The sequence below is a fragment of the Trachemys scripta genome, chromosome 20, assembly GCF_013100865.1.
Source record: "Trachemys scripta elegans isolate TJP31775 chromosome 20, CAS_Tse_1.0, whole genome shotgun sequence".
Classification (NCBI taxonomy): Eukaryota; Metazoa; Chordata; order Testudines; family Emydidae; genus Trachemys; species Trachemys scripta.
In genome coordinates, this window is record NC_048317.1 from 17581554 (window position 1) to 17653642 (window position 72089).

A 72089-nucleotide genomic window follows, 5' to 3' on the forward strand; every position below is an offset into this window, starting at 1 on the left:
ATCAGCATTGTCCCTAGAGCTTCATCCACACCTTTCAAATGACCGGCTTCGTGCACAAAGCTCCTGGAGCCAGCAGCAGTTACTTGGTATCATCTCAAAAGAAGATTTCCAATCCTGCCACAAATGAGATGGTGAAGGCACACACAACCCAGCCTGGAGGTCTCTGGGCAGGGTGTAGTGAAGAGAAACAGCCTAGCAAGCTCACCCAAGGAAGCAGCATGTGCTCCACCAGACAAACAGATCCTTAGAGCCAATGCAAAGCCGGCATGTAAAGAAGGGGAACTGCTAATGCTGGGGTTACATGTTAACAGACATCAACTGCTGCCTTCTTGGAGTTCCCCTTCCAGGCTAGCTGGAGCACGCAGAGCCAAACAGCTTGACCAGTGTTCAGATAGACCAGGTGCATATGTCATTCACTGGTAATCAACCAAGCAACAAAATGGTTCTTGCTCCTTGGGCTGGGCGTCACCTCCTTCCTCAAGGTTAGACCTGTGGATATTCCTGATCCCAGATCTGTTTCCCTGCTGTCACAACACTGGGATCTTGCAGATCCCTGATGAGGCAGGAGCTCTAGAAGTTTTCACGACCATAAAGCAAACAGGCCACATATTCTAGGGCTGGATGCAGGCTCCCTGGGGCAGGGACCAGCTCTCTGTCCTGTGTTTGCATCATGGGGTCCCGGTTCACAACTGGTTCTCCTAGAGGGCTACGACATCAAAAATAACCAGTAATGATCATAGTAGATGCAGACAAAGCAAAGGTCACCGATGAGGTCATGATGAGCAGCAGGAAGAAAATGGTTTGTGAGCTTTATGTAATGCAGGCTGATGTCATGAACATGCCAGGCAATTTCCACAACTGAGTTGTGCCGTTCATTGGCCCAGTTTCATGTGACACTCAGAGACTTCAGCTGCAAAAACACTGAGAGTAGGTTCAGTTGTGGATGAGTCCAGAGATATTTTTTTTTCATTTATTGAGGAATTTAAAAATTATTTTTCACCTTAACTTTGCATTAGGTGTTGAGTTTTTCGTACTTAATTTCCTTGTAGTTATTAATTTTTTTATTTGCCTTTTTTTCAGCTACATTTCCTGTGTTTACTCAAGTCAGCACTGAAATGGTGGTAGTATTTCTGTGAAGGTCACATGACCTAGGGGTAACTGAGCTGCGGGAGGGGTTATTGTTTGGCTGGAGGAGGTTATTATCTGTAAGGCTGGGTTAACCCTCTTAATGCTGGTCTAATCCTGTTAACCTGGTACCACAGATATTTAAACTATGAGAGCTGTAAACAACATGGGAAAGGAGAAAAACTTAAAATATGTTTTTAAAATGAAAGCTTAGAGGCTAAAGGAAAGTGCAGGAGAAATGTCTGAAGCCCTCGGTTCAACTGTGCTTCTTAGAATGTTTCTGTTTCTTTGTTTACACAATGGTGTAACCCTGGCCTGCCATGCACTCTTCGAAAATGGATTTATTTAATTCATTCATTTATCTGGGTTTTTACAAATGCTAAAAATGTTTGCCATTAATATCTGAAAATGGAGCCAAATTTAATTAATTAATTAATTAAATTTAAATAATGAGAAAGTATTTGTATTTCATTCAGGCAAAATTGGAGCCCTGCTGTTATTATCATTAATTTGCACATAGCAGTCCCAGCTGAGATCAGGATTCCATTGTGCAGGGTGCTGCATAAACACATAGAAGAGAGATTTGCTGCTCAGAAGAGTTTATAGTCTCAACAGAGAAAGGAAGGATTATTATTCACAGGTGAGAACTGAGGCACAGGGCAGATTAAGTGACTTGTTCAAGGCCACACAGAAAGTCTGTGACAGAAACAGGAAGTAAACCCAGATCTTCAGCCTAGTGTCTTAACCTCAAGGCCACCCTTCCTCTGTTAGAATTAAAATGTTCCAGTGTTCATTAGTAATAAAGCAAAGCAAAGTCACCGCCAGCAGCATGTACCTGTCCATATGGTCTGAAGCAGGCTTCTGGCCAGTCTATTACTTGCGAAGTGTCTCTCAGGACCTCTGTAGATTATGGCAGCCCCAAACTGCCATACCATGACACTGGGGTCAGTCGTCACCCTGGAGAGGAGTCTGTGCCCATGGAAGGAAAAGGGGGAGTTCTGCCTTTGGAGCATAATACCCCTCCCCACAGAAGTAGGGTTACCATATTTAAAAAATAAAAAAAGAGGACACTCCACGAGCCCTGGCCCCGCCCCAACTCCGCCCCTTCCCCAAAGTCCCCGCCCTAACTCCCCCCTCCTCCCTCCCAGCCACCAGAAAGGGCTGCCCGAGCGCTACCAGCTTCACGGTTTGCCGAGCAGCCTCCAGACCCTGTGCCCCCGGCCGGCGCTTCCCCAGCACAGCTGGAGCCCGGGAGGGGAAGTGCCCAGCCGGGGGCGCAGGGTCTGGAGGCTGCCTGGAAAACCATGAAGCCTGTAGCGCTCGGGCTTCGGGCAGCCCCTATGCCTCCGGACCCTGCGCCCCCGGCCGGGCACTTCCCCTCCCGGGCTCCAGCTGCTGTGCTCCTCCCCTGACTCTTCGGCTCTGTTTAAGAGCCGAGCTGCCCGAGCCAGCGCTACCGGCTTCGGGCAGCCCCCGTGTCTCTGGACCCTGCGCCGCCAGCCGGGCACTTCTCCTCCCCGGCTCCAGCTGGCAGGCAGGGCCGGCTCTAGGCACCAGCAAAGCAAGCAGGTGCTTGGGGCGGCAAATTTGCAGGGGCGCAAGAATCCAGCATGAGAGCTGAGAACCAACAGGGGGCCCTGGGAGCTGTAGTTCCTTGGTTAGCTCCCTGCCTATAGAGCCAGCCCTGAAGCAGGGAAAGAACTACATTTCCCAGCATTCCCTTGGCCGCAATTAACCAAAATGGGAGGGGGAAGGAGTGTAGAACTGAAACCTCATGCTACAGCTTGCTGTGAATGGTAGCGACAGAGCCAGCTCTAGGTTTTTTGCCGCCCCCCACCCCAGCCCTGGGCTCTCCCCACACCCCTGTGTTGCCCCAGCCCTGGACTCTCCCCCGCCCACACCCCCTGCCGCCCCAGCTCTGGCCCCCACCTGCACTCCCCTGCAGCTCCCGCCCTGGGTTCTCCCCCCCCCCCCCGCACCTCCTGCCACCCCAGCCTGGGGCTCTTCCCCCCACCCGCACCTCCTGCCGCCCCAGCTCTGGGCTGTCCCTCAAAGAAAGAATTGGGTGGACTAAATGGACATTGTACCTTTCTATCTGAAGCCTAGCAAGGCAGGTATGCGGATCCCACTAGAATTTAAATGAAAAGTAAGGGAGGGGAGGCTCTACTAGACTGGGCAGCTTTAGATACAGTACCAGGCACGTAGGAGGATTTACACTTCTGAGCCATGGAAGCAGAAATTGACTTTTCTTTTCCAGATTTAGCTAATATTCAGAAAGGGAATCTAGCACCTGCCTTCCAGATTTGAACACCTCAAAATTCAGGAGTGCTCAAGCTCAATTTGGGCAGCTGTTACTTCATTTCTCCCAAATCAAATATACTGATCCACTGGAACTTGCGGTAGAAAAAGTAGAATAAATTGAGCAAGAAATGCTTCCCAGTGGTTATTAGGACTGGAATTGCGATTTTCAACAGCCATTGCCTTTTTTTTGTTTATTTGTTTATTTATTTAAAAGGAAGACAGTGATATTGCATTGGCAAATTCCCCATAGAAAGAAAGAGTGGAACAAAAGAATAATAAAGGCACCTCAACTTTTCCTCATTTATGTAGGACAGTCTTATAATATGCATCCAGATATCCTCCTGTCACACAAGCTGAACATTGTTCCACTTTACTGCAGTTCTGTAACCGTATGGGAACCAATCCTGTCTGTGTTCTGTGCACATCCAAAATTCCTGCTGAATGACCTGCCCTGGGAGCGAGTTACCAGTGACCTAGGGCTGGGGCGGCAGGAGGGTGCGGGGGGCAGCCAAAATTTTTTTTGCTTGGGGCAGCAAAATACCTAGAGCCGGCCCTGCTGGCAGGGGAACAGGCCAGGAGAGCCAGCTGTGCCCCAAGATTTTCTTCCGAAGCACCCAGCCCTATGGTAGGAAGTGCTGAAATGTAATGCAGGCCAAGGGGCATCAATTGGCAGTGCTCTTCCCCCGTACTGCGCAGGGGATTTGGGAGGTTGTGGAGGCAGCCTTGTAGGAGCCGTGCTGTCAGGGGTTGGCAGAAGCTGGTGGGGCCAGGCAGCGGCAAGGGGCACTTTTGCTCTCCACAAGCATTCTCGCCAGCAGAACTCTGTAGCCCAGCTGTACATGAGTGAAGGGACAAGGTAGGGGAGATAATGTCTTTTATTGGACCAACTTCTATTGGTGAGAAAGACAAGCTTTCAAGCTTACGCGGAGCTGTGTTGCTTGTGCCCTGTTCTCAGGACGATGCCATTGATTCCAGAGTCATTCTGCCACTGAGTTCCCTCGTTTATGCTTTTGAGACCATATACTTAATGCCGGGTGTATTCTGCTGTGTTGATTCGACTCTGCTTAAGCCCCGGAAGCTAATTCTAGAGTCCAGGGCTCTGCTTCTGGTATGCTTTCCTCCTTATCAGAGAGAAAGGGAACGAATGAGGGACTTTTGTTTAAACATGAGAATCAGGACCCCTGGGTTCTAATTCTGTGTCCACACCAGACTGGCCTTGGCCAGTCACTTAGGCTGGTATTTTCAAAACAAAATAAGGAATAGAGGTGTCCAAATCCCACTGAATTTCAATCAGGTGCTTCATTCCCTTAGGCGTCATTGAAAATCTCAGCCTAGAGTCAGGATTTTCTAATGTAGGTGCATTAAATTTGGCACCAAAACTCTTAGTTGCAGAGCAGGGGCCACAATTTCCAGTGCTCAGCACCCAGCAGCTCCCCCGGGAATAAGTGAGCATCTTCTGTGGCACTAGCCTCAGTTTTTATTTCTTGTCTCTGCACTAACTGCTGAGAGTAACTCACCTACTGCCCTTCCCTCTCATTAACTCCTCCTCACAGGTAGCATCAGCCCATTATCCTCACAGCCGGAGTTATCCTTCCCCCAGGTACAGTCTGGCACGTTCCTGAGCCCCCTCCTGCTTCACGCCCTCTCTGCTCGTCTGGCATTGCTTTGCCGCTCCTGGGGGGACGCTTTTTGAATCAGTTCAGCTCTTCTGCCGAGGGAGAGCACAGCGCGTCTCCCTTTAGCATCTATCTAGGGCGATGCAAGAGTTCCTGAGAAGTGTGTTGAGAGCACTTAGCATTTCAATTAAAGCTACTGAATATTAGTATAGCAACAGGAGAGTACTCCAATTACCTGCTATTAATGGCTGGTGCTAGGACATGGGTTTTGAGCTGATCGGGTGCATAGAAATGGAGTTTAGCATTCAAACAAATGAAACGAGATGTGGCAGGGCCAGTGGCAGGGAAGACTTGGAAGCAAATTTGTGTTAAAGTGATTTTCTCCTAGACTCCCAGTAAGCATATCTGGCATAGAGGTGAATGGGGTGGCAGTTGGCTACAAGGAAGTTTGGAAGCCAGGTGGTTTGAGCAGGGATATTCGTCATTAAATGGAGTTCTGGCAGCTGTGGGGCTAGGTGGTGGGAGGGAGCTGCCAGTTTGAAAAAATATCTCCTGCTGGCCAAGGTGAGCATGAGATGATGACATTGCTTGGGACCTGAAGGGTCTTATGCTACATTTAATGTCCTGTGCCAGGCAGCCAGAGTTGGGGTCTGTAATGGGGCTCCACTTACCACGCTGGTGCCTTCTGCTGGCAGTCTGGGGATTAGCTCCGCAGGTCAGTACGCCCTCCCCCACTGTCTCGTCTGCTCTCTGACCTGCGTCACGCCAGGGATTAGGGTGACCAGACAACAAGTGTGGAAAATCGGCACGGGGGTGGGAGGTGAGGTAATAGGCGCCTATATAAGACACAGCCCCAAATATTGGGACTGTCCCTATAAAATCGGGACATCTGCTCACCCTACCAGAGTCAGAGAAGTCCTTTTCATGACCCGGCCCTTTAGCTGTGCCACTCTCTTTGGTCTCCCCTTCCGGGGTTTCGTATGGCCATCCAACTATCCAGCCACTTGCCCAGTGTCGATCGGGGAGGACCCAGGCCCATCCACTATTCCAGGTCCCAACCCAGGGACCCTCTCCACCGCAGTCACTTACTACGTTTCTTTACTTTGACTTGCTGCATTTCACTGGGTCACTTCCTCATGGCCACAGTACCTTACTCAGTCCCAGCAGCCCGTTAAATAAAGAAGTGTTATTTACTCCTCCTCATAACACAAGAACTAGGGGTCACAAAATGAAATGAATAGGCAGCAGGTTTAAAACAAACAAAAGGAAGTATTTCTTCACACAACACAGTTAACCTGTGGAACTCCTTGCTAGAGGATGTTGTGAAGGCCAAGACTATAACATGGTTCACAAAAGAACTAGATAAGTTCATGGAGGATAGGTCCATCAATGGCTATTAGCCAGGATGGGCAGGGATGGTGTCCCTAGCCACTGTTTGCCAGAAGCTGGGAATGAGTGACAGTCAGGGGATGGATCATTTGACATTACCTGTTCTGTTCATTCCCTCTGGGGCACCTGGCATTGGTCACTAGCAGATTAAGACAGGATACTGAGCTAGATGGACCTGTGGTCTGACCCAGTGTGGTCATTCTTATGTTCTTATGTCCCAGCTTCTGGTAGTGAATATCTGCTTAAGCTCAGCCAGAAGTTATGGGGTTGCTTCAGGAATTACTGAGTGAAATTCTCTGCCCTGTGTTATGCAAGAGATCAGAATCTAGATTATCATAATGGTCCCTTCTGGCTTTACAATCTAGGAATCTGTGAATCTAGAAATCCTGCTTCTGTGCGTGTGTCACGAAAATTCAAATCAGCAACAATTCCAGACACAAAAGAATTGCTAGAAACATTCTGGGACAGATGCTCAGCTGGTGTGAATTGTAAGACCATGGACTTCAATGCCGCTATGGTAACTTACACCCCATGAGCATATGACCCATTGAAAATAAAAACAAACATACCCTCTGCCCCATTGTTACTGATGTTGGAACTGACCAAAGGCCCTGGAACAGGGAAATTATCTTACCTCTGTGTTTGGCACTGGTGCTACTGCTGCTGGAATCCTGTATCCAGTTTGTTAAAAATAAATTAAATTATGGACATATACCAAACTCATAGAGCTGGCAGGGACCCTGAAGGGTCATTGAGTCCAGCCTTCACTAGCAGGACCAAGTACTGATTTTTGCCCCAGCTGGTCCCCTCAAGGATTGACCTCACAACCCTGGGTTTAGCAGGCCAATACTCAAACCACTGAGCTATCCCTCCCCCTTTGTTCAGAGAAGAGCCACAAGAATGATTCAAAAGTTAAAAACCTGCCTTATAGTGACAAACTCAAGGAGCTCAATCTATTTAGTTTCAAAAAGAGAAAGTTAAGGGGTGACTTAATTACCATCTATAAGTACCTACATGGGGAACAGATATTTACTAATAGGCTCTTCAATCTAGCAGGAAAATGATCCAGTGGCTGGAAGTTGCCTGCTAGATTGAAGAGCCTATTCACCTGCTGCCACATGGCTGGGGGCCAGATGCTGAAGCCACATGGCAGGATCCCAGGGCTGGATCCTGAAGCCCGAAACCCTGTGGCCAGGGGATACAAATTCAGACTGGAAATAAGGTGTAAATTGTTAACAGTGAGAATGATTAACTTACCAAGGGTCGTTGTGGATTCTCCATCACTGGCAATTTTTAAATGAAGACGGGATGTTTTTCTAACAGATCTCTCTAGGGATGATTTGGGGGAACTTCTATACACAGTCTGTGTTACACAGGAGGCCAGACCAGATGATCAAGGTCAGCTCCCAGATTGCTGCACTGGGCAGTACAGCATGGGAAGAAGGTGACCAACCCTCTGTGGAGAAAGAAGTGGTTCAGGACTATTTAGAAAAACTGGACGTGCACAAGTCCATGGGGCCGGATGCGCTGCATCCGAGGGTGCTAAAAGAGTTGGCGGGTGAGATTGCAGAGCCATTAGCCATTATTTTTGAAAACTCATGGCGATCGGGGGAGGTCCCAGATGACTGGAAAAAGGCTAATGTAGTGCCCATCTTTAAAAAAGGGAAGAAGGAGGATCCGGGGAACTACAGGCCAGTCAGCCTCACCTCAGTCCCTGGAAAAATCATGGAGCAGGTCCTCAAGGAATCAATTATGAAACATTTAGAGGAGAGGAAAGTGATCAGGAACAGTCAGCATGGATTCACGAAGGGGAAGTCGTGCCTGACTAACCTAATTGCCTTCTATGATGAGATAACTGGCTCTGTGGATGAGGGGAAAGCAGTGGATGTGTTATTTCTTGACTTTAGCAAAGCTTTTGATACGGTCTCCCACAGTATTCTTGCCACCAAGTTAAAGAAGTATGGGCTGGATGAATGGACTGTAAGGTGGATAGAAAGCTGGCTAGATCGTCGGGCTCAACGGGTAGTGATCAATGGCTCCATGTCTAGTTGGCAGCCGGTTTCAAGTGGAGTGCCCCAAGGGTCGGTCCTGGGGCCGGTTTTGTTTAATATCTTTATTAATGATCTGGAGGATGGTGTGGACTGCACTCTCAGCAAGTTTGCAGATGACACTAAACTAGGAGGCGTGGTAGATACACTAGAGGGTAGGGATCGGATACAGAGGGACCTAGACAAATTAGAGGATTGGGCAGAAAAAAACCTGATGAGGTTCAACAAGGACAAGTGCAGAGTCCTGCACTTAGGACGGAAGAATCCCATGCACTGCTACAGACTAGGGACCGAATGGCTAGGTAGCAGTTCTGCTGAAAAGGACCTAGGGGTCACAGTGGACGAGAAGCTGGATATGAGTCAACAGTGTGCTCTTGTTGCCAAGAAGGCTAACGGCATTTTGGGCTGTATAAGTAGGGGCATTGCCAGCAGATCGAGGAACGTGATTGTTCCCCTTTATTCGACATTGGTGAGGCCTCATCTGGAATACTGTGTCCAGTTTTGGGCCCCACACTACAAGAAGGATGTGGAAAAATTGGAAAGAGTCCAGCGGAGGGCAACAAAAATGATTAGGGGTCTGGAGCACATGACTTATGAGGAGAGGCTGAGAGAACTGGGATTGTTTAGTCTCCAGAAGAGAAGAATGAGGGGGGATTTGATAGCAGCCTTCAACTACCTGAAGGGGGGTTCCAAAGAGGATGGAGCTCGGCTGTTCTCAGTGGTGGCAGATGACAGAACAAGGAGCAATGGTCTCAAGTTGCAGTGGGGGAGGTCCAGGTTGGATATCAGGAAAAACTATTTCACTAGGAGGGTGGTGAAGCACTGGAATGGGTTACCTAGGGAGGTGGTGGAGTCTCCTTCCTTGGAGGTTTTTAAGGCCCGGCTTGACAAAGCCCTGGCTGGGATGATTTAGCTGGGAATTGGTCCTGCTTTGAGCAGGGGGTTGGACTAGATGACCTCTTGAGGTCCCTTCCAACTCTGATATTCTATGATTCTATGATTCTATGATCACAATGGTTTCTTCTGGCCTTGGAGTCTATGAATCTATGAAACACACTGCACAGGAGAACGCAGTGCATGGCTGCCCGCTGCTGGCTGATCCATCCCGCTCTGCCCAGCTTTACTAGTGTGTGATAGTCTCCTTTAACAGACAAAAGACTTGCTCAGCTCTTGCAGCCAGAGGTCACTGGATGACTAGAGTCGTTTCAGAGGCGTTAACTCCCTTGACTTGTTACCACTCACTAAAAATAAACCTCATTTGCACAACAGGAAATTGTAGCTTTTGGCCTGCGATTGTTTTTAGGAATTGAAAATATTCTCTGCTGATGTTTTTAACAACATACAGCTCATCCTAAAGCTGCTCAGGGAAAATGATTTGAGCTCAATCAGGGTGAACTGAAGCCCTGTGCCCTACTTAGCTGGCGTGCATAGACTTGTCAATAAGTGGGACACTCAATAACCTGCGATCTGACAGCCTTCAGATCCTGTACGGAGAGACGTCAATCATCTCGGCTTACATTAAACACCTTCCTGAGCATCTGGGCCATATTACAATATCCTAGCAGCACCAAGTTATAACCAGCGCCACACGTGCTAATCCCCTGATCCTGTCTCGTTCTCCTATGAATGGTCCCTGAAGAAAAAGAAGCTCTTCTCTGAGCATAAGAAAAATGTAAGCTGAGGAGTGGGGGGAGTGGCAAAGAGTCTCTTCCTGCTGCATTTCGAACACATTGTGGATTTTTGCAATTGATTGGAGTGTATGTTGTATCGCAATGTTTACTGTCAAATATAATAATAATATGACAATATACACATTAGCTATCAGTCATAACTAGAGCTGTGTGGAATTTTTTCTGGTGAGACTTTTCACCAAAAAAATGCAGATTTGGGTAAAAATTTTTTGTTAATTCATGTCAATTTCACCCAATTGTTTAGACTGAAACAAACAAACAAAAATGCTGAAAAAATCAAAATGTTTTGTTTCAACATTTTGATTTTTCCATTCAAAAGTGATTTTTTTTCACTTTCAATTTCACCTCCATTTTATTTTTTAAAAAGGTTTCAAAAAGTTGAAAACAAAGAGAAACATCATTTTTTTAATGGTTTCAGTTTGCTAAAAAAATTTTTTGACAAATTAATTTCAGGCTGACCTAAAATGTTTGGGTTTTCCCCACTTTTTCCGTTTGGCCAGCAAACAGAAAATCAGTTTGCAGTCTGATTTCAGTTTGAGCAGCCTATTTTGGTTTAATTTCAACTTGTTCCCAGGCAACATAAACTAAACTGAAAAAGCTGCTCTCAGATTGTGTTTTCACTGCAAAAAAAGTTGTGGCTTAACACAGATGTGGTGAATTTGAGATCGTTTTCTCAGTGTAAAATCCTAGTGGGAACAAGGCCTCAGTGTAATTAGTTGAGGTCACCCCTATATCCCCCAATTGGGGTTTAGCCCTACTAGCTACAGCAAGGTCAGAACTACCTGTGCCTTCTCTTCACCCAATATAAAGTGATCCTGCTATCAAAACACACCATTTTTGCAATGTACACATAGCCTTAAACTGAAATAAGAGCAACAATACTGGAATTTGCACTAGTTTAACTAAATCAGTTTAAATTCACTCCTTTAGTTAAATCAGGGCAACTTTTACATGTGGACAACCCCCGGGATTATTATATTGCCTTACATTTGATGCCATCAAAGAATTAATCAAAACCAGCAATTTATTGACAAGGGAACACATGCAGCGTTAGGGTTATTGCAAGGCCAAGGGCTACGGTTAGGACATATTAAAAAATAACATGAGTTAGGCAAATGGAGACCACAGGCTCTTCCATAAGCTGTGGCTTAATAAATTGATGATCTAACCTCTCCATCAAAGGGCATCTCCTGTTGTCTTATCCTCTCACACCACTTTTATAGCAGTGTAATTCCTTTGACTAGCAGTGGAGTTAGCTAGGGGCTGGCGGGCCATGGGCAGTGAGTGTCCTAGGCTGGGAGAGGCTGAGCCTTCCCAAACAGCCAGGCGTGGCCCCACCCACGCTCTGCCCCCAGTACCGCTATTGTCTCAGCTCTGCGCCACCTACCCTCCCGGCGCTCTGGGGTTGGGGCCGCGCTGCCCACCTTCCCAATGCTCCAGAGCTGCAGGGGGCTGGGGCGTGGGCTGGGGGCTGGTGGCCATGGGGGGCTCTGGGCTTCAGGGTGTGTGGAAGGGGTGGGGCCTCAGGCTTCAGGAGCAGGGCTGGGGGCTAGCCTCTCCAAGCCAGCGGTTCACACGCTGCCCATGCCCGCAGCCGGATCCCAGGGCCCAAGCCTGAAGCCCCGCAGCTGGGGACTGAGCACACGCCCGAAGCCCAAGATAGAGAAGGCAGATGGGACCAGGAGTGATGGGAGGGGTTGGGGCTGGCACCTGCTGCCACATGGCTGGGGGCCAGATGCTGAAGCCACATGGCAGGATCCCAGGGCTGGATCCTGAAGCCCGAAGCCCTGTGGCCAGGGGATGCAGCATGCGGCTGAAGCCCTGTGCTGGAAGAGGTAGCAGGGGTCAGAAGGAGGGGCTATGTGGGGTGTGAGCCCGGGGCTGGAGCCCGCAGCTGGAGGTGGCAGCAGGGGCCGGGGCAATGGCGGAGCGGGGGAAGGGTGAGTCCGGGACCAAAGCCTGCTGCTATGCCACCGTGCAGCCAGATCCCAAAGCCCTGCAGCTGGAATCTGGATCCCGCAGCCAAAGCCGGAGGCCTGTGCATTAATCCACCACTCTCCATGACACTAGAGGAAGTGGAGTGACATGAGGCTGCCATGTAGGTGGTGCTGGGGGTCTGTAAATCATAGTATCAGTGAAGACAGAGATAGAAAAGACCCATGTTATGTCACCTTGTCCATTCCCGAGGGCCCAGGGCAGGATTGGTCCCAACAGGAGTTTCCCAGGATACACAGAAAGAGTCACTGACTGGTTCAGTCCATTGAAAGGTTGAATTTTATCTGGCTTGGAATTTTACCTGTTTTAGTTTCCTTCTTAAAAGGTGAATTTGGTGCTGGTGAAAGAGACTTTCCTGACAGCCGTGGAGACAGAGCCTTTTGCCTGCCAGAGGCTGTGAACGCTTTTCCCATAGAAGTACAGTACCTCAGCCTTGCCCAGGAGAGCCTGGACCATCCAGCCCTGGGTCTCTGCTCAGACTGTCGACAAGGGGCCAGCTGGGCATGTGCTGGTGACAGCTGTTTGGGAGGCAGGCACTTGTTTACAAGGAAGTAGCCTGAGACCTGGCCAGTCCATTTCACAGAGGTCTCCAAGCAACCATCTCCCGTGTGCACCGTGCCCACACAAGGTTCTGTGTGTCCCCACTGGTGCTTCTGATGACAGCTTTAGTGCAGGAAATCCCTTTGCGCGGCACTACGTGTTCAGTGAGTGAAAATAAAGCCCACTGGATCATGTGACGGCATCTCAGTGGGAATGTATTGCTCCAAGACTAGCCTAGGGCTCGAAACCTAAGACATGCTCACAGCGCTGAGAGCCCCAGACATAGTCACGTGACACAAAGTCAAACTCTTGCTCAGTCACTTTGCTTCAAACTGCGTCTCCATCGCATGGTCTCGCCTCACCATCACCATCCACTAGTCGGCAGAACCAGATTCAAGGGAGGAGCACAGATGAGAAGCAACGTGACAGGGTGTATTTGCTATCTTAGCTCCCCTCTGCACCTCTCCATCTGAGGGCAGGTCTTCACTACGGGGGGGGGGGGTGCGATTTAAGATATGCAAATTCAGCTACGTGAATAGTGTAGCTGAATTCGACGTATCGGAGCCGACTTACCCCGCTGTGAGGATGGCGGCAAATNGATTTAAGATACGCAAATTCAGCTACGTGAATAGCGTAGCTGAATTCGACGTATCGCAGCCGACTTACCCCGCTGTAGGGACAGCGGCAAAATCGACCTCTGCGGCTTCCCGTTGACGGCGCTTACTCCCACCTCCGCTGGTGAAGTAAAAGCGTCGATCCCCGAGAGGTCGATTTCTACCCGCCGATTCAGACGGGTAGTGTAGACTTAGCCTTACTGTGAGCAGGACCCTTGGGGATCCAACGAGCAGGTCCAGCATGGCCCAGCAGGCAGCCCTGTTGGCTTCCCTGCACCCCTCAAGGCCTCTGAGATGTGAGCACTTGCTGGAAAGAGGCCTGGGGTGACTGCAGAGCTGCTGCTTGTCCACTCCTCCAGCCTCAGAACTAGTAGCCTGGCTTGAGTCTCAGCCAGCCTGCTCTGCCTCTGGAAAACCTGCTCCACGACACAACGACAGGAGGAAATGGGTTTGAGGGAGGCCAGCATTCTCTGTCATCCCCTAGGAGGAGGGCGTTTGTCTGGGTCCCTGAGGCTCTTCAGGCAAAGAGAAAAGCTAGGATGTCTGATAGGGACACGTAACCTCTAAGAAGGGGAGTCCTTCCAATTCTGAGCATATAGACTCTCCACTGAGCCAGAGCCCCGAACAGATGCACCAGCCAGAAGTCACTATACGGTATCTGCCTTGAGGTTCTCTCCATCTGGAAAGGAAAGAAAGGGGAGGGGTTGAAATGGCAGAGAGCAGGAAATGCTCGTTCCTCTCAGAATCTAAAATAAGTAACACACATTTGAGTGCCGCTACATCCCACTGACCACAGTGACCTTCTGGTGACCTTGCTTCCCACTGTGAGCGAAGCAGCAGAAGTGGTTTCACTCCACTGCCAATGGAATGGGTACGGCAGCTTGCCAAATGAGTATCTGCTGGGTTAATCACTGTGTAAATCTAAATCTACTGGAATGTGCCAGGCTCATTACTGAAATTAAATTCACCTCCACTTAAAGAGAAAGCCAGGAGCTTCCACCATGCAAAGCTGCCCCAGGCTGCTCCTCCCACTGGCTTTCCAAAAACAACAACTCCAGACCTGCTGCACTCCAGGGTTTGCTAAGTGCTGTGGGATCTCAAGAGAGTGAATTGAATCCTCTCTCTTTCCTCACAGGCTGCTTGAGAAGTGTGCTGATTTTACCCCAACAAGACACCTTGCAATGAATGAAAACCTTTAACAACAGCATTTTCAAGGAGCACGAGTCCTTAAAAGCCAGTGGGGGAGACAGTCACCTAAACGGTATTTGTGGCTTTGAAAATCTCCCACTGTGGGACTCGTGCTCCTAAGTGACTTAAGCAATGTTGATAAATGCACAGTAATGCACATTGGAAAACATAAGCCCAACTATACATACAAAGTGATGGAGTCTACATTAGTTGTTACCACTCAAGAAAGAGATTTTGGAATCATTGTGGATAGTTCTCTAAAAATATCCACTCAATGTACAATGGCAGTCAAAAAAGTGAACAGAATGTTGGGAAGCATTAGGAAAGGGATAGAAAATAAGAGATAAAATATCATAAGGCTACTATATAAATCCATGGTACGCCCAAACCTCAAATACTGTGTTCAATTCTGATCACCCTGTCTCAAAAAAAGATATATTAGAATTGGAAAAGATACAGAGAAAGACAACAAAAATGATTAACATAAGAACTGCCATAGGGGGTCAGACCAAAGGACCATCTAGCCCAGTATCCTGTCTTCCGACAGTGGCCAATGCCAGGTGCCCCAGAGGGAATGAACAGAACAGGTACTCATCAAGTGACCCACCCCGTCAGCCATCCCCAGCTTCTGGCAGACAGAGGCTAGGGACACCATCCCTGTCCATCCTAGCTAATAGCTATTGATGGACCTATCCTCCATGAACTTATCTAGTTCTTTTTTGAACCCTGTTAATAGTCCTGGCCTTCACAACATCCTCTGGCAAGGAGTTCCACAGGTTGATAGTGTGTTGTGTGAAAAAATACTTCCTTTTGTTTGTTTTAAACCTGCTGCCTATTAATCTAATTTGTTGACCCCTAGTGTACGAGGAGTAAATAACTCTTCCTTATTTACTTTCTCCACACCAATCATGATTTTATAGACCTCAATGAGATTCCCCCTTAGTCGTCTCTTTTCCAAGCTGAATAGTCCCAGTTTTATTAATCTCTCCTCATTAGGTGTATGGAACAGCTTCCATATGAGAAGAGTGCTAGTAATAATAATAGGGCTCAGATTTTCCTGGATGCGATAGCTGATGGATTCCTTCACCAAGTAGTTGCTGAACCAACAAGAGGGGATGCCATTTTAAATTTGGTTTTGGTGAATAGTGAGGACCTCATAGAAGAAATGGTTGTAGGGGACAACCTTGGTTTGAGTGATTATGAGCTAATTCAGTTCAAACTAAACGGAAGGATAAACAAAAATAGGTCTGGGACTAGGGTTTTTGATTTCAAAAGGGCTAACTTTAAAAAATTAAGGAAATTAGTTAGGGAAGTGGATTGGACTGAAGAACTTGTGGATCTAAAGGCGGAAGAGGCCCAGAATTACTTCAAGTCAAAGTTGCAGAAACTATCAGAAGCCTGCATCCCAAGAAAGGGGAAAAAATTCATAGGCAGGAATTGTAGACCAAGCTGGATGAGAAAGCATCTCAGAGAGGTGATTAAGAAAAAGCAGAAAGCTTACAAGGTGTGGAAGATGGGAGTGATCAGCAAGGAAAGCTACTTTATTGAGGTCAGAACATGTAGGGATAAAGTGAGAAAACCAAAAGCCATGTGGAGTTGGACCTTGCAAAGGGAATTAAAACCAATAGTAAAAGGTTCTATAGCCATATAAATAAGAAGAAAACAAAGAAAGAAGTGGGACTGCTAAACACTGAGGCTGGAGTGGAGGTTAAGGATAATCTAGGCATGGCCCAATATCTAAACAAATACTTTACCTCAGTCTTTAATGAGGCTAATGAGGAGCTTAGGGATAATGGTAGGATGACAAATGGGAATAAGGATATGGAAGTAGATATTACCACAGCTGAGGTAGAAGCCAAACTTGAATAGCTTAATGGGACAGAGAGCTAGCTCAGTGATTTGAGCATTGGCCTCCTAAACTCAGGGTTGTGAGTTCAATCCTTGAGGGGGCTATTTAGGGATCTCAGACAAAAATCTGTTTGGGGATTGGTCCTGCTCTGAGCAGGGGGCTAGACTAGATGACCTCCTGAGATCCCTTCCAACTCTATGATTAAATCAGGGGGCCCAGATAATCTTCATCCAAAAATATTAAAAGAACTGGTGCATGAAATTGCAAGCTAATTAGCAAGAATCTTTAATGAATCCTGACATAAGGAAGAAAGGAGAGCAGCATAATATGGACCCTGGACTTCAGATAAAGCAGACCCTGACTCCCTCAGGGAACTGATGGGCAGGATCCCCTGGGAGAATAACATGAGGGGGAAAGGAGTCCAGGACAGCTGGCTGTATTTTAAAGAATCCTTATTGAGGTTGCAGAAAAAAACCATCCCGATGTGTAGAAAGAATAGTAAATATGGCAAGCGAACAGCTTGGCTTAACAGTGAAATCCTTGCTGATCTTAAACGCAAAAAAGAAGCTTACAAGAAGTGCAAGATTGGACAAATGACCAGGGAGGAGTATGAAAATATTGCTCAGGCATGCAGGAGTGAAATCAGGAAGGCCAAATCACACTTGGAGTTGCAGCTAGCAACAAGAAGAAAGTGAAGGAAAGTGTGGGTCCCTTACTGAATGAGGGAGGCAACCTAGTGACAGAGGATGTGGAAAAAGCTAATGTACTCAATGCTTTTTTTGCCTCTGTCTTCACGAACAAGGTCAGCTCCCAGACTACTGCACTGGGCAGCACAGCATGGGGAGGAGGTGACCAGCCCTCTGTGGAGAAAGAAGTGGTTCGGGACTATTTAGAAAAACTGGACGAGCACAAGTCCATGGGGCCGGATGTGCTGCATCTGAGGGTGCTAAAGGAGTTGGCGGATGTGATTGGAGAGCCATTGGCCATTATCTTTGAAAACTCATGGTGATCGGGGGAGGTCCTGGATGACTGGAAAAAGGCTAATGTAGTGCCCATCTTTAAAAAAGGGAAGGAGGAGGATCCGGGGAACTAAAGGCCAGTCAGCCTCACCTCAGTCCCTGGAAAAATCATGGAGCAGGTCCTCAAGGAATCAATTCTGAAGCACTTAGAGGAGAAGAAAGTGATCAGGAACGGTCAGCATGGATTCACCAAGGGCAAGTCATGCCTGACTAACCTAATTGCCTTCTATGAGGAGATAACTGGGTCTGTGGATGAGGGGAAAGCAGTGGATGTGTTATTCCTTGACTTTAGCAAAGCTTTTGATACGGTCTCGCACAGTAGTCTTGCCAGCAAGTTAAAGAAGTACGGGCTGGATGAATGGACTATAAGGTGGATAGAAAGCTGGCTAGATCGTCGGGCTCAACGGGTAGTGATCAACAGCTCCATGTCTAGTTGGCACCGGTTTCAAGCGGAGTGCCCCAAGGATAGGTCCTGGGGCCGGTTTTGTTTAATATCTTCATTAATGATCTGGAGGATGGCGTGGACTGCACTCTCAGCAAGTTTGCAGATGACACTAAACTGGGAGGAGTGGTAGATATGCTGGAGGGTAGGGATAGGATACAGAGGGACCTAGACAAATTAGAGGATTGGGCCAAAAGAAACCTGATGAGGTTCAACAAGGACAAGTGCAGAGTCCTGCACTTAGGACGGAAGAATCCCATGCACTGCTACAGACTAGGGACCGAATGGCTAGGAAGCAGTTCTGCAGAAAAGGACCTAGGGGTTACAGTGGACGAGAAGCTGGTTATAAGTGAACAGTGTGCCCTTGTTGCCAAGAAGGCTAACGGCGTTTTGAGCTATATAAGTAGGGGCATTGCCAGCAGATCGAGGGATGTGATCATTCCCTTCTATTCGACATTGGTGAGGCCTCATCTGGAGTACTGTGTCCAGATTTGGGCACCACACTACAAGAAGGATGTGGAAAAATTGGAAAGAGTCCAGCGGAGGGCAACAAACATGATTAGGGAGCTGGAACACATGACTTATGAGGAGAGGCTTAGGGATCTGGGATTGTTTAGTCTGCAGAAGAGAAGAATGAGGGGGGATTTGATAGCTGCTTTCAACTACTTGAAAGGAGTTCCAAAGAGGATGGATCTAGACTGTTCTCAGTGATACCTGATGACAGAACAAAGAGTAATGGTCTCAAGTTGCAGTGGGGGAGGTTTAGGTTGGATATTAGAAAAAACTTTTTTACTAGGAGGATGGTGAAGCACTGGAATGGGTTACCTAGGGAGGTGGTGGAATCTCCTTCCTTAGAGGTTTTTAAGATCTGGCTTGACGAAGCCCTGGCTGGATGATTTAGTTGGGAATTGGTTCTGCTTTGAGCAGGGGGTTGGACTAGATGACCTCCTGAGGTCCCTTCCAACCCTGATATTTCTATGATTCTATGATCTGTAAACTCAGGGGTTGTATTGTATGACTGGAGAATTGCTAACATAGTTCCTATTTTTAAGAAAGGAAAAAAACGTGATCCGGGTAACTACAGGCCTGTTAGTTTCACATCTGTAGTATGCAAGGTCTTGGAAAAAAATTTGAAGGAGAAAGTAGTTAAGGACATTGAGCTCAATGGTAATTGGGACAAAATACAACATGGTTTTACAAAAGGTAGATTGTGCCAAACAAACCTGATCTCCTTCTTTGAGAAGGTAACAAATTTCTTAGACAAAGGAAACACAGCTGATCTAATTTACCTCGATTTCAGAAAGGCATTTGATACGGTTCCACATGGGGAATTATTAGCTAAATTGGAAAAGGTGGGGATCAATATGAAAATTGAAAGATGGATAAGGAACTGGTTAAAGGGGAGACTACAACGGGTCATACTGAAAGGTGAACTGTCAGGCTGGAGGGAGGCTACTAGTGGAGTTCCTCAGGAACTGATTTTGGGACCAATCTTATTTAATCTTTTTATTACTGACCTTGGCACAAAAAGTGGGAATGTGCTAATAAAGTTTGCAGATGACACAAGGCTGGGAGGTATTGCCAATACAGAGAAGAACCGGGATATCATACAGGAAGATCTGGATGATGTTGTAAACTGGAGTAATAGTAACAGGATGAAATTTAATAGTGAAAAGTGCAAGGTCATGCATTTAGGGATTAATAACAAGAATTTTTGTTATAAGCTGGGGACGCATCAGTTGGAAGTAACAGAGGAGGAGAAGGACCTCGGAGTATTGGTTGATCACAGGATGACTATGAGCTGCCAATGTGATATGGCCGTGAAAAAAGCTAATGCGGTCTTGGGATGCATCAGGTGAGGTATTTCCAGTAGAGATAAGGAGGTGTTAGTACTGTTATACAAGGCACTGGTGAGACCTCATCTGGAATACTGTGTGCAGTTCTTGTCTCCCATGTTTAAGAAGGATGGAACAGGTACAGAGAAGGGCTACTAGGATGATCCGAGGAATGGAAAACCTGTCTTATGAAAGGAGACTCAAAGAGCTTGGCTTGTTTAGCCTAACCAAAAGAAGGCTGAGGGGAGATATGATTGCTCTCTATAAATATATCAGAGGGATAAATATCAGGGAGGGAGAGGAATTATTTAAACTCAGAACCAATGTGGACACAAGAACAAATGGATATAAACTGACCATCAGGAAGTTTAGACTTGAAATTAGACGAAGGTTTCTAACCATCGGAGGAGTGAAGTTCTGGAACAGCCTTCCAAGGGGAGCAGTGGGAACAAAAGACATATCTGGCTTCAACACTAAGCTTGATAAGTTTATGGAGGGGATGGTATGATGGGATAGCCTAATTTTGGCAATTAATTGGTCTTTGACTATTAGCGATAAATATGCCCAATGGTCTGTGATGGGATGTTAGATGGGGTGGGATCTGAGTTACTACAGAGAATTCGTTCCTGGGTGTCTGGTTGGTGAATCTTGCCCACATGCTCAGGGTTTAGCTGATTGCCATATTTGGGGTTGGGAAGGAATTTTCCTCCAGGGCAGATTGGCAGAGGCCTTGGGGTTTTTTCACCTTCCTCTGCAGTGTGGCGCATGGGTCACTTGCTGGAGGATTCTCTGCACCTTGAAGTCTTTAAACCACGATTTGAGGACTTCAATAACTCAGACATAAGTTAAGGGTTTGATACAGGAGTGGGTGGGTGAGATTCTGTGGCCTGCGTTGTGGAGGAGGTCAGACTAGACAATCATAATGGTCCCTTCTGACCTTAAAGTCTATGATTCTATGATTAAAATGACTGGGACTGTTCAGCTTGGAAAAAGGGACAACTAACAGTGGTTATGATAGAGGTCTATAAAATAATGAATGGTGTGGAGAAAGTGAATAAGGAAATGTAATTTACCCTGTCATAAAACACAAGAACCAGGGGTCACCCACTGAAATTAATAGGCAGCAGGTTTAAAACAAACAAAAGGAAGTACCTTTTCACACAAATGCATAGTCAACCTGTGGAACTGGTTGCTCGGCATGTTGTGAAGACCATAACTATAACTGTATTCAAAAAAGAATTTGATAAGTTTATGGAGAATAGGTCCATCAATGGCTATTTGTCAAGATGGTCAGGGATGTAACCCCAGGCTTTCAGTGTCCCTAAGCCTCTGACTGCCAGATGCTGGGACTGGACAACAGGGTATCACTTGATAACTGCCCTGTTCTGTTCATTCCCTGTGAAGCATCCGGCACTGGCTACTGAGTTAGATGGAGCATTGATCTGACCCAGAATGGCTCTTTGGAAAATCTCACCCCAAAGCAAAAAGTCCCATATATGATCTCTCCCCTGTCACACAGAGCACATTACCAGGGCTCAACTACATTAAACAAAATGATGTGAAAAGAACATTAAGGTTGCAAAGTCGAGCCCTGGGGAATGAAGGGGCCGGGGCAAGAGTACAGCGGGCAGGGTGGATTTGATTGAAATCACTAGTCAGGAAGACTCGATTTAATCATGATTTTCTACATAAAAGTTCATTCTTGTTGGTTGTTATAACCTTAAATACATATTCTTCACAACTCAGAGATAGATGTAGGTTTCATTTTTAGAAGGTACACACTATACATTTTTAAACAGTGATTTATTTTGAAAACTTTTCAGATGAGTTTTACAGCTATATCAGAAAATGAATGATTGTTTGGTTATTTCATTTACCAAAGGTAATGGAAGCAGATATTTATGAAGTCATTGGGAGGTGAACTATCTCCAGTTCAACAGGTTAATCATTAATATTTGGAAAATTTTCTTGCCAGGCTGTATTAGGAGGAGAACATCACCAGACAGACATTTAAATTGTTTTATTTAACTAAAACAACAACTTTAAGTTTTCTGGAATTTTTTTTTCTGCAACAGCAAACATAATATTTTAACAAAAAAGCATATGTCCCTCGCTTCTCACATTTATCTCCAGACTTCTTCTCCTTGTCCAGATCTATTCTGCCCCCAACAATCTTCTATTCATTGAACTTTTTGAAACTTTTCACTTTTAGAGAGAAGTAAGGGATTGACTCTGTGTACACAAATTTGCAGAGGGACAATAGAGTTGAGGTCTGTTATTTCTCACCTCTATATATTATTTATTTATTTAAAACATTTTTGCTGTAAACAAGCATGTTACCTCTCGAGACACAAATCCACAGTTTGAGAACTGCAAAACTAAGCATCTCTGATGGTATCTTCTAGACTGAGCACTGAGTCCCATTGGATAGATAGAAAGATTAACCTAAATAATCTATACAGAAGCCTGTGGAACTCCATAAGATTGGGTCCCTAATCCATGAACTGTTGGAACTCATTTTATATAACTTTTCTTAAACATTACATGAATATATTGTCTCATACTATAGAATATGAATTTATAATCCCTATTCCATGATGAGATATAATGTATCTTAATTAAAACTATATTTAGATAGGTTTTTTCCTCAAAACTCCGATTTAAATAAAAAAATCCGATTTTTTGATTTTTTAAAAACAAGTCATTGATTTTTATCCACCCTGACAGCGGGGCATATGGGGGGAGGATTGGTCCCCAGCTGGAGTGAGGCAGGGGCCAGGGCCAAGATGAGCACAGTGGGGCATGGGGGGAGGATTAGTCCCTGCTGACTGGAGCAAGGCAGGGCCAGGAGCAAAAGCACAGCGGGGCAGGACTTAGGGTTGGTTCCTGGAGCAAGGGAGGGGCGGGGGGTAAAGTGCAAGCACAGCAAGGCTGGGGAGGGGGTAAACAGGATCCCCCCCCGCCCCTGCCCACATAGAGCGGGTACCTACCTTCTCCCTGGTTCTAGCCCATTTTCTTCATCTGTCTCTGCACTGAGCTGAGGGTGGGGGTGCACTGACCACAGAGCTGGGGGTGCTGGGTCTGGGAGGGAGTTAGGGTGCAGGAGCAGGCTGGGGGCTGGGGGGCAGGGTCTGGCCAGGAGCTAGGGTGAGGGAGGGCGCTCAGGGTTGGGGCAGGAGCTTGGGGTGTGGAGCGCTTACCTGAGGTAGCTCCCATTTGGTGTGAGGGGTGCAGGTGGGAATGTGTGTGGGGGGGTGCAGGAGCTCCCGTTTGGTGTTCAGGGTGGGGGTGGGGATGTGGGGGGTGTGCAGGAGTCAGGGCTGGAGTCGGGGGTGTGTGTGGCAGGGTGCAGGAGTCAGGGCAGGGGGCTGGGAGTGTGTGAGGGGAGTTCTGGAGTCAGGGCAGAGGGCTGGGGGTGTGGGCTGGGGTCACAGGGGTGCTCTCAGCCTCCTGTCCTGAGCGGCTCACGGCAGGGGGCTGGTGGGAGTATTCCCTGATTCCACCCCCTTTCCCAAGGCCCCACCCCTGCCTCCTCCCCCGAGCGGCAAGCGTGCTACGGTGCTGCTCCTCCCCCTCCCTCGTGCGGGCGAACAGCTGTTCGGCAGCGGGGGAAGTGCTGGGAGGGGGAGGGGCAGGAATGCGGCACGCTTCGGGGAAGAGGCGGGGGAGGGGGAGCTTGGCTGCCGGTGGAGCTTGCCCTGGTGCAGCAGGAGCCGGCAGGATCAAGCTTCTGCCCACTGCCCCCACTGGAGAGAGCGGAGAAGAGCGGGCCGGGCTGGGGCCCCTTTGGAGCGTGGGCCCGGCACCATGGTAAATCCAGTACTGCTCGGATGTGCATTGCTTTGCATGTGTCAGCACTGAATTTTATCTGCCATCATATTGCCCATTCACCTGACTTGGTTAGGTCTCTGAAATTTCTCACAATCTTTTCTCATTGTGACTCTGTGACAGACTGTACCCCTGTATTCACCCCTTGCACACTGTTTTAATCATCTTTGTACAGAGCTGTGTTCCCTGTAAGCTGCGCGCTTGAGCAGCTGCGCAGGAGAGATTTAAGAGCCGCCAACTGATAGCAGAGCGAGCACAGCCAGCAGCATGTGTTCAGGTGCTCTCCCCCATGTCCTGCAACTGCTCCCGGGACCATCCTGCTGGCTGTGCAGGGTAGGGGGTGCTGATGTCAGGGTGTCCCCTTCCCCCCTGCCCCTGTTCCCCATCGCCACAGAGCAGGAGAGAGGCAGGGGACAAAGCCTGGCACAGGCCTCAGAGCTGCTGCCAGGACGGGTGAGGGGCTGAGTGCCTTTCTTAAAGAGATAGTGCAGTTTCTGAGATTTCCTCAGCAGCCAGCTCACACAGTCTCTCTGTCTGTCTGTCTGTCACACACACACACACACACACACTCTCCCTGCCCATGTACCCCATCTCCGGAGAGCAGGGGAAGGGAGAGAACAGGGCTCAGGACAGAGCTGGAGAGTTTTCAGTGAGTGTCTTAAAGAGACAACGCAGGGCATCTCTCAGAAACTTTCCGAGCAGCCAGCACACGCGCTGTCTCTGTGCCTCACACACACACAGTCTCTGTGACACACACACACACACATACACACACACAGTCTCTGTGTCACACACACACGCACAGACTCTGTTTCACACATACACGCTCTGTCACACACACACTGTCTCTGTGTCACACACACTGTGTCACACACATACTGTGTCTACGTCACACACACTATCGCAAACACACTGTCTCTGTGTCACACACACACACACATGATGTCTCTTTCACACACACTGTTAGGGTTACCATACCCAGCAAATAAAAAAAGAGGACCCTCCACAGGCCCTGGCCCCGCCCATTTCCCCACCCCAGCCCCGCCCCAACTCCTCCCCTTCTCCACCCTAACTCCGCCCCCTCCTCCCTCCCACTCCCAGCCACGAGGAAAGGGCTGCCCGAGCGCTACCGGCTTCACAGTTTGCTGGGCAGCCCCCAGACCCTGCGCCCCCAGCCGGTGCTTCCCCAGCACAGCTGGAGCCCGGGAGGGGAAGCGCCCAGCCGGGGGTGCAGGGTCTGGAGGCTGCCCGGCAAACCGTGAAGCTGGTAGCGCTTGGGCTTCGGGCAGCCCCCTTGCCTCCGGACCCTGCGCCCCCAGCCGGGCACTTCCCCTCCTGGGCTCCAGCGGCGCAGGGTCCGGAGGCATGGGGGCTGCCCGAAGCCGGTAGCACTTGGGCAGCTCGGCTCTTAAACAGAGCCGAAGAGTCAGGGGAGGAGCAGAGCCGCCATTTTCCCGGACATGTTCGGCTTTTTGGCAATTTCCCCCGGATGGGGGTTTGAGTGCCGAAAAGCCGGACATGTCCCGGAAAAAGAGGATGTATGGTAACCCTACATACTGTCTTTGTGTCACACACACACACACACACGATGTCTCTTTCACACACACTGTCTCTGTGTCACACACACACACATACACACACACAGTCTCTGTGACACACACACACACAGACTCTGTTTCACACATACACGCTCTGTCACACACACACTATCTCTGTGTCACACACACTGTCTCACACACATACTGTGTCTGCGTCACACACATTATCACAAACACACTGTCTCTGTGTCACACACACACACACACATGATGTCTCTTTCACACACACTGTCTCTGTGTCACACACACACTCTGTCACACATGCACACAAAAACATTGTCTCTGTGTCACACACACTGTGTCAAACACACACACACACAATGTCTCTATGTCACACACACATGCACACACTGTCTCTCACTCACCTCCCCACACATACTTGTAGTATTGGTGTTGTTACTTCTTGGTACTTCCTGCAATGCACATATATTCTCTGTAATTTTATTCTTTCAAAGTGTGTTATTTTAGTGTTTTGAGTGGTCAATGCATTTCATAATTTTTATTTCTCTTACACTTAAATTTAATTATTTGAGTCATGAGTTCTAAAATACCTTAACTTGTCCTGGCTGGAGTAATTATCCTTATTTAACTTTTTAAAAATATATATTATATCTAGGTTTTTTGTTTCTACTGGTGGCGCACATCCCCACATACCTCAGTGCACGTAACAATATATATTCTGCACATGGATGGAAAAAATTAACATTGCTCATTTGAAAACTCAAAATATGCTGGTCATTACTGTCCTGGTAAAATACACGTGACAACATTGTTAGAGTTATAAGATTCCACTGTGTGGTGTAACTAAAGCATGTTCCAGGTCTGGGGAGTGGCCAAATCAGTTCCTCAGAGACAAAGGGCAAGCTGATGCCTCAGCCAGGTGTAAATGGCCATTTTTTGGCAGTAAAAGGGGTGTGGGCAAAAAATCTACGTTTTAGCAAAGAAACGTCATGGGCCTCCTGTCCACAGGGTCTGCCTGTCGCCATGATCCCAGAGGAGATGCCTCTCAAAGGGGGGAGAGGACTATAAAAAGGAAGGGAAAACACCCCTTCCCTCCTCCTCACTCTCTCTGTCAATTGATTCACTGCACCAGAAGGAACAAAGGAAGCAGCCATTACACAGAAGAAGGAGTCCTGCCCTAAGAAGTTTGGCCAGTAAAACTAGTGAGAACATGCAGTGAGAAAAACTTTGCTTTGGATTTGACTTAGATTGTTAAAGTTAGGCACTAGTGTTTTATCATTATTTTTCTTGTAACCATTTCTGACTTTTATACCTCATTTCTTGTATTTATTTAAAATCTCTCTCTTTGTAGTTAATGAACTTGTTTGATTGTTTGATCTAAATCAGTGTGTTTGAATCAAAGTGTTTGGGAAACTCTATTTGGGATAACAGGATTAATGCATATAATTTCTATTAATAAAACAATGGACTGTATATGAGCTTGTATTGTCCAGGAGGGGCTGAGCAATGCAAAATGTACATTTCTGGGGACAGGCTGGCACTGCGAGCGTGCAGGGGTCACCCTGCCATACAATTCAGGCTGGTAAAAGCCTGGGCAGGACTGGCAGGCTGCAAGTGCACACAGACATAGCTGGAAGTGACTTACATGAACCCGAAAACTCTCTGTAGTTTTTCCCAGGGTCACACTATGCTTATAGGCTGCTGCTTGTCTCTCTGTCTCTCTCAGTTCTTTCTAGTTTCTGTGTGTCCTGCCTTCCTTCACACACAGTCACACAATATTCAGCAAAATCCTTCGTCCACTCAGTCCGAATTCCTGGGTGGGTTCACATTACCCTATTGTTTTAGGTCAGGCATCGGGGGTGGCTTCTGATTAACTTAACATAACAGTTATGTTAACTGAAGGGTGTGTTCACATCTAGTCTCAAAGAGGTTTGTGATCCAAGCACCAGAACCTCTCAGCATAACCGTCCTTTGCTTCTTATACTGCAGATACAACGGCCTGGGATACACATACAAATTTGATTGACTTACCTACGTCATGCAGGGCTGTGAAACATTTTGCTCCCAGCCTGCCATGGCTAGGTCAACCTACTGACTGGTGTAGATGTGGCTAGAAAAATTCTTCCATCAATCTTCCACCAGTCTGCCTAGATCAATGGCAAAACCCCTTTTGTCAGAGTGGGAAGCACCTACACTACAGTGCTACAAAGGCACAGCTGCAGTGCTAGAGTGTCTGGTTGTAGCTGCTGTGGTGTAGACATACCATTAGTGTGACGCTCTGTACCTTGGGGGAACACCCAGCACCCCCATGTTCATCCTTGTAAAATAATTGTGTGGTATCCAATGCAAAGTTTGTCATGTCGGGTGTCATGATGCACTGAGCATTGTTGTTACAGTAATGTTATAGTAAGGTTATAGGTTATAATTTCATGTATGTAGTTATGAGGCTGAAAATATATCCTCATAGCTTAAAATAAGCCCAGGCAAAAACTCTCCAAAAGATGAGAGGCAGTTCACACCTCATCAGGGCACGTATGGGACAAACCCTGCCCAGCCTCACAGGAACAAAGGACTCTGGCCTAGACAGCAACAAAAGGATCTGTTGGACTCTTGAGGGAGTCACCCCCCTTCCTTTGGTCAGTTTGGAACTGTGATGAGGTAATGATGACCTGACTCTGAAGGCGGAGGGAGGGAAAGCCAAGAGGGAAGAACATGATAAAAGAGAGAGACGTTTGTCATGCTCTTCCTCTCTCTTCCACCTCCATCTACAGACATCACCACCAAGAGACTGAAGTGCTGATCAAAGGGGAGAGTCCGACTGAAGGGCAACCAACCTGTGGTGAGAAGCATCTAAGTTTGTAAGGGCACTGAAAGTGTTAAGATCAGCTTAGAATGTGTTTTGCTTTTATTTCACTTGACCAAATCTGACTTGTTGTGATTTGACTTATAATCACTTAAAATTTATCTTTCATAGTTAATAAATTTGTTTGTTTGTTCTACCTGAGCAGTGCGTTTGGTTTGAAGTGTGTCAGAGACTCCCCTTGGGATAACAAGCCTGATACATATCAATTTCTTTGTTAAATTGACAAACTCATATAAGCTTGTAGCATCCAGTGGACATAACTGGACACTGCAAGATGGAGGTTCCTAGGGTTGTGTCTGGGACCAGAGATACTGGCTAGTGTCATTCGGTTGCAAGTAGCTGGGAGCAGCTTACATGCTAGAGGGTGTGCATGAACAGCCCAGGAGTGGGGGTTCTCACAGCAGAGCAGGGTAAAGCTGGCTCCCAGAGTCAAGGATTGGAGTGACCTAGCAAATCACCTGTCCAGATAAAGCCAGATGGGAACATCACAATTAGTTTCTTTAGTAACCACTTAGAAGGAATTTTTTCAAAAGTCTTTGAAAAGTCCAAATAACCATGTCAACTGGTTCTCCTTTATCCATTACTTTACTCACACAAAACATTCACTTTTTATTATTGTATAAATCTAGATAAATGAATTAAATAACAGATTAATGAGATATGCTTTTACTTTGCAGAGCAATGCTCACTAGACCATATCATATCATATCATAATCTTTTAGGTTTTTCATTATTCTATTTTTAATTTTTTTTCCCAATTAATTTACCAGGTACAGAAATATACCTCACTGGTATGTAACTCCAGATATTTTGGCATCAGTTGATTTCTGAAGGATCTTTGGTTCAAATGGCCTGTTGAATCTTGTAATCTATACAGATTAGCTTTCTTCTTGCCTTCCTGCTTCCCTTTGCATTGAGAGGCTTGCCTGTCTCCTGAGACTCCACTGGTGCTGCCTTAGGGCCCTTACACATGTTGAACATTACAAGTAATCCCATTGAAGTCCATGGGACTAATGGTGGAACAAAGCCAGAGTCAGGGTATCAGAATCTGGCCCGTAGGTAGCCTCCATGCCAAATCTAAGGCCTTGTCTGTACTATATGGTTAGATCAACGCAAGGCAGATTACATCGATGTAGCTGGGGATTTGTCTTCACTTAAATTTGGCTCTTGCCGACGTAAGTGCACGATTATGCCAACATAATAACACCACCTTCCCGAGCGGCGTGGAGTCAGGGTCAGAGTTAGGTTGGTGCGGTGATAGTGTAACACTGCGTTACTTATGTCGACTGTTACTGGCCTCCAGGATCTGTCCCACGATGCCCCACACTGACTGCTCTGGTTACCATTGTGAACTCTGCTGCCCAGCGGCCAGGGGGACAGGAAGCCGCCCCTCCGCTTTAAAGCCCCACAAATTTTTGAAATTCCTTTTCCTGGTTGCCCAGTTTGGCGAGCACAGCTAGCAGCTCTCCACTGTTGGTAAGTATGATGTTTGCTTTCACAAAGTAGCAGGATACCTCTGTTGATTTACTCTTTTTACTTGTGCTGGAAGAGATAATGGAACAACCAAGCGAGGCAGAATTGCTATCTGCTTTTCATTCCCCTTTGGGGGGAGGAGGGTACGTGAAGCAGTTTGTTTATGTGCAGTGGGATGTCCCGGGAATCCTCCATAGAGATTTCAATGGAATTTACTCTGCTAAAGGTTTCTGGAGAGGGCTGCTTTATTTCTTCTTCCATGGTAGGCCCTTTTCCCACGCAACTCAGCAATTACTTCAGCAGGCACCACTGTGATACACAGGCTAGCAGCATATGGGCCTGAGCATCATCGGGATGCCAGCAGCTGTGCTCTCTCTGCCTCTGTCTCCCTCAGGAGTGAGATATCAGCTAAAATCACCACCGCCTGTAGAAAACGGTGGCAGGATTCAGTGCCGTTGGCCTATACAAATATGCTCATGTGAGCTGTGGCTCCCTCATTTCCCCAGCCTGTGCTGTGACTGACACCATGCTGTATCAGTCCCACGGAGAGGTGAAAATGTAGTGCTTACAACTTTTGTGGATCAAGGGGAGTTAGTTCAGTATCCTACATTTTGATTTCCTTCATGAATGCATTGACAATGGTACCTCTGTGTGTTGCATCTGCAGTTGCTGCCATTGTGGCCTTCAGGATCTCCTCTTTCACAACTGCAGAACATCTGAACCTGATAAGGAGGAGAAAGAAGAGTACTCGGGATGACATGTTCCAGGAGATCCAGCAAGTCAGTGCTGCATCAGAACGAGTCCAGGGCCTGGAGGATCACCCTTGCAGACAGCATGGAGAAGTAAAGAATGGAGAGGAGAAAGGCACAGGAGAAGGAGAGGGACATGCAGCCGGAGGTGCTTGGACTTCTCAGACAGCAAACTGAGATGCTGCAGACTCTGGTAGAGCTGCAGGTTCAACAATCCCATGCTTGCCTTCTTGTGCAGCTCATAGCGAACTCAATATCGGGACCTCCCTAACTCCCTCACAACATTCCATGTGGCATCAGGGGCTGCACTACTCCACCACTCCACCCAGGAGGACATTAAAGACAATTGCAGCTTCACACACACTGACCTGTGATAGTCATGGGTGGTGTATGTGTACCTGAAATGGAATGACTGTTCTTTCTCTCCATAAGTTCTGTTCCCTTAATTTATTAAGTTGAAATTGTTTTTTTAATTGCTTGGTTTTTGTTATAGGATAAAATTATATTTTTTGGAATAAAATTCATCTTTATTAATTCACAACATATAGTGTCCAGTGCTGAGCTGGTCTGACACCCACAAATTTCCTGTTTTTTCACTGGGTCACAGAACACATAACATCATTCACCAACAATATTAATAGGTGCCTTGACAATGTGATATTCCTACATACAGAGCAATCACTACAAGATTCATACCAGGCTGCAAAAGAGCAAGGCCAGGTACAGCACACTTTGGCTCCATATTAAAATGTTCTTTCAAAGCCTCTCTGAGCTGTATAGCTCTGTATTGAGCTCTTCTAATAGCTCTGGTATCTGGCTGTTCAAATTCAGCAGACAGCTGCTCCACCTCCGCTCTTTGCCCCAGCAGAAACTTTCCCCCTTTGCTTCTCATCTCAAATATGATGTAGGACACAGCAGGCAGCTATAACCATTGGGATATTTTTTTCACTGAGGTCCAATTTTGTAAGTAAACAACACCAGCGACCCTTCAAATGACCAAAGGTTCATTCAACTGTCATTCTACACCTGCTGAGCCTGTAGTTGAAGTGCTCCTTGGTGTTGTCGAGGTGGCCGGTGTACAGCTTCATGAGTCATGGGAGCAAGGGGTAGGCTGGGTCTCCCAGGATCACTACTGGCATTTCAACATTCCCAATGGTAACCTGCTAGTGGGGAAGAAAGGCCATGCTTTCAGCTTTCTGAACAGTCCTGTGTTTTTAAAGATATGTGCGTCATGCACCTTTCCTGACCAGCCCACACTGATGTTGGTAAAGTGTCCCCAGTGATCCACCAGTGCTTGCATTAACATTGAAAAGTACTCCTTTCTGTTGATGTACGCTATGGCCAGGTGGTCAGTGCTAAAAAAGGGATTTCATGCCATCTATCACACCACCGCAGTTTGGGAACCATTGCTGCAAACTATCCACCATGTCCTGCACTTTGCCCAGAGTCACAGTCCTGCTTAGCAGGAAGCAAGTAATGGCCCCACCCTGCACAATTGTATGACAATGGGCCCCTGTGATAGATTTCCTAACTCCAAAATGATTCATGACTGACTGGTAGCAATCTTGCCTGGCAAGTTTCTACAGTGTGATTGCCACTCACTTTGCCACTGTCAGTGCAGATCTTAGTTTGGTGTTCCTGTGCTGCAGGGCAACTTCAGCTCACAGATCCAGGACTGTGGCCTTGCACATCTGAAAGTTCTGCAGCCACTGCTCATCATCCCAAACCTGCACCACAATGCGATCCCACCAGTCAGTGCTTGTTCCTTGTGTCCAGAATCGACACTCCAGGTGCTCCGTGAATGCCGCCAACAACCTTGAATTGTTTCTTTCTGTGTCCCACAGCAATCTAGCCTCCAAGGAATCATCATGTTCCCCAGGGCTCCTCTTGGGGCTCTGCAAATACTGCAGGGTCATGCACCCTGTGCTGCAACACTCATGACAATAGTGCAGAGCTGTGCAGGCTCCAAGCTCCTGTCACAGAGGCTGAACAGCAAGGAGGGACACGCAGGTTTGTGGAGATTTTGAAAAGAAGGTGTGAAATTTTATGGGATGCAGATGAAATCATGGGATGAGATCACTGCATTATGGGAAGTTTACCCCATGCTCCCAGTCACCCCGATGCAAATCATTCTGGCCCCATCGAGCATTGCAAAAACTTCCTAAAACACCCTGCATTGGATGGTGGAAAGTTGCCCAGTGGGATATTACCCATGGCAAACTGCATCGATGCAAGCACTGTTGGTGAGGATGCATGCTGCCGACACAAGGACTGTAGTGTGCACATGCACAAGTGAAGTGATAAATGCGGTGGCTCTATGCCGCTGTAATTTACCTTGACATAATTTTGTAGTGTAGACATGGCCTAAGAGTTTTAATCTCTCTTTTTGTGACCCTAGGGCTGGTTTAACAAGCTTCCTTGGTTTTGTTTGAACCCATCTTTTCTAAAGTTTAATGTCACTGTGCTGGATTTTGGCACCTTCTCTACCCAAAGGATGTTCTGTCTAATTAGACTATGGTCACTAGAATTCAGTGCCTCCATGGTGGATACCTCTGGGACTGATTCCTGTGTGTTATTTAATCCTTAACTGAGATAAGCCTGTTTCCAGGTATGCTCTGAAGCTTGCTCTTCCAAGGATCAAGGATGTGAAGTGTTGGGAAACTAGTTCCCACATGATCTAGGGCTAGTTGGCATCTCCCATTCTAATTGCTTATTACCCCAGCCTCTTTGATCCCATCCTTCATTTACTCCTCATTAAATCCCACCTCCCTACCGCCACAGCCCCCCATGATTATTTGTGACTCCTCAGATAACAGTGTTGGAGTCAGGACACGGAAGGTCTAGCTGAGAAACGTTTAATGCCTGTGCTGTGTGATATAAATGCTAAGGAGGATTTTGTTGTTCTTGTGCTTCTGAGGTACGATTTGTCAGATAAGCCACACGATGTTGCTCCTGCTCCCAGACTGGGTAATGAGCAGGCGTTGCTTGCTGGCCTGCTCACCCATGCACATTTAAAATTAACATTCCTGCATGAAACTTTGACATTCACTTGCGGTGAGCAGTTTGAGGGCAGGAGGTGAACAAATGGGGCTCCACGGAATCGGTTTGCTGCCCTTTGCCAGCTCTGTTCCTCCTGCTGTGAGGAGAATTCTGAATGCAGGCACTAGGGAGAAGATGAGAAGAACTTTCATGGTCTGGGCTGCTAATAATATATGAAACCTTGTTGGTATCAAGCGCAGACCCTGGCACTGCCCCAAGGGTTAATTAGTAACACAGCTTACAACCCTTTGCCTCTGGACATGTTCAACGCAAGTTTCCTTTTTGGAGCAGCAGCGGTCTTTGTTGCCTAGATACAGCATAATGGGGGTTTGGAGGATGGTACCTGGAGCTTCGTTAACAGAAGATTTTGAGTGGGCTTTCTGGACTGCACTACACTAGGTGAATGCTCACTCAGGGCAGCCCTGAGGCAAAGTGACTCCTTGTAACTATCAGCCAGGCCCTGGATCTGAACAGTGACAAGACAAATGAGAGTAATTGTCTCTCTCCCCTTAATCTGGGGCTTATGGTTAGCTGATGAACCTGCTGGATGCTTTGGGTGAGTGTGCAGAGAACACACCACAGAGAAGGAGTGCTTTGGGGGGCATGAGGCGAGGCGGATGCAGGACCAGCCAGAGAGGGCTGGGACCCAAGGACCTCTTGATGCCAACTGGCAGAGGGCACAGGGTGCTCAAGGGTGGCAGAGAGCCCCTGGGTCTGGTATCTACATACTAATCTGCCAAGGAGAAAGTCTAGGTCACACCGGTCATCATAATCCTTGTGTGGTGTATGTGTAGAAAAGATGCGAAGACTTAGGTGTATGCACTAAACAATGTGTTCTCTAGGTCTCTGAATGAAGGCAGGCCACCAGAAGGTCAGGGGCTGCTCTATGTTTTTTGCCGCCCCACACACGGCAGTCAGGTGGCCTTTGGTGGCATGCCTGCGGGCGGTCCACTGGTCATGCGGATTTGGCAGCATTTCTGCGGGTGATCTGCCGGTTCCGCGCCTTCGGCGTACTTGCTGCTGAATTGCCACTGAAGCCGCGGGACTGGCGGACCTCCTGCAGGCCGCCGCCGAAGGCTGCCTGACTGCTGCCCTCATGGCGACTGGCAGGCCCCCCCCCGCGGCTTGCCACCCCAGGCACGCGCTTGCTGCACTGGTGCCTGGAGCCGCCCCTGCAGAACATGCTTTGCGTGCTCCTGGCCGGCAGGGGAGAAGAAACGCGTATCTCACTCTGAGTGGTCACCTGCAAACTGAGTACTGTGCGTTCACAATGAACACTCATTTACAATCTGACCAACATACTGATCAACACATTGTGGGGACTGTGGGAAAACACAAAACCAGCAGGAGCTAGACTGTTTAGGAGTCAGACAATGAACTTAAGGAACTCTACCTGGGGTGCAGATGAACCCCCAGGTATTCCTTCAGTCCGTGAGGTCAAGCCACCACTGGGCTTGGTGTTATGAGAAAGGGTTTCAACTAAACTGGTTGAAAATGCTAGGAAAAGGAGTGGGATAAGCTATCTTGGAGGAGACCAGGGGAATGGCTTGCAAGTTACGTTTAGACTTTAGAAAGCATGTTATGATTTTGTTTTATCTGTAACCATGTATCTCTAATGTTCTTACTTTCCATCACTTGATTCTCTGTTCTTGGATAATTAACTTATTCTTGTTTTCACTGCAGATATCGGTAAGTGCTGTGTGTTAAGCAGAGAGGGGTCTGAGCTGAATCATGCCAGCTGGTGTGTACTATTGCTTTGGGAACAGTGGCTCTGAGAGTTCTGTGACTGTCAGTGGCACAGTCTGTGGTGGGCACTCCAGAGGGACACTCAGAGGACTTGGGGTTGGCATGTGCCTATCGCTAACTTGTACCAACAGCGAGGGCTGTGGAGGCCTGGCTTGTGCTGCTAGAGGTTGGTGGAGTCAGGGACCTGATTCACAGACAAGACTTCCTCACACTTAGGGCAGGTGGTAGAAAGACCCTGGGTACCCCAGGGCAGTATCACAATGGCAGCGAGTTATATTCTTTCCAGGACTATTCAGGGTGGGGGGCCCTGCTCCACCAATATTTGGAGCTGGGTCTCTCCCCCGGCCCCCACCTGCCACCCCCCGCACATCTCTCCCCCGGCCCTACCGTGTCCCTGCCTGAAAGAAAGCGGTGTGCGCCTCTCCCATGCCTGCTTGTGCTGCTGGTGTAGCACATTCCTATGTGGAGCGTATCCACACTACACCGGCTCCCAGCATCAACTGCTGTCTGCTGCCCCAGGGTCCTAGTGCCCCCCATCCGCTAATGGCAGGGCAGGCTGCCCTTACCCTGCCCTTCCGCCCTAGCCCTGAGCCTCTCCAATGCCCCGAACCCCTCATCCTCAGCCCCACAGCCCTCACCTCACACCCCAACCCTCTGCCCTAGCCCTGAGCCCCCCAATACACCCCAAACCCCTCATCCTCAGCCCCACAGCCCTCACCCCTGCACCCCTCCTATCCCCAAACTCCCTCCCACAGCATTCACCCCTCCCCCTGCCTCTGCCCCCCCTCCCACCCCCAAACTCCCTCCCAGAGCTTGCACTCCTCACCCCCTCCTTCGCCCCCACCCCCACCCCAGAGCCTGCACCCAAACTCTGTCCCAGAGCCTGCACCCCTCACCCCCTCCTGCACACCCACCCCCTGCCCCAGCCCAGAGCCGCACCCAGCACCCAAACTCCATCCCAGAGCCTGCACCCCAGACCCCCCCTTCCCCACCCAAACTCCATCCAAGAGCCTGCACCCTGCACCCCTCCTGCACCCTAATCCCCAGCCAAGGACCTGCACCCCAGACCTCCTCCCCCCACCCAAACTCCCTGCCAGAGCCTTAGGCAGGTGGGGGGCGGAGTTGAGGGGGGTGGATTCTGGGCACCACCAACATTTCTACAAACCTGCCAGCCATGCATTATAGGCAAAGTACCAGTACCCTGAAAGATGCTGCCACCCTGCATCCCACACCTACTTCCTACTCTTTCCTGGCAAGGAGGAATTACATGTGAGCTGCAAAGGGGAAGGCCTGAAAGGATGTTATAATGAAGAAAAAATAGACAAAGTGTGTGTGTGACAGTGTGTGTGTGTGTGTATACAAGTGAGTGTGTGTGTTCCATGTTAGAAACACAGGTCCTTTCTAGGCTCAAAGACTCTATCATGAGAGCAGAACTAATGACATTTGATATTGTGAAAGTCAAGGAAGTGGGAGGGGAGGTTTAATCAGCCTGTTTAACCCTGTTTTCTGATTACATCTATTTAACTCTGATGCCTTACAAACATTTGGTGGAGAGGACATTTTTACTAAAGGTCAACAGCCTCACCCTTCAGCAAAGGCATGAGAGCAATTCCCACTAAACATCTTCTGCATCTTCACAGTGTCTGCACGCAAAACCAGGGCAGACCAGAGGTGACAGCCCTGATATCTGTAAGATGAAAGGCAAGCAGAAATAAACCCTTTGAGGCCTTCCCTATCCCTGGGGTTGGGGAGAGGGGAAGAGGCCAAACATTCATTGTCTGACGAAGTGGGTATTCACCCACGAAAGCTCATGCTCCAATACTTCTGTTAGTCTATAAGGTGCCACAGGACTCTTTGTCACATTCATTGTTTATAAAATCCTTTGCAACTCCTCTTTAAAGTACTTTGTCAACTCCAGCCTGTGCACACATGATGGTAGCTCTCTCAGTGGGGCTGGTAGCACACTTCTCTCTCACACACTCTGCCCCTTACTATATGGGTGTCAGAGCCATGGACAGACGTCTCCAGCCATGTATGAACCACTGTGGGAAACTGCTCCCCTCTCCAGACTTTCGGCAGTAGGGCTTCCTCCCAGTTCTAAGACCCAACTGTTGTGAAGATCACTAATTTACAGCAGCCAATCCTAGTTGCTGCTAATTACATCACCATTAATCAAACACAATTTAATTAAGTTTTGAGTTATCAGTAAAACAAACAACAAGCCCCCCTTTGTCCCCTCGCTGCTCCTTCCTTGTTTCAGACAGGAAATTGCGTGCTGAGGTCTGACTTTTTTTTGCCACTAGGTTTTGGAGCAGGAAGGGCCGGAAACAGCAACAGATAAAGCATCAGCCTGTTAGTTAAAAGGCAGAGTTGGATAAATGTTGTCCTCAGGCTGAAGGATGTTGTGCAGAACCCATCTTGAATCGGCTGGATGTCCTTCCTTGGAAGAGTTGGGTTGAGGGAGCTGAGGAATTACTGATTCTGCTTTGGGTCCTTTGGAAAAACAATTTATTAAATGTTCTCTCTACTGTAGTATTTGCATGGAGTTACCCATTAAATGCAGAATGGCTTGCTGTAGGGATAGGGGCAAAACTAGCTCTGAAGAATGAACCAAAAGTAAAAGGCTCGGCTCAGTTTTCAGTAGAGGTGGGTGTGTGGTACCATGTAAATGGCATATCACTTTGCTTTCTCTCTATTACACTGTAAATCCATAAAGCATCCACCCAGCCGTAAGGAGCATGCAGCCTGCTACAGAGGAGACACACGTGCACACATGCTGGGCTCGCTCACGGAGACTTTACCAAGTGTTTGCTCTTCTGGGATTGTTCTCCCACAGTCTGAAATAAGGAGTCATTTGGAATCTGGTTGTTCTTCGTGTTCAACCCAAACCCCAGGACAGAACAGCCATGAACCATGGGGAATTCCAGATACAGACTTCACAACTCTCCCTCACCACCAGATTTTAAAGGGCAGATTACCTGTGCATATAAATGTGAAAAACTCCATTGGAGTCAGTGAATTTGGCCCTTTGTGTTTGCACCTTGTTTAATTCCATCCCAAAGGCACAAAGACTCACAGACTAGAAAGTACAGCGGGCAGCCGCTTTGCGGACTAGCCTAGCACTTCCATAGGGGAGTTACATGACATGCAGGGATCTTGGAGGAAGGGTAAGTTGCAGGCTATTGGCAGAACCTTGTGAACAGTCAACAACAAGCAAAGTGCCCGTGGCTGCTCTCTGGGCACAGAGAAACAATTTCTAGGCCCCTCTGTGCATTTGCTCCCTGCTGGCTGCATGGCAGTGGGGTTGTGTGAGCCAGATCAGATCCTGCACTCTTCAGAAGGGAGTTCCTACAGCGCAATGTGACCATTAGCTCTAGCTTTTCTACATGCCAGGTGAACATGATATATTAACCCTTATCCGTCCTATCGGAATGCTTATTTTTCAATGGGGGTTGAAGAATAATGTTCTTCTATGGAGAATTCCATGAAGAACGCCCTTCTTTCAAAATGGCTGCCATCTCCTATTGTTCTCAATGGCCACAGGATGCCCTAAGTGTAGATGGCTACTGCCTCCCCTAGCCTCCGCCTCACAGTGCTCTTCTCCATCTACTGACAGCACAAGGGGCTGCCATCTTCCCTGAAGGCACTTTGACTTCTCACCCTAAATCCACACACAGTATTTTGTTTTTAAATATAAGTGTGACAGACTGCGAATAGGTCTGTGTCAAATTATAAACCACATGCTATTTGGGGAACTCTGTTTTGTTTCAGGGCCTCTACTTTGCATTGTAATCTTCATTTTAGAGTGTGACCTTCATGCTGTTCTGCAACCTCCTTCGTTGATTTTAGAGCATCTGTTTTGTAGCAGAGGTTTGACACCTGGTGGAAGGACTGTGTCTGAGAAGCAATCAGTATATCTTAAGTATTTATATGGCCTCAGCATCCAAAGTAGCTGAGTCCCTCATAATATTTAATATTATTGATGTATTTCTCTTCAACACCCTGAATTTTTGTTCTGTATTGTAGTAAGACTTTGGCTTGAGCCTGGAAAACTATTCTTTTCTTGTATCAGAGGGGTAGCCGTGTTAGTCTGAAGAAGTGAGGTTCTTACCCATGAAAGCTTATGCTCCCAATACTTCTGTTAGTCTTAAAGATGCCACAGGACCCTCTGTTGCTTTTTACTCTTTTCTTGTGAAACAAACAGGACACAGACTGCAGAGATCCCAAGCAATTACTTCCACTCATAGTCTTGATGGATACACAAGTTCTGAATTGCATGAGCGTACTGTTACATCTCACCATTTGTCTGACGTCTAATAGGAAGCCCCTCTGATTCTCCCTGGCTGAGATAACATGTGCAGGTACAGGTTTTAGCAGCCAAACCAAAAACACAGCCTGGAGGAAGTGTAGCTGGTTAATTGGGCACCCACAGCTTGTCTTCGGGACAAAATTGGGCCCTTCAAATAAGTGTCCTTTGATTTCTGTAGCCCAGCATAACCTCACAGTGTGTGTGATGCAGCCAGATTGCATCAAGGGAACAAAAGACTTTTGAGTATCTGCTGGAAATGGCCATGACCAGCTCCCAAAGATAAGTAGCAGCTTTCCAAGGCAGTGCTAGTACTGAAGAGCAGGACTGGGAGCAGCCGGGCAGTGGGGAGGGAAACGAGGCAGGGATCAGAGCAGGCTGGGAAACAGAATGTCCATTCTGGGGGAAATTCCAACATTTCAAAATTTGTTTTTGTTCTAAATCAGAGGAAAAGTCAAAATTCCCTGCAGAACTGAATTCCCCAAAAAATTAAATTTGGAAAGATTTCATTTTGATAATATTGAGATATCATATCATGTCATATCAATCATATTTTGATCTACTTTCCTATACTAATCTATGTTCATATAATATAAAATTTAAATGAATGGAAGCGATAATATAAAAATAAAACCTTTTTATCTTATCAAAACAAAATGTTTTGACATTATTAAAATGAAACAAGAAAGTCAAAATGATTCATTTTGACATTTTTCCATCCAATATTTCATCAAAATCAACATCTTTCTACAAAACTACTTTTCCTGATTGGACAATGTTCAGTTGATTTTTTTTTGGCCATTTCTAGTAGTGAGAACGTGTGGGTTAGTGATGAGATGAGCCACAAAGTTCATATCCAGAACCAAATGTCACAGTACAGAGGCATTTCGGTCTAGGATTTGGGGTTGAACTCATTCCCTAGTGTTGACTAAATGTCATATAGACCTTGGTGTTGTCTCATGGTCATGGAGACTTTCAGCTCTAGATAGCCAGTTCAAATGCAGCGCAGGTTGGTAATGAATAAAATACAGCTCCAGCTAATAGTTTTCTGGTTGTGTCTCCAATTGTGATCTCTTCAGGGCAAGGGCTGTGTTTACGCTTCTCTTATGTTCATACAGCACCTATCACAATGGGTGTATGGGGTTGTCAGGGACGGGTAGTACCTCTGATGGGGGAACAGTCGTGCTCCTAGGAGTAGCTCATTCACTTTGGTCCCCACTTGACACCCAGCTCTCACCTGTGGCTCCAAATAGCTGTCAGCATGTGACAGCGGCCACACCCCAGAGACCATCTTGACTGGCAGGCTAAACCAGGTGAGGGTAGCCGATGAGTATGAGACTCTCGGTGAGTCAGGGCCTGTCTACCCATTGCATGCGAAGGCTGGATCCGGCTGACTGAGGCAACCTGGTTCAACCTGGTTTAATGGTCAGGAAGGCGGTGACAGCAAGTGTTGTGGAACACTTAAGAGCACGACAAGACACGTAGGCATCCTGGTCATCCACTGCGCCCTGCCCTATCTCCAGCCATCTCGACTTCTGTCCTGCCACTGGATACAGATAGGAACTGGGAAGAGAGAGGAGGCTGACGTTGCGCAACTCTCCCTCACTTTAATCCAATTCACGCACAAGTTTCGACATCATATCATATCATATTACATCATATCAAGTCCTGTGGCGATGGGCGAGCGACGAAGCAGCAGGTGTGAATACACTGGGAGCTGTAGCCGCGGACCTGCACATAGGCGGCTCAGGCATAATGGTCGTTCCTCACTGACTGAAGCAGCAGTGGAGCTCAGCATCTTCTTGAGCGACTGAGCAGCCGTATTCAGGATTGCACTGCTCACCGGAATGAGGAGGGGGCTAGAAAAGGGGCCCTAAACATTGCCAGTTTCACCTTACCCTGGCCAGCATACTGCGGCTGACGGGGACCCACAAAAGCGGTCGAACAAAAACAAAAACAAAACTTAGAGTGACACCGATCACTATTGGCACATGGAATGTGCACACGTTACTGGACAATATCACGGCAGACAGACCGGAGAGAAGAACAGCACTTGTCGCTAGAGAGCTCGCACGCTACAACATTGACATTGCAGCCCTTAGCGAAACTCGCCTTGCTAATGAAGGACAGCTGTCTGAGTCAGGCGGTGGCTATACATTCTTCTGGAGTGGCCGCAGCAGTGATGAGCGTCGCGAATCTGGAGTTGGCATCATCTTGTTCAGAAACTTGCCAGTTCCCCCAAGGGTATGAATGACCGGCTCATGACAATGCAGCTTCCGCTTCAAAAAGGAAAACAAGCAAAAAGGAAATCAGCGCATATGCTCCTACAATGACCAACCCAGAGGATGTGAAGGATAAATTCTACGAAGAACTAGATACTCTGCTATCGTCAGTGCACCGCACAGACAAGCTGATTCTGCTTGGCTATTTTAACGCAAGAGTCGGATGCGATGCCGCAGCCTGGGAAGGAGTCATCGGGAAAAATGGAGTGGGAAAGCGTAACAGCAATGGCCTGTTACTGCTGAAAACTTGTGCAGCACATGACCTTCTGATCAGCAATACGGTCTTCCGCCTTCCTACCCGTAACAGGACTTTGTGGATGCATCCCCGTTCCAAGCACTGGCATTTGATCGATTATGTCATCATCAGGAGAAGGGATAGACAAGAGGTCAGGGTTACAAAAGCTATGTGTGGCGCTGACTATTGGACGGATCATAGGCTCATAGTATTCAAAATGAAGCTCCGTATCATGCCGAAGAGACGACCACAAGGCTGTAAGGCTCTCAAAAGGATCAACGTGTCGAAGCTGAAGAACAGCCGCATCACTGAAAATCTAGCGGAAGACCTAGAGAATGAACTTGCTGATCTTCGTATTGAGGATGACACTGAGAAAGACTGGGAGCAATTCCGCCACTCTGTCCATACAGCTGCATCAAAGGTATTGGGGCCCTCCACATGCAAGCGGCAAGACTGGTTTGATGAAAATGATGCAGAAATCCAGGCCTTACTTGCTGAGAAGCACCGCCTGCATTGTGCATATCAAAACGATCCATCCTCAGCGGCAAAGAAGACCGCCTTTATCAACGCTCGCAGAACAGTACAGAACCAACTGCGCAAAATGCGGGACTTGTGGCTGAGCGCCAAAGCAGATGAAATACAGGCATATGTGGACAAGAACGACTATAAGCAGTTTTATGAAGCCCTTAACACACTCTGTGGTCCACAGTCTTCTGGAAGCTTTCCCCTCCTGAACTCGGATGGTACTGTGCTCCTTACAGAGAAGACGCAGATTCTCCAGAGATGGGCTGAACACTTTGAAGCAATTCTCAATCAACCCTCAGTCATCAATGATGAGGCCATTGACAAGATGCCCCAGGTTGCAGTCAATGACTCCATGGATACTTCACCAGAAGAGGACGAAGTGAAGAAAGCTATCAATCAGCTGTCAAGTGGCAAAGCCCCAGTGTCAGATGCCATACCAGCAGAGGTGTACAAAGTCGGCGGACCCGTGCTGCTGCGGAAACTCACTGAGCTGTTTCAGTCCTTCTGGAAGCAGGGAACCATTCCACGAGAATATAGAGACGCGTCCATCTTGCACCTCTATAAGAGGAAGGGCAATCGCCAGGTATGCGACAATCACCATGGAATCTCTCTGCTTTCTACAGCGGGGAAAGTTCTTGCACGGGTTCTGTTGAACCGATTGATCACTCACCTGGAGAAGGGCTTACTGCCAGAATCACAGTGTGGCTTCCGCAAGGGACGTGGGACTATTGACATGATCTTCGCTGTGCGTCAGCTACAGGAGAAATTTCAAGAGCAGACTCGTGAACTCTACACAACTTTTGTGGACCTCACGAAAACATTTGACTCTGTCAGTCGCCAGGGCCTGTGGAGGATCATGTCGAAATTTGGCTGTCCAGACAGATTTATACGAATGGTACGTCAATTTCATCACGGTATGATGGCTTGTGTCCTGGATGACGGTGAAACATCTGAGGCCTTCCCAGTCACCAACGGCGTCAAGCAAGGGTGTGTTTTAGCACCCACTTTGTTCAGCATGATCTTCTCTGCCACTTTAACTGATGCCTTTCAACACTGCACTGAAGGAGTAGGCCTGAAGTATAGAACTGATGGGAAACTATTTAATCTGAGGCGACTGCGTGCCATCACCAAGGTGAAGAAAACTGTACTTCGAGACTTGCTCTTTGCCGATGATTGTGCTCTGAATGCTAGTACAGAGCCAGAAATGCAAGCCAGTATGGACAAGTTTTCAACTGCATGCAACAACTTCGGTCTCACCATTAACATCAAGAAGACTGAGGTCATGCACCAGCCAGCTCCCCACGCTTCATACTCAGAACCGTCCATCACTGTAAATGGACAGAGACTTCAGACAGTGGACCACTTCACATACCTGGGCAGTACCCTTTCCCGAGCAGTGTCAATTGATGATGAAGTAAACTGCAGAATTGCTAAAGCCAGCTCTGCATTTGGCCGATTGCGCTACAATGTTTGAGAACGTCGAGGGATCAGCCTACCAACGAAGCTGAAGGTCTACCAAGCAGTGGTGCTTCCAACTCTGCTGTACGCCTGCGAGACGTGGACTGTCTATCGGAGTCATGCAAGAAGGCTCAATCACTTCCACATTTCCTGTCTGCGAAAGCTTCTAAAAATCAGATGGCAGGACAAAGTGCCCGATACTGATGTCCTTACTAGAGCCAGTCTGCCATCAGTTTACACATTGCTGATGAGAGCCCAGACCAGGTGGGCTGGACATGTTGTGAGAATGTCAGACGAACGCATTCCTAAACAGCTCTTCTACGGAGAACTCACTCAGGGAAAGCGCTCCCATGGAGGATAAAAGAAGCAGTTCAAGGACACGCTGAAGACCTCTTTGAAGTCCTTCGAGATCAACACCACCACATGGGAAGCCTTTGCACTGAACCATTCAGCATGGCGCAGCCTCATTCACACAGGCAGTAATACCTCTGAGGCGAGGCGTATTGCTGAGGCTGAAAAAAAGCGTGAGCTGCGCAAGTCCAGAGCTGCTCATACGCCATCGACAGTGCCATTATATTTCTGCCCGACATGTGACAGGACGTTCCACGCCCGAATCGGACTGATCAGTCATCTCCGGATTCACAGAGCCCGGTCATCGAAAGAATGAGCTGTTGAGGTCTTCATTGATAACGATGGACGAACATCATCACAATGGGGCCTGGTTCTCAGAAAAGCAGACTTTGACTCCCTCAAAGGCTATTATGAGGGCGAAAGGAGTTCAGGAGACCTGTATTTTCAAGAAGCCTTATTGAGGACGCAGGAACAAACCATCCCAAAGTGCAGAAAGAATAGCAAATGTGGCAGGGGACCAGCTTGGATTAACAGAGAAATCTTCGATGAGCTTAAACACAAAAAGGAAGCTTACAAGAAGTGGAAACTTGGACAGATGACTAGGGAGGAGTATAAAAATATTGCTCGAGCATGTAGGGGCGTAATCAGGAAGGCCAAAGCACAACTGGAGTTGCAGCTAGCAAAGGATGTGAAGGGTAACAAGAAGGGTTTCTACAGGTATGTTAGCAACAAGAAGAAGGTCAGGGAAAGTGTGGGCCCCTTACTGAATGGGGGAGGCAACTTAGTGACAGATGATGTGGAAAAAGCTAATGTACTCAATGCTTTTTTTGCCTCTGTCTTCACAGACAAGGTCAGCTCCCAGATTGCTGCACTGGGCAACACAGTATGGTGAGGAGGTGAGCAGCCCTCAGTAGTGAAAGAAGAGGTTAAGGACTATTTAGAAAAGCTGGATGTGCACAAGTCAATGGGGCTGGATGCGCTGCATCTGAGAGTGCTGAGGGAGTTGGCTGATGTGATTGCCATTGGCCATTGTCTTTGAAAACTCATGGCAATCGGGGGAGGTCCCGGACGATTAGAAAAAGGTAAATATAGTGCCCATATTTTAAAAAGGGAAGAAGGAGAATCCAGTGAACTTAGGGTGACCAGACAGCAAATGTGAAAAATCGGGACGGGATGGGGGGGGGGGGATAATAGGAGCCTATATAAGAAAAAGACCCAAAAATCGGGACTGTCCCTATAAAATCGGGACATCTGGTCACCCTAAGTGAAGTACAGAAAAATCATGGAGCCGGTCCTCAAGGAATTCATTTTGAAGCATTTGGAGGAGAGGAAGGTGGTCAGGAACAGTCACCATGGATTCACCAAGGGCAAGTCATGCCTCACCAACCTGATTGCCTCCTTCTATGATGAGATAACTGGCTCTGTGGATATGGGGAAAGCAGTGGACATGATATACCTTGACTTTAGCAAAGCTTTTGATACAGTCTCCTACAGTATTCTTGCCAGCAAGTTAAAGAAGAATGGATTGGCTGAATGGACTATAAGATGGATAGAAAGCTGGCTAGATTGTCAGGCTCAACGGGTAGTGATCAGTGGCTCAATGTTTAGTTGGCAGCCGGTATCAAGCAAAGTGCCACAGGGATCGGTCCTAGGGTCAGTTTTGTTCAACATCTTCATTAATGATCTGGATGATGGGATGAATTGCACCCTCAGCAAATTCGCAGATGACACTAATCTGGGAGTAGAGGTAGTTATGCTGGAAGGTAGGGATAGGGTCCAGAGTGACCTAGACAAATTGGAGGATTGGGCCAAAAGAAATCTGATGAGGTTCAACAAGGACAAGTGCAGAGTCCTGCACTTATGACGGAAGAATCCCATGCACCGCTACAAGCTGTTCTGCAGAAAAGGCCCTGGGGATTACAGTGGATGAGAAGCTGGATATGAGTCAGCAGTGTGCCCTTGTTGCCAAGAAGGCCAACGGCATATTGGGCTGTATTAGTAGGAGCATTGCCAGCAAATTGAGGGAAGTGATTATTCCCCTCTATTTGGCATTGGTGAGGCCACATCTGGAGTATTGCATCCAGTTTTGGGCCCCCCACTACAGAAGGGATGTGGACAAATTGGAGAGAGTCCAGCGGAGGGCAATAAAAATGATCAGGGGGCTGGGGCACATGACTTGAGAGGCTGAGGGAAGTGGGCTTATTTAGTCTGCAGAAGAGAAAAGTGAGGGGGGGATTTGATAGCAGCCTTCAACTACCTGACGGGGGGTTCCGAAGCAGATAGAGCTCGGCTGTTCTCAGTGGTGACAGATGACAGAACAAGGAGCAATGTTCTCACATTGCAGTGGGGAAGGTTTAGATTGGATATTAGGAAAAACTGTTTCACTAGGAGGGTGGTGAAGCACTGGAATGGGTTACCTAGGAAGGTGGTGGAATCTCCATCCTTAGAGATTTTTAAGGTCGGGCTTGACAAAGTCCTGGCTGGGATGATTTAGTTGGGGTTGGTCCTGGTTTGAGCAGGGGATTGGTCTAGATGACCTCCTGAGGTCTCTTCCAACCCTAATCTTCTATGATTCTATGGTTCAGATGGAGAATCTGGGTGCCAATCTAAAGTAAATGCTGAATAAAAAATAGTTATATGTAATGGGTTAGAGGTTTATGTAATAATTAGCGCAAAGTAACAGCCCATGATTTTAGTAGAACACTTCCTTAGTGGTGACAATGTTACTTTATTTGGTACATGATAAAATGCTTCATAACAAAAGAACTCCTGAATGAAAATAACATGGTGCTCAGAAGTAGAGCCCGGTGCCCCTTTGAAGGTGAACTTCATAGGAGATGTTGCTGTTGAATAATGGAAGGAGTTCAGACAATGATCTCTGATTTATCTGGAGTGTCCGAGGGAAAGCCACAGAAGTTTAGCTTCGCTGTTCCTGCATGTGTAGGGAGATGCAGCACATCAGACCACATTCCTTGGAGCAAACCTTTGAAAGGAATTATGTGGATGTGGCTTTAAAGAAATCCCGAACTCCAAGGCAGAACAGAGTCAGTCCTTTGTTGTGTCCAATGGCCAGGTGAAAAAATAGACCACTATGTAACAGAGTTCGAAACAAAAAGTACAACTTTGCTTGTGATATTAACAAGCCCAGAGTTCAAAGGAGACATTGGTAAGAGATTCAGGCTGAACATTAATGAAAGCTGTAGGTATCGGCAGAGCTAAATGACAAATAAACTCCAGATAAACCAAGAGAAAAATAAAGATGCAAAGCTGACATGGATGGCATTACAAACTGTTCGTGGTAAGAATATACTTCATAAGGAATTAGCAGAACGAGACAGCAAAAATAGGAATATTTTAGCAAAAACTAAGGCAAAAGCTGGGATAGGAAAATGTGGACCTGCATGTCCCTGAATTAAGTGTGCTGCATATTGGGAAGATGGCAGAAACCGCAACAGAAAGAAGCACTATGCAAAAATATGCAAAGCAAGTGATGTGCATGCAGTCCCAGAAACTGGGGATAAAAGCGAAGTAGTAGTTGAACTTCTCATTGGAACCGTGTATCAAACAAAGGATGGAAAAGAACTGGGGAATTAAATGGAGATCCTCACACTGTTAGACATGAAATAGGAACTGAAGCTGACGACATGCCAGAAAAGATTTACCAGGAAATTAGAATTAAATTTTAGATTAAAAAAAAAGTCAAATTAGCAACCTTGTGTTGTACTGGGAGCTCGGCTGTTCTCAGTGGTGGCAGATGACAGAACAAGAGCAATGGTCTCAAGTTGCAGTGGGGGAGGTTTAGGTTGGATATTAGGAAACACTATTTCACTAGGAGGGTGGTGAAGCACTGGAATGGGTTCCCTAGGGAGCTGGTGGAGTCTTCTTCCTTAGAGGTTTTTAAGGCCCGGCTTGACAAAGCTCTGGCTGGGAGGATTTAGTTGGGAATTGGTCCTGCTTTGAGCAGGGGGTTGGACTAGATACCTCCTGAGGTCCCTTCCAACCCTGAGATTCTATGATTCTATGATTCTATGGGGACTATATCTTTAAGGGTTAAGCTTTCGAGAGAGAGAGAGAGACAGACAGAGAGAGAGAGAGATCACTGAACCCCACACATGGAGTGGAGAGAATTACCAATACTTAGGGTATAGCCTGTGGAATGTACATATAACGAGGTTGAATGATCAGTCAGTGAAGTGATTATAAATGTGGATGCTCTGTGAGTGTGAAGAATTACGACTGATCTAATGTAAAATAGAGGGCTCTTGTGATTGAAATGAAAACAACAGACTAGAACATAAGGACTGATTAAATCAGTTTGATTAAGGGTACACATGAGATTTGTTTAAACCCTGTGGTAACCTTCTTTTCTGCTCCACCCAAGAACATTCCTTTTGCACTGAGAGACCAGGTTCTTCAGGAACTAACATGCCTGGTGATTGAGTTATAGAGAATGTCTGTTTGTACCTGCTGACTCGGTAAATGGAATTATGGTTCCAGAATTCCAAGGAAGCTTTTGAGAGCATATCTAGCTCCAGAGGAATTTACTAAGGATATAAAAAGAGCTCCCTGTTTGGGAGTGGCTGCTGATAAGCACTTCATGTACCCTTCTTCTGGGAAGTGATTTCTCATTTTATCATTAGATCTAACTGCCAGGAAAGTGTTTCCTGGTATTCAGCCTATATTTGCCCCCTTTTAAATTGCATCCACTCACTCTGAGTCATACCATATGTATCCCCATAATCCTTCAAAAGCTTGCAGTGCTGTCTCTTAAGAACATAAGAACAGACATACTGGGTCAGACCAATGGTCCATCTAACCCAGTATCCTGTCTTCCGACAGTGGCCAATGCCAGGTGCTTCAGAGGGAATGAACAGTATAGGTAGTCATTGAGTGATCCATCCTCTGTTGTCCACTCCCAGCTTCTGGCAAATAGAGGCTGGGGACACTCATAGCATGGGGTGGCATCCCTGTCCATCCTAATAGCTAATAGCCAGGGATGTGCCTATCGTCTGGGAACTTATCTAGTTCTTCTCTGAACCCTGTTATAGTTTTGGCTTTCACAACATCCCCTAGCAAGGAGTTCCACAGGTTACCCTCAGTCCTTATGTTATATGAAGGGGTAAATAACACTTCCCTATTCACTTTCTCCACACCAGTCATGATTTTATAGACCTCTTTCATATCCCTCTTGCTCTTAGTTTTTGTCTTTTGCTCTTCAAATTATTTCTTCACCTAGCTTTTATACCTGATGTCCCAGAGTTTATGCTCCTTCCTATTTTCCCCACTAGGATTTGACTTCTAATTTTAAAGGATGCCTTTTTGCCTCTGACCACCTTGTTTTCTCTGCTGTTCAGTTGGGATAGTTGACATCCCCCTTATTATTACATTTTCTGCCTTTGCAGCCTCTCTAATTTCTCTGAGCATTTTACAATCACCGTCACTATCCTGGTCAGGTGGTCGGTAATATATCCCTACTGCTGTGTTCTTATTATTCAAGCATGGAATTTCTATCCATAGAGATTCTATGGTACAGTTTGATTCATTTAAGATTTTTACTTTATTTAAATCTATGCTTTCTTTCACACATAGTGCCACACCCCCATCAGTGCAATCTACTTTTTAATTCCTATATATTTTGTACCCTGAGGTTACCATTTTCCATTGATTATCCTCATTCCACCAAGTTCTGTGATGCCTATTATGTCAATATCCTCATTTAATGCCAGACACTCTAGTTTACCCATCTTTATATTTAGACTTCCAGCATTTGTCACATAGGCACCTGTACATTTTGTCACTATTCAGTTGCTTGGCTTCATGCATTATGTTTAAATGTTAGTGTTTAATACAAAAAGGAACTGCCAGATCATCTAGTCTGACCTCCTGTATATCACAGGTTACCAGCCCCATCCAGCACCTCAGACTGAACCCAACAACTGAACTTAGGCCAAAGTATTACAGCCCACGGGAGACTAGACCATTATGTGCCACAGGCAGCGGATAACAGGGACCGAGATGCACCAATGCCCAAGGTCCCTGCAATAAAAGGGAAATTATTAAGTAAGATATATGCAGATAATCCTGGCAAATGACCCATGTCCACACACTGCAGAGAAAGGTGAACCCCAGAGGTCATTGCCAATATAGCCTGGGGGGAAATTCCTTCCTGACCCCCCAATATGGTGATCAGTTAGACCCTGAGTATATGAGCAAGAACCAGCCAGCCAAGCACCTGAGAGAGTGGATGCTCGGTGCCACCTTAGAGCCCTGGCCCTCCCCACCCAATGTCAGACCTCCAGCCCTGGCCATCTCTGATGTTTCAGAGGAAGGAGATTAAAAACCAAACCAAAACAGAATACACTGGAGGTTGGGGGGAGAGGGAGAATCCCTTCCTGACCCCTGCAGGTGGCTGGTTGAAGTCCTTGAGCATTACCATAAGACATAAACTGGAAGTGAGCTCCAGGGCTATTGAGTCCTGACCCTCACCATGACAAGCAACGCCATCATACAATCACACTCATACATTTGTCCAGCTCTCTCTTAGCATTAAGTTATTTGCCCTCCAACTCCTATTAGGAGGCTGTTCCAGAACCTCATGCCTCTGATGGGTAGAAACCTTCTAATTTGTTCATGGCCAGTTTATATCCGTTTGTTCTTGTGCCAGCATTGTCCTTCAGCTTGAAAGGCTCTTCAACTTCCTGGGTATTTACTCCTGATGCATTCATAGAGAGAAATCATATCTCTTTTCAGCCTTCTCTTTCCTAGACGAAATAAGCCAAGCCATTCAAGTCTCCTGTCTCCATTCCCCTGATCTTCCTAGTAGCTCTTCTCTGCACCAGTTCCAGTTTAAATTAATCTTTCTTGAACATGGGTGACCAGGGTTGTACACGGTATTCCAAATGAGATCTTACCAGTGCCTTGTACAATGGCATTAATACTTCTGTATCTCTGCTGGAAATGCCTCACCTGATACAACCTAGGATTGCATTTGCCTTTTTCAGTGCTGCATCACATTGGTGGCTCCTGGTCATCCCGCACTCGACCCCCACATCCAGGTGTCTTTCCTTCTCTGTCACTTCCAGTTGATGAGCCCCCAGCATGTAGTAGAAATGCACTTTATACAATTGAATTTCTGTCACTCCAGTCGTCAAAGCCATCCAGATCTTCCTGTATAATATTCTGATCCTCCTCTGGATTGACGATACCTCCCAACATTGTGCCATCAGCAAAGTTCGAACACTCCTACTTTTTGTGCCAATGCCCTTAATACAAATATTGAATAAGATTGGTCCCAAGACCGACCCTTGAGGAACTCTACTAGTAACCTCCCTCCAGCCAGATAATTCAAATTTCAACACAACCCATTGCCTTTTCCCCTTTAGCCAGTTCCTTATCCATCTTACAATGCTTGTACTGATCCCCATCTTCCCTAATTTAACTAATAATTTCCCATGTAGTACCATGTCAAATGCTTTAATGATGTTCAAAGATATTAGATCTATTGCACTTCCCTTCTCTAAAAAATCAGTTATTTTCTCAAAGAAAGAAATCAGGTTACTCTGATATGATCTACCTTTGTTGTATGCAGTGTAGCTGTAGCTGTGTCATCCCAGGATATTGTCTCTCACCAACAAAAGTTAGTCCAGTAAAAGGCATTCTCACCCACCTCGTCTCTCGAATGATCTACCTTTGGTAAACCCCTGTTGCATTGCATCCTCTTTACCGATTACCTCCTTGAATTAATGATTCTTTCCTTCAGAATTTGTTCTAAAGTCTTGAGGTCAGACTAACAGCTCTATTTTGCCTGGATCACTCCCCCCTCCCCGTAAATATCAGTCTGATATTAGCTATTCTCAAGTCATATGGTACTACTCCCAAATAGACAGATTTACTAAAAGTCCTTGCCACCAGACTAGCAATCTCATGTGCCAGTTCGTTCAGTATTCTGGGATGGAAATGATCCAGTCTCCCCAGTTTGAGTACATTAAGCACTTTAAGATTTTTTTTACCTCAGATTTGGTAACTGCCATTTATAGATATTGGTTTCTATACTGCTTCCATGCACATGTTCCATAGTAATACCCTTATTGAAAACTGAGGCAAAATATTTCTTAGTTTTTGGACCATATCTAGATGATCTTTAATCTCCTTCCCATCCACAATGCATAGTAACCTAACCTCATCCTGCCTTATTCTCTTTTTATTTATATTACTAAAAACCTCTTAATATTTATTTTAATTGTCTTGGCAAGAGGTAATTCAGCTTAACTCTTCACTATTCTCACTTTATTCCTACATTTTCTAACCTCCATGATATAGCTTTCTTTGCTGATCAGTCCCCTATTCCATCCCCTTTACGATCTCTGTTTACACCTAATAACCTTTCTGAGATGGTTATTCAGGCAGGATTTTGAGCCTTTCCCTACAGGTTTTTCACCCTTGCTAGGAATGCAATTTCAGATAGTTTTTGGATAGCTGACTTGAAGCAATTTCAAGCCTCCTCCACATTTAAGTCCTTGAGCTCTTCAGGACAGTTGACTTTGTTAACTGATTCCCTTAATTTTCCGTCTGCCCTTCTGAAATCAAACCCGAAAGTTAATGACCTGGTTTTGATGATCCTTCCTTTTAATTTAAACTCAGTCAACTCATGATGACTCGACCCAAGGTTCTTTCCTATGACAAGCTCTTCTATGATGTCCTCACTCTTTACTAAATCTAACTCTAAAAGTGTATCACCTTGTGTTGTTTGGTGACAATTGACGAAGAAAACAATCATCTCTCACATCCAGGAAAACGGGGCCCTACCGGTGTTAGTAGCATTTATTCTACAGTCTATATCTGAGAAGTCGAAGCCTCCCATTATGATACAATTCCCACTAATATTTATCTCTAATAATATTACCAAGATCACTGTACATGTTGGAGTCCAACCCTGGGGGTTTGTAGCAGACTCCTAGCACTGTCCCAATAGATCCTTTGTCTACACTAGCACTTCATATTTCTTTACTGCTTTGTTAATGTACAAGCTACTGCTCAACCTTTGCTTTTATTCCTATCGCTCCTAATCAGCACATCCCCTCCTGTAACCCTTCTGTCAGCTGGACTCAACAGTAACAAGGGCCGGGTTCAATACCTCGGGGTTCCTCTTAACAATACAAAACGGAATTGGCTTGAGCCCCCACCCAGTAATATGGCCCCTCTCACAAGCATTGAGTCTGTGTATAACAAAGGAAAAATGTATTGAAAGGGAACCCAGCATTAATATGACAAAACACCACAACCGTGATTCAAAAGCATGTAACCATTAGCAAACATCCACAGCACAGTACATTGAGAAGTGTCCTTTGCCTCAGTTTCCTATTTTGTGGTGTGAAAGTCTGACGAATGAATGTCCCTCTCCCCTTTTCTTCCATTGCACCCCACTCACAGTTGGTTGTCCTTAGTCAGCAAAGAACCTGAGTTCAGAGCTGGGTCTGCTTCCCACCCCTGAAAAGAGGTGTGTGTGTCGAGCAATGCCTGTACTGCTGCCACCGCCTCTGCAACAGGCTCACTGCTGCTGCCACTGTTATCTCTGCTGTTGCTGGCCATTGTCTGCTGCTGCTTGTCACTCACTGCTACTTCTGCCAGGCCACATTCTGAGGTTCCCCCACTTAGCCCAGCGCTTAGGGATTTCACTGGGTAGCCGGGAGATTTTATGCTGCTGCCTCTTCATTGTCTTTCACTGAACTACTGTCCCCATTCTAAGTCCAAGGCTTAGCCTCTGTACCTGCTCATCTGTGATATCAACTCCAGGAATCACTGGACAGAAACAAGGATTCTCCATTGAGCCCAATCAGTTCTGTCTTTAAGCACCAGAAAAGCGAGGGCCAAAGAGTGCCTAGGACTCTCCATGCCATCAGGTAAAAACACCTCTTCTCTGCCCCCTCTGATCTTCAGTGCAAGATGGCATCTCAGCTTCTTGCTTAGCAAATGAGGTTCAGTTTAGGGATTTCAGTACCGGGCAAACTGGTTGAAACTATAGTAAAGAACAGAATTATCAGACACATAGATGAATATAATTTGTTGGGGAAGAGTCAACATGGTTTTTGTAAAGGGAAATCATGTCTCGCCAATCTACTAGCATTCTTTGAGGTCGTCAACAAGCATGTGGACAAGGGGGATCCAGTGGATATAGTGTACTTAGATTTTCAGAAAGCCTTTGACAAGGTCCCTCACCAAAAGCTCTTAAGCAAAGTAAACTGTCATGGGATAAGAGGGAAGGTCCTCTCATGGATTGTTAATTGGTTAAAAGATAGGAAACAAAGGATAGGAATAAATGGTCAGTCTTCAGAATGGAGAGAGAGGTAAAAGGTGGTGTCCTCAGTCCTATTCAACATATTCATAAATGATCTGGGAAAAAGGGGTAAACAGTGAGGTGGCAAAATTTGCAGATGATACAAAACCTCTCAAGATAGTTAAGTTCAAAGCAGACTGAGAAGAGTTACTCTCAAAACTGGGTGACTGAGTAACAAAATGGCAGATGAAATTCAGTGTTGATAAATGCAAAGTAATGCACATTGGAAAACATAATCCCAACAGAAGTGGTTTCACTCCATTGCCAGTGGAATGGGTACGGCAGCTTGCCAAATGAGTATCTGCTGGGTTAATCACTGTGTAAATCTAAATCTACTGGAATGTGCCAGGCTCATTATTGAAATTAAATTCACCTCCACTTAAAGAGAAAGCCAGGAGCTTCCACCATGCAAAGCTGCCCCAGGCTGCTCCTCCCACTGGCTTTCCAAAAACAACAACTCCAGACCTGCTGCACTCCAGGGTTTGCTAAGTGCTGTGGGATCTCAAGAGAGTGAATTGAATCCTCTCTCTCTCCTCACAGGCTGCTTGAGAAGTGTGCTGATTTTACCCCCCAACAAGACACCTTGCAATGAATGAAAACCTTTAACAACAGCATTTTCAAGGAGCACGAGTCCTTAAAAGCCAATGGGGGAGACAGTCACCTAAACGGTATTTGTGGCTTTGAAAATCTCCCACTCTGGGACTCGTGCTCCTAAGTGACTTAAGCAATGTTGATAAATGCACAGTAATGCACATTGGAAAACATAAGCCCAACTATACATACAAAGTGATGGAGTCTACATTAGTTGTTACCACTCAAGAAAGAGATCTTGGAGTCATTGTGGATAGTTCTCTAAAAACATCCACTCAATGTGCAACGGCAGTCAAAAAAGTGAACAGAATGTTGGGAATCATTAAGCAAGGGATAGATAATAAGACAGAAAATATCATATTGCCTCTATAAGTCCATGGTACGCCCACATCTTGAAGACTGTGTGCATATGTGGTCACCCCATCTCAAAAAAGATATATTGGAATTGGAAAAGGTTCAGAAAATGGCAACAAAAATGATTAGGGGTATGGAACAGATTCCATATGAGGATAGATTAATAAGATTGGCACTTTTCACTTGGAAAAGAGAAGACTAAGGGGGGATATGATAGAGGTCTATAAAATCACCACTGGTGTGGAGATAGTGAATGAGGAAGTGTTATTTACTCCTTCTCATAACACAAGAACTAAGGATCACCAAATGAAATTAACAGGCAGCAAGTTTAAAACAAACAAAAGGAAGTATTTCTTCACACGATGCATAGTCAACCTGTGGAATTCTTTGCCAGATGATGTTGTGATGGCCAAGACTATAACAGGGTTCAAAGAAGAACTAGATAAGTTCATGGAGGATAGACATCAATGGCTATTAGCCAGGATGGGCAGGGATGGTGTCCACAGCCTCTGTTTGCTAGATGCTGGGAATGGGCAACAGGGAATGGATCACTTGATGATTACCTGTTCTGTTCATTCCTCCTGGGGCACCTGGCATTGGCCACTGTCATAAGACAGGATACTGGACTAGATGGCCTTTTGGTCTGGCCCATTATGGCCGTTCTTATGAACCCCTCTCCCAGGGCAGGCTAAGCACCATTCTGCTGCCTTCTACTCGTACAATAAGGAGAACAACACGTCATTACCCCTGCACTCAATACTAGAAATTTTATTAAGTTAATATTAAAAAATTATATAATACACAAGTTGAGAAAAGAATGTCTGTACATCTGGGTATAGTGCTTAGATTATCCACAAATACAAGGTTTGTTTTAAAAGTCATAAGATACGTATAGTGCATAATCAACAGTAACCCAAATTTAGGTGAATACATTTAACAATACAATTTTAGATATTAGCATCCAAGTATTTGGGTACATCACTCAAGAAAAGTTGTATAGTGAGTTGGTTGTAGAAAGCAAATATAGGAATGAGTGTAGATTGTCCCTCAGTAATTGAGCATTTAGGGTAGGTTGTCCATTTACAAAATACAATCCATCAGGGAAGTATTTCAGTTACTTTCCCGAATGCGCTTCTCATCGGCACTCCAGCTCATCCCTCCTGGTATTGTGGCTGTCCGGTGATGTGTTCTATGTAGATGTCCCTTGACCACCCAATGGTGTCCGACAACATGAGTTGCCACATCAGCTGAGCATAGCGCTGACCGATTCCATATTCTCTCAACACTCACTCATTACTGGGGTCCCATGAGTCCAGGACTCTGACAGTCAGCACGTGTGTCTGAACCAGGTAACCCTTAGCTCTCAAGGTTTTGGCCAAAGGGGGGTATTTCTCTCCTTTTCAAGCTCAGGCGTCGTGCAAGGCCAGAGTCCTGTTCTCACTGTGACATCCACCATCATGATCTTCTGGTCCTCGCTGGTGATTACAATGTCCGGTTGCAGTTGACTGTGGTTCCGGGGATGGCGGAGTTCACAGCCACCTTTCCCACGGGTAGCGGGATGGCTCTGACTAGGTGATCGTGGATGGCGTTATGTCACAGCTGCCAGGCTCTGGAATGGGGCTTGCAGCTACACAGGACATGGGGTAGTATCTTGTTGGCATAGCCACACTTCCTGCACTGCTTGTCCCGATATCCATGGGGGACGGCTCCATTCAGCGGGATGCAGTTGAGCCGGACCCTGTAGATGAACCTCCAGTCAGAAAATCGGTTGAAGCTGCCCCCGGGGAGGAAGTGGTTGCTGGCGTCCCACTTGCACGTCACCTTGAACGCCTTGCTTTGGTCTGGCTTCCGTTTCAGGTTTTCCATGTATTGGCAGCAGATGGCATTCTTCAGGGTCCTCTCCAGCATGATTCTAGCTCTCGGAGTGACGATTGTGTGCTCTGTATTCATCACATGTGGCACCAGGACTCCCAGCTCCTGCTGTTCTTCACACCATGTCCAGTGGCAGCTGATACACTTCTCCAGTCGTCGCATAGCGGGCACAAATCCAGAGTGAAGCAAAGTTTCCCCCATTTCTTCCAATTCGTCTTCCAGTGAGCCGCTCAGGTAGGTGGTGACATCTTGGTTGGAGGGGGTCCTTGCGATTAGCTTCTTGATGACATCCCGCATGGCACTTTCTGAGATGTTCCTCACCATGGCATCCGGGCACATCAGAAGGTGGAAGGCGTGAGTGATCATTGCAACGTTGCACAGATCACCCATACGAGGGACGTTGGCGTCGCCCTGCCTGTGTGAGATGTAAACCAGTTCATTGCTGGCTCTCTGGGGAAGAAACACCCACTTCTTTACTAGATGCATGATGGTGTTGTCTGCCTTGTTCAGAGGTACCTTGCCATAGCAGATCCCCTCAGGACGAATGAGATACGGGGGATCAGGAAGGTGTTCAAGGCGTTGATCTTCTGCCACGGGTGCCAGTAGGTAGGAGTCGATCTTGGCCACATCTTGTAGGATCTCCGCAATGGTATCCTCATGTGTCTGCTGGATGCAGAAACCTGTGGGTGTGCCGAGATCTTAGCATGCTTGCCCGTCCTCGAGGAAGATCATAGGTTCACCCTGGATCTGAAAAGACATCGCCTGGACTGAGTCCCTTCTACTGCCATCGATATGCAGGGAATGGCATTTCCTAGCATTGAAGCAGAGTCCCGTCCAGTTGGCAGCCTGGCTGGTGATGTCGAGCATTTGTTGGAGACACTCAGGGTTGTCTGTGATCAGGACCAGATCGTCTGCGTAGGCCAAGATATTCATGCTGTTATTGTACGGTCTAAACTGCCTACACTGCTGGAGATGGCTCAAATGAGTGGCTCCATGGCTAAGTTGAAAACAATGGGGCTGAGGGGACAACCTTGCTTCACACTGCTACAGATAGGAATTTCAGGCCTCTCTCCTTCCATGGAGCGGATGGTGGTGGTGCAGCCTTCATAAAGTTCCCAGATCCGTTGGAGAAAGTTTTCAGGCATCCCAAACTCTCGCAGCATGGCAAAAATGTGCTGACTGGGCATCGATCCAAAAGCATTAGCTAGGTCAAACCACGCTATGGCACACTGCCTCCATGCCCTCCTGGCCCTGTGAATGGCAGACTGAAGGACAAAGTTGTGTTCATAGCAGCCTTTGCATGACATGAAGCCTTTCTGGATAGAGCTGATGGCTCCTCCGTTCACCAGCCAGTCTGTGATCCTAGCTGCGAGGCAGCTGGCATACACTTTGTACACGGTGGAGCAGAGAGAGATGGGTCTCCAGTTGCTGGGGTCATCTCGCTGGCCTTCCTTGTAGACGAGCACCGTCCTAGACTTCTTCCAGGAGCTGGGGGTACGGCAGAATTGTTTACATTTGTTGAAAATGGCAGTTAATACCAGGCAGCCGGGATCTCATTTTTTCAGGAAGTTATAGCAAATGCCATCTGTTCCTGGGGCTGTGTTTTTGGTCCTGGCTGTAACCCAGCATCAGCCAATATTGATCATTTTGGAAAAGCAGTTCCGTCTTCTGAACACCTATGTAGAGCAAGTGTATCTATGTAAATACGGTCTGCTCCTGAAGTCTTTTCCCTCAGTGCATTACCAGATGTCAGGGGAGAGCTCGTTCAGACTCTGCTTACACTTCAGTTCCTGTGTTCCAGTAGCAAGTGTTATTCCACCATGTTTCTGTATCCTCAGTAATATCTGGTTTGACCTGCACCAATACTTCCAGTTCCTCCATTTTATTGCCCAGACTCCTTGCATTTGTGTACAAGCATTTCAGTTGTTTCCCTCAGTTTTCATCCAGCTTTCTAGCTGGATTAGATATAGTCCTTTCACTAACTGTATCACCTACTTGATTACTACTTCAGTCAATATTTGTACTTTCTTCTTGCTGTCCATACTCTTACTGTGTGGAGTTCCATTATCCCTTACTAGATCTTTAGTTAGCTATTTTCCTGCTCCTGTATATTGAAGCCAGGTGTGGAGATTTCACAAGTCTCTCCCAACTTTCTCCCCTCATTTCCTAGTTTAAAACCCGTTCTTACCAATGGTGCCAGCCTTAGAGTCATAGAATCATAGAATATCAGAGTTGGAAGGGACCTCAAGAGGTCATCTAGTCCAACCCCCTGCTCAAAGCAGGACCAACAACAACTAAATCATCCCAGCCGGGGCTTCGTCAAGCCGGACCTTAAAAACCTCTAAGGAAGAAGATTCCCCCACCTCCCTAGGTAACCCATTCCAGTGCTTCACCACCCTCCTAGTGAAAAAGTTTTTCCTAATATCCAACCTAAACCTTCCCCACTGCAACTTGAGACCATTACTCCTTGGTCTGTCATCTGCCACCCTGAGAAAAGCCGAGCTCCATCCTCTTTGGAACCGCTCTTCAGGTAATTGAAAGCTGCTATCAAATCCACCCTTACTCTTTTCTTCTGCAGACTAAATAAGCGCAGTTCCCTTAGCCTCTCCTCATAAGTCATGTGCCCCAGCCCCCTAATAATTTTCGTTGCCCTCCACTGGACTCTCTCCAATTTGTCCACATACCTACTGTAGTGAGGGGATCAAAACTGGACGCAATACTCCATGTGTGGCCTCACTAGTGCCAAATAGAGGGGAATAATCACTTCCCTTGATCTGTTGGCAATGCTCCTACTAATGCAGCCCAATATGCCGTTGGCCTTCTTGGCAACAGGGGCACACTGCTGACTCATATCCAGCTTCTTGTCCACTGTAATCCCCAGGTGCTTTTCTGCAGAACTGCTGCTTAGCCAGCCGGTCCCCAACCTGTAGCAGTGCCTGGGATTCTTCCTTCGCAAGTGTGGCACTCTGCACTTGTCCTTGTTGAACATCATCAAATTTCTTTTGGCCCAATCCTCCAATTTCTCTAGGTCACTCTGGACCCTATCCCTACCCTCCAGCGTATCTACCTCTCCTCCCAGATTAGTGTCATCTGTGAACTTGCTGAGAGTGCAGTTCATCCCATCATCCAGATCATTAATAAAGACGTTGAACAAAATTGGCCCCAGGACTGACCCCTGTGGCACTCCGCTTGATACTGGCTGCCAAGTAGACATCGAGCCATTGATGACTACTCTCTAAGCCCAACAATCTAGGCAGCTTTCTATCCACCTTATATCCATTCTTCTTTAACTTGCTGGCAAGAATACTGTGGGAGACCGTATCAAAAGCTTTGCTAAAGTCAAGGTATATCACGTCCACCGCTTTCCCAATATCCACAGAGCCAGTTATCTCATCAGAGAAGGCAATCAGGTTAGTCAGGTATGACTTGCCCTTGGTGAATCCATGTTGACTGTTCCTGATCACCTTCCTCTCCTCCAAGTGCTTCAAAATGGATTCCTTGAGGACCTGTTCCATGATTTTGCCGGGGACTGATGTAAGGTCTGTAGTTCCCCGGGTTTGCTTTCTTCCCTTTTTAAAATATGGGCACTGTATTTGCCTTTTCCAATCATCCAGGACCTCCCCCAAACACCATGAATGGTCAATACCTCAGGTACTCCAGTGGAGTCCATCAGTCAAGAAGAGTTGTCTTTCTGTGATGCCTCCCAATGGTTGATCATCCCTAAACCTTCCTCATACCATCTATCTTTGAGCCATCTGTTGATCTTTGATACCTTGTCATGTCTTCAACCTCATTCTCTAGGGACCAGAAGTATTCCGCAGAAAATTACCTGACCTTCCACTTACTTAAGTGTATTACCCAGCGATGTGTAGTCTCCTTTGATCCATTCCAATGGGGATCTAGCAGCGTCATTTGTCCCGACATGCAGCACAATCAGTGGATTTTTACCAGCTCCCATCAGGATACTCTTCAGCCTCACATCCACACCTCTTATCCTGGCTCCCGGCACATGGCACACTCCACTCTTCCCTGATCTGAGCTGGTTACAGGCCTGTTGGTTCTTCTGAGGATAGAGACCCAGATCACACAGACCTGTCTCTTCTCAGTGTTGGTATGACTCTGTTTTATGTTCTCTCTAGATGTCCCCTGTACACCACCCTCATGTTTCCTTAGGCTCTGGTCCCTGGCTATCTCCATTTTCTCATCCCCTCTTCTGCAGTCACAGGCTTCCCTTCTTTTCTTTCTTGCCACCCTATCTTCTGCCTGTTTCTTCTCCTCCTTCTCCAGTGCTGAAAACCCATTACTCCACCCGATTTCACCACCACTAGCTGGTCTCTTCCTTTGCCTTCGATCTACGCCTCTGCCAGCATGTTTTTTTGGATCAGTCTGCTGCTAGTTTATAATTTAATGGGACTTAAAATACCTCTCTCTGTCCACCAAGGAAACGCCAGTCCATAGTTTGTGAGAGGATTTGCAATAGCGGTGCAGTCCTGCATGTGACAACTGCTGTTCTCCACAGTCAGCTCCTGCCCGTGGGACAGGGGATACCTCATGTTCTGCAGGTGATCCAGTAGAAATTCAATCACTGCCCAGTGAGCAGGTGGTGGCTGATCAGAGTAAAGGCCCGATCTAGCTCCCGGGGAGTCTTTCCACTGACTGGATGCTTTGGTGAGTATAAAAGTCCTGAGATAGATTGACTTTCATGGGATTGGATCAGGTCCTACACCAGGAAATCCACAGACTGGCTTTCATTCAGATGTGATGCTCCCCCATCAGACTGACTTGTGATAGCAAACAAACCCATGGATTCCTCCATCCTCAGCTGAGAACAGGAAATGGCCTAGTGAAAATCACAGAGGTACGTCCCGTCGGCCAAGATTCTCCAAAACAGGGACCGAAAGCAAAATCCATATGCAGGTGCCTAAACAGGGACTGAGGAACCTAACTGTAGATCTCCCTTTTAAAAACCTTGGCCACAGCCCATGTTACAGCACTAGGGAGAAGTCTGCATGACCCTGGAGTATCTCCACTGCAAGGGGTTTCTGGTGCTATAGACTAGACTCTAGTGCTCTGCATTCCTGGCTTTGTCACAGTAGGAAGGAGCATTATCAGTCCTGGCAGCGCAGCAAGTTAGCACTTGATGCTGTGCATTGCCTACGCACCCAAAATTAATAATTTAATTATTTTCTCTGGCTTGAGAAAGTTCTTGATGCCAATCCTGCATGCCACACCTTCTGTATGACGCTTTTCCAGATGGGCCTGCTCTGATTGAAACAGATCAAAGATCAGAACCAGAGTTTAATCTGCCACAGTCAGCCCACGCTGATTTGAATGGACGAACCCAGAGAGGGGATAGTACCAGGAGCATGCTAAAGCTAAGACCTGCTGTGTGAGTGAACAAAGGGAGGCAAAGCCTCCTCCCTTATGCCCCACACAGGAGGTGAACACAAGCCCGATCCCCAGGAATGCCCAAGGCTAGCACTGCAAAGGGGAGTAGCCACCCCAAATAGGGCTGGAGAAGGCAGGGCCGTGCCCCTTCCTTCACAGTGGCCATGGAGGGGTGTATATGCTGAAACCTGCTCAGGGGAGGTTCACCCAGGGACCTGTGGGAGGCATCATGGAGCCTCTGCTGGAGTGATGCAGTTCCACCCCGTCCCCCGGACCGTCCCTATGGCTACGTCTACACAGCCCGCAGTGGTGAGTCTCAGAGCCCGGCTCGACGCACTCGGGCGCCTGGGGCTTGCGCTACCGCACTGACTAGCTGTGTTAGCGCTGTGGTTCAGGCTGGAGCGCAGGCTCTGATGCCTAGGGAGGGGGATGGGCCTCGGTGACTGCTTTAGTGTGATGTGTGAGCCCTGCCAGCCCAAGTCCCACGCTCAGAGCCTCACTGCTTGGGCTGCTGCTCCTAATGGAGATGGATCCCTGACAACACACTACAGCCCTGAAAGAGTTACTGGCACCAGACAAATGGCAAGAGCCCTGAGCGCTGATGGAGAATATCCCCTGCCAAGGGGCTGGAAAAGGAAGATCCTCCCGAGGAGATTGGCTGTTGTCTGTTTGCTCCCCCTCCCACAGTTACCCAGGGGCCATCTCTGTTTGCTGTCTGGCCCCTGCATGGATGTGGTCAACAGCCTCTGAGAGTTTCCTGTTTCCATTCCAGTATCTGCAATGCTAACATGCGGCATTCTCAGGATCCCAGTCCTGACGCACCAGGAAGAGGGTCCCAAGGGCAGATCCATGGGAATCCTGGAGCCCTCCGTGCCCTTTCCCCGGATAGACTGAGTGCTAGCGATAACACTCGGATTCCTTTGTTCTCGTGCTCCATCCCTCCCCCACTTCGGAAATTTTCTTGCAATCTCCCCATATAATTGTAAGCAGACTTGAGCCAGCTGGAGCATTCCTTGGACAGAGAAGGGGCCTGATTCTGTTCTCGCAACTGTTGTAAATCAGGAGTGACTCTCTTTGAGTAGATAGTATTACACCAGAGAAAAAGAGACATGACAGAGATCAGACTGACACCCAGGAGATTTTTCAAAACATAGACTAGCAAGCATAATGTAAGCTCCCTATTTTATATAAAACAGGCCTGATTCCCTTGTCACCCTGGTGCAAATCAGGAGAAAGTCCATTGGCAGCAATGAAAGAAGACTTAGGACAAAAATTTCTTAGTAATGACTAAGAATGACTAACTACTGGGCCAAATTCATCCCTGGATGTTGGGCAGTGAAGATGAATGATGTCCATTATGCACTAGTCTCATCTTGCAGGTATTTCTTGGACATCCCATGGACTCTAGGTTTGTGATGACAGGTCGTGCATGACAGACCAGGGCTCCAGAACCAGCTGCTCTTAGGAGGGGAGCCCCAGCATGCAGCAATGTGACAAAGAAAAATAAAATAAAAGAGAAATGCAATTGGCTTCCCAGCTGCACGAGCTATGGGACAGAGCAAGGCAAAGCAGCCTCGAGACATGCAGGCCACACTCTCTCTGGGCTTGGGCTGCAAGGTTCCCATCTGTGAAACTGTAAATAATCTCTGCAGTCCAGATCCCCACAGGTGTTTAGGTACCTAGCTCCTATTGGAATCCCCCACAGGTGGCAAGTTATGATCGGTGTATCTGTGATTCCCACCCCCCGAGTCTTTTCCAGAGGTTTTCTGAGCAGACTCAGAAGCCACCTTACCTACAACTGCTCCCTCCCCTTGATTAAATACAATGGGTTCCCCTGACCCTTCAGATGCCAGTCAATACACCAGATGTATGGCTTCAGCCATTCCTCATAGAATCCTAGAATATCAGGGTTGGAAGGGACCTCAGGAGGTCATCTAGTCCAACCCCCTGCTCAAAGCAGGACCAATTCCCAACAAAATCATCCCAGCCAGGGCTTTGTCAAGCCGGGCCTTAAAAACCTCCAAGGAAGGACCCAGTCTGAACCTCAAATAGGGGGAGGCATAGCTCAGTGGTTTGAGCATTGGCCTGCTAAGCTTAGGGTTATGAGTTCAGCCCTTGAGGGGACCACTTAAGTAACTGGGGTAAAAAATCTGTCTGGGAATTGGTCCTGCTTTGAGCAGGGGGTGGACTAGATGACCTCCTGAGGTCCCTTCCAGTTCAGGACATTCTATGATAGTGCACTGCAGTGAAATTTCCACCACCCCCAAGTAAAAGGAGAAAGTCTATGCCCACCCACCATGAAACAGTCATTTGATCCCACCCAAACATCTGAAGATTTACAGATGTTCTGCTGAACAAAGAGGGGACAATTCAGCGTATTCCCAGAAGAGCTGCTCAAATCCAGTCTCTCCCCTCCCCACTCCATTTTCCTTTCTGTCCCCCCTTATTTTTAAAAAATAATACAAATATTTCACTTCTGTTCAGTGTGTGTGTGTGTGTGCGCGCGCGTGTGTGTGTATGTACTTTTGGCTTTGGATTTTTTTTCTCCATTTCTAGGGGAAAATCTAATATTTTTTAAATCTTACTTTTAAAAATGTTTGCCTTTTTTCAACAGAATAAGAGTGGAGAGGTAAAGAAGTGACACAAATTTTGGAAAAAAACCCACATTTTCTTTCACTAATTATTTTCTACTAGGAAAAAAAATTCAAAGTGTTACTTTGTGTTACTTTCTCTCACTTAAAGAGATAGAAAGTTAAAAAGTGAGAGAATTGTGATTGTCGAAAGTGAAAGTGTTACTTTTTAAAAGTTTGTTACTTTTTCTGAAAGTGTTATTTTTATGTTACTTTCTCTCACTATCTCCTCTTTTTTTGCTACCTTCTCTCCACACCTTTCTTGTGAAAAAAGGAGGAAAAAAAGAAAAGCAGGGGGAGGGGGGGAAGGGGGGATGTAAAAGAGACAGAAAGGTGGAATTTCCTTACAATTCCAATATTTTTTGAAAATACTGAAAATTTGTGGTGATGGAGGGGGGTTGCCAGAATTTTCATTTGGAAATTTTTTCAAAATATTTTTCACACAAAAATTAGTTTTTGAAGAAACCCCATTTTTTGACAAGAAGACTCTTCTAGTTGAAAGCTGTTGACCATCTTGTCTCAGTTTGCAGTTCCAGAAGTGACTGGAGTGACTACAGTCTCCTAGCTCTTGGGCTACATGTGCACAGGAGCTCAGTTGTGAAAACTCTACCACGCTCTTGCTACAAAGCTAGCTCTGCCCACGCAAGCTGCCAGAATGGAACAGATATTGGTGTTCAGATAACCGACATTCACAGTATATTGGTGTGGTCATTTGCCACTACCAGGCTGCCTGCACTTGGTTTCCGCTTGGTGGGGCTTGGCCATGGCCATGGGTTCTGCTAGGTTGGCCTCCTTCCTTGGGCATCTCCTAAGCACCACCACCGTGTGGCCCTGCCCTGAGCCATCACTCACAGTGACCTGTGGAGGTCTGTGACCCGCCCTCTCTGTTTTCTCACATGAGGGTTGAAATAGGAACAATGCTGATATTTATATAATTGTCACTGGGACTCCTAGCTAACACCTCACTGAGCTGGATGGGCAATTCCCATTTCTCAGAGCTATTGTTCCAGCCCCTCTGCAGACTCAGCTCTGTGTTAACTATGCTCAGTTCACATTTCCGAGGTTCTCTTTGCAACCAGACCAACTATAGACTGACCTTGTTTTAAATGAAAGTTAAGATTCTGGAGAATAGCACAGTCACTTGTGAGAGATGCTGGTATGGCATATGGGTGGGGCCAGTTGTTTTTGAGCCCTGCATGGATGAAAGAAGCTGAGATCACAGTGCACATCCTAGCTGAACCACTGGCCAGCATTCTCAGTGAAGAAGCCAAGGCGTGAATAGGGCATGCAGATGAACTCCCTCTCCCCAGTGGATGCCACTCCAGTCAGGGTTGAGACACATTTCCAGGGAGTGATCTGTGAGAATTCTACAGGTGCTCTTGGGTACCTGTGTTGGGGAGGAGCCATCAGTTTGGAGGGCTGCCAAAATCTGGTTCCTTCTACACATGTGAAATGTGTTCAGAAGCTGCGACTGGGGGCACTGATCCCACACAGAGAATGAGCATGGGGTATTTTGTCTCCCTCCTTGCTGGGTTCACTTCAAACTCCACCAAGGCAGAACAGCCCATTGCCCAGTAGACGGTCCGCAGGCCAGGCATTGTTCGCTGAGCACAGGCTGGAAACAAGGTCACAAAAAATGAGCAAAAACATGTTCATAGAATAGAACAAATCCCACAATGTGCTGCCTGCATGTGCCACTTCTAAGCGATCTTCACCTGCTACATTCTTTCAGCAAAAACAACAGAGTCCGGTGGCACCTTAAAGACTAACAGATTTATTTGGGCATAAGCTTTCATGGGTAAAAAACTTCACTTCTTCAAATGCATCAGCAAGTTACTATTGGGGCAGGTCAGGCTGCCTTTTCTCTGTATTTATCATAGCAAAGGGCCCCCTCCTGCAAGGTACAGCCATTAATTATGAACATTCTGGATATTCTTAAAATCCCTACTGATAGAATCATGTTATATTCTTTAGCCTCAACAGGATTCAGAAAGAGATTGACCAGTTATTCAGGTATTCAGAATATCCAGTTATCATAATTAATGACAATAAACATTTTGGAAGGGACATTAAACCTTGTGCTTCAGGACTTAAGCCGCTCTCTTAACTATTTGAGATCTAATGTGGGAGAGGGGCAGATTATCCCATATCTGCTTCTGCAGGATCCTTACATCTGCCTCTGAAGTATCTGGTGCTGGCCACTCTCAGAGAAGGTACCTTGGGTCTGGTCCAATCTGGCATGTCCTGCATTCCTCAAGGGAGGCACTCAGCAACCAGCACCCTTGCTGGGCACTTTGCAGCGTCATTCCTGAATGTGGAGGAACCTGCTCTCCAGGATGTACTCTAGCCTTTGGAGGTGAGGCAGGAGACGTGGGCTCTGTTGCTAACTTTGCCACTGACCTTAGGTATGTCTCTGACCTTCTCTGTGCCTCAGCTTGCCAATCTGCAAAGAATGAATATTAATAATGTAATATGGAAAACATCGTACACTTGTGCAGCTAAGTGATAGGATTTACCTGCATAAACCCATTTAGGCAGTGATGAACTGCCAAAATCTTAACAACCGGTTCCCTCCTCACCCCACAAGGAGGTCGTGGCCCGCTTCCCAGGACTCCTGTCCCATCCAACCCCCCAGGATCCTTGATGCCCCCCCCGGGACCCCTGCCCCATCCAGCCCCCTTCCCTGTCCCCTGACTGCCCCCTGCCGCCCCCTGCCGCCCCATCCAACCCCTCCTCTCATTCCTGATGGCCCCCCAGAACCCCTGCCCCACCAACCACCCCTTTTCCCTGTCCCCTGACCGCCCCTGGAACTCCTGCCCCTAACTGCCTCCCACCACCCCATCCAACCCTCTCTCCTTCCTGACTGCTCCCCTGGGACCCTTGCCCCCATTCAACCCCCCCCCCCCTCCCCCCCCCCCTGCCCCCCTGCCCCCACCCCCCCCCCCACCCCCCTGAACTCCCCTGCCCTCTATCCAACCCCCCCCTCCCTGCCCCCTTACCGTGCTGCCTGGAGGTGGCTGGCGGTGCTACAGCTGTGCTGCTCGGCTGGAGCCGGGCCACACCGCTGCCGTGCAGTGCCTGGAGCACCAGGTCAGGCTGAGCTCACAGCCCCCCTGCTTCCCGCGAATCAGCTGTTTGCGTGGGAAGCCTGGGAGGGTGGAGAAGCGGTGCGGTGGCTTCGCGCTCAGGCCCAGGGAGGCGGAGGCAGAGCAGAGGTGAGCTGGGGTGGGGAGCGGTTCCCCTGCGTGCCCCTCCCCCGCTTACCTGCTGCGGCATGGGCGGCCCCCGCACCCCAGCTCACCTCTGCTCCGTCTCCGCCTCCCTGAGTGGAGAGTTCAGGGGAGGAAGCGGAGGCGGAGCGGAGGTGAGCTGGGGTTGGGGGTCGGGACTGGGAGTTGCTTCCCCGTGGGTGCTGTAGCCCCGGAGCACCCACAGAGTTGGCACCTAAGGTGCCACTTTTGGATAATGTGCTCGGGGGAGCAGCCGCTCCCCCTGCACCCCCCCCCAGCTATGCTCCTGGGTCACTTCAACTTACCAGTTGTTAAATTTAGAAGCCCTTTTAGAACTGATTCCACACAGGACAACCGGTTCTAAAAGGGCTTCTAAATTGAACTGTTTCAGAGTAGCAGCCGTGTTAGTCTGTATCCGCAAAAAGAAGAACAGGAGTACTTGTGGGACCTTAGAGACTAACAAATTTATTAGAGCATAAGCTTTCGTGGACTACAGCCCACTTCTTCGGATGCATATAGCTATATAATTCTTCTTTTTAAATTGAACTGGTTCCCACAAACCAGTGCAAACCGGCTCCAGCTCACCATTGCTTTTAGGCAAGTTCTGCCAGTGGCCCAATCAAGTGACAGTGAGGATGATTTTATAGGGACAGTCCTGATATTCGGGGCTTTTTCTTATACGGGGCCTATGATCCCACACCCCTGTCCTGATTTTTCACCCTTGCTCTCTGGTCACCCTTGTGACAGTGCACAGTACTTCCGCCTGCCCCAGGGGAGGCCACCTGCTGAAATCCAGGCCCATTGGGTGTCTTCACTGAGGATTTTCAATAATGCAGGCACAGGTGTATGCAAATGAGAGGCAAGCATTGTGTTCCTGGAAAGCTGCCACTGCACTCCTCCGTCTATGAAATGTCCTCCCCGTGCCAACCTTCAACTCACTCTGCTCTGTCTCTCTTCTAGCAGCACGTCTTCCCCCGGCCAACACAGCATCCTAGATGGAAAGATGAGCAGCACTGAGATTTGTAAGCAAAATAATACAGGGAGCTTTGAGGTCCCAGGCCATCTGGCCATCCCTGAGCACTAAGCAAAGCAGGTACCCAACTGTCCGATCAGCCCTTTTCACAGCTCTGCTGCTGGCAGTACTCCAAGTTCCTTCAGCTTGAAGCCAACCCTCTTGCCCTTCATTTCTTCTCTCCATCACCATTTGATGCACTTGGGAGTACAAATTTTAGAATCGCATCCATATAAAAGCATCTGCTCCTGTCTCTGTTCCTTTGTCAGCTGGAGGCATCTGCACAATATATCTTGAGAAGAGACCACAGGCAGGTTTTCACAGGGGCCTTGGGAATGGCCATTTACCACCATTTCAGACCTGTCAGACAAAAAAGCAGAAATTTTTCACTAAGCAGAAGTATGTCAGCAAGAGGGTACCCCCTGTTCTCTGTTCTGCTTCTGGGAACTAAAAATCTTATCCCGCATCTGGATTTCACAGTGACCCCACAACAGAGCTGGGCTCAGAACCTGTCCTCTGCTACACTTGTTCCAGTTCTTAAACTGGTGGGCTTCACGCGTGTCCAGGCCCTTTCCACAAGCATCCTAGAAAATGGCTTAACTGGCAGGAACTTTGTGCAGAAAATATCCAAAGCAGATATTTTGGGACTATCCACAGAGAGTAAATTTGTGAGTCCTTGCACCAGAATACAGCATGTTGAAAAATCTGTAGTTGTACTGCAAAGTAGTTTGCACAAAAAAATTAATCCCACTTTTTTAATTTGAAATCTTTTCATTATTTGCATATGTATTCATTGCTTTTGCTTCAATTCAAATTAATTTTTTTGTTTTGAAAATCAAATTTCCAAATTTTTGTTTTTCCCTTTACTACTTCTCCCTACTACTCCTGCATTCCCGTCCCCCAACTTCAACAGCCAGGGCTGTTGTTTGTTTTGTCTCCCCAAACCCCTGCCCAATTTTTCATTTATTTATTCATTTAGTAACTTTCCAAAACTTCTTCAACTTTGGAAAAGTTACAGAGCAGCAAAGAGGAAAATGAAACGAAGTTGCTGAGTGGCAGAGTGACAGTTATAATGAACACGGTTCCTGGGTCCCACCTTGAGCTCTGCAGCTGCCCCTCCCCTGGGGCGGCAGGGCATTTTGGCTACAATGAACCAATGGCTTGGATCCCAATTGGTTTGTTATAGCAACAGTGTACTGTATTACTGCTTATTTATTATTATTATTTGGTGTATACATTTAATCTGAGCCTCTGTTATGGTGTTTATAAATCATTTTCATGCAGCTTTCAGGCATTTTACTCTTGTGACTGTTCTTTTTCACTTCCACTGTCTTCATAATTTTTGTGCAGTTCACCTTTTTGAAGTTAAATGGATGTCGTGGATTTCTTTGGCATTCTCCCCCTACAAGGATGCTAAATTTAATCACTTTATTGTTGCTGAGTAACAGCCGTGTTAGTCTGTATCCGCAAAAAGAAGAACAGGAGTACTTGTGGCACCTTAGAGACTAACAAATTTATTAGAGCATAAGCTTTCGTGGACTACAGCCCACTTCTTCGGATGCAAGAAGTGGGCTGTAGTCCACGAAAGCTTATGCTCTAATAAATTTGTTAGTCTCTAAGGTGCCACAAGTACTCCTGTTCTTCTTTATTGTTGCTATTACCGAGCTGTTCGGTTATATTCACCTCTTAGCCCGGATCCTGTGTGCCACTTAGAACTAAGGCCTTGGCTACACTTGCAAGTTACAGCGCAATAAAACAGCCCCGGGTGCCCTCACTTGCTTCCTATCCACACTGGCAAGGCACGTAGAGCGCTCTGACTCCGGGGCTACAGCACTGCTGGCACTCCACCTTGGCGAGTGGAAAAACATTTGCTGCGCCCCCACTGGAGCACTGCGGCTCCAGTGTGAACGAGGTGTTGCATTACTGTGCAATGATTGGCCTCCGGAAACGTCCCATAATCCCCTTAAGTCAAGTGGCCACTCTTGTCATTGTTGTGAAATCGGCTGCAGGAATGCGGAAATGCCCTTTCAAAGCTCCATTTTGGAGAAGCTGGCTGTATATCAGCTCCGAGAAAAGCAAACATTTATTGTTTACTTTGAGTGAGTGAGAGAGAGGCAGGGGGCGGGGGGAGTGGGGTCTGGACTTACAAGACATCATGCTGAGACACTCTCAGCACCCCAAAAATCCACTCTCTCCCCCCCACATACACACAACACATTCCCTGTCACACTCCACCCCACCCCACGCCCATTTTAAAAGCATGTTGCAGTCACTTGCATGCTGGGATAGCTGCCCATAATGCACCACTCCCAATGCCACTGCAAGTGCCGCAAATGTGGCCACGCCAGTGTGCTTGAATCTGTCAGTGTGGACAGACTGCAGCGCTTTCCCTACTGCGCTCTCCGAAGGCTGGTTTAACTCACAGCACTCTACATCTGCAAGTGTAGCCATGCCCTGAGTCAAGAAATGTCTCTCCCCTTGTGGGTTCTGGGACTGGCTACTCCAAGAAGCAGTCATTAGTGGTGTCTAGAAACGTTATCTCTGCGTCCCATCCTGAGGTGACACGTACCCAGTCAATATGGGGATTGGCAGTCTGGGAGCTATTCTTAGCTC

General features: G+C 47.2%; 1 pseudogene; it reads left to right on the forward strand.

Annotated features, from left to right (window-relative positions):
* The first annotated feature begins 40541 nt into the window (after positions 1-40541).
* Positions 40542-48999, forward strand: LOC117868412 (annotated as a pseudogene).
* The last annotated feature ends 23090 nt before the right edge of the window (positions 49000-72089 follow it).